The sequence below is a fragment of the Quercus robur genome, chromosome 5 (genome assembly GCF_932294415.1).
Source record: "Quercus robur chromosome 5, dhQueRobu3.1, whole genome shotgun sequence".
NCBI lineage: Eukaryota > Viridiplantae > Streptophyta > Magnoliopsida > Fagales > Fagaceae > Quercus > Quercus robur.
Window position 1 is genome coordinate 45,084,116 of NC_065538.1, and position 72,089 is coordinate 45,156,204.

Consider the following 72,089-nt stretch of genomic DNA (forward strand, 5'->3'; position numbering starts at 1 on the left):
AACTTCACAGTTATTGCATTAATTGCCCCTCTTTCAAATTTATCTCTAATGAGTTCTTAAATAGGGAAATTAAACGCTTGGATCAAAGTCAATTGATACATATTAGCTTAAAATATTCAGTCAGGTGATGTATGTATATAAATCAATCCTTCGTATTGACCTGTTCACTCATCCACAATGCTTGTCTACGTGCAACAATGCTTTTTACTAGATGCATGGATGCCTAACTACAAATAATCCAGACCATCCAATTCCATACATATATATGGATGGTCCATATTGCAAAGAATGTCATCTAGATATGCATTTACAATCACAACACTGTTTTACATAAATTCAACTAATTAAGTATATTGGTCTTTTACTTGCCTCAGTCATTTTTCTATGGGTAACTCATCCTGTGCATTATTTGTCAAAAAGAAGACAGCAAACTGTCCAGGAAATCACTCCCCAGGTCCTGAAACTCAACAACATCAAATTCATTCCCTGCCATTCTTTTCAAAGCAGGCTGTTCGATCATCATATCAACATCTTGTTCCCACTCTCTCAACACTCTCTTTCGAGGATTATAAACTTTCTCACTGCAACCAAGAAATGTTTCTTTTTCATCTAGATGAGAAGTTATAGAAGAGTTGTTCACATCAATTCCTAAAGCCTTGGCAACCGTCTCAAGTGGGAAGTTAAGAAATGCCTTGTGGCCTCTAATTCTCAAAGAAGCCTTGTCATAAGCCAGAGCAGCTTCCTCAGCTGTGTTGAAAGTCCCAAGCCAAACTCGAGCGCCTTTTCTTGTTGAGTCTCTAATCTCTGCAGCATACTTTCCCCATGGCCGCCTCCTCACACCCCGGTAGTGACGTGTAGCCACCTTCTCTACTCTTACATTAGTCTCCGGTAAGCACGAGTCTGTTGCAGAATTGCTTTCTAGCTTGTCATTACTCGACTGTTGCATATTGTTTGCAGGGCTAATACCATCAAGAAGCTCTTCCCAGGCCTCGGCTCCCATTGATATCCACCTTCCTAGACTTGGTAAACGTTGTAGAACTTTCATCGACCTGTCTTTCCCATCAAGACTAGGCAGTCCATCCCAGGAATTTGAAATTTCTGATGTATCTTTTGTTCCTTCACCTGCTCCATCCCCACCAATAAAGCTTGCCCACACGTTCTCTAACATTGCTCCAGATGCTGCATAATCTTCACCATTTTCAGCCATATTGCCAATTACAAACTCTTTTATCTCCAAAAGTCACATAAAAATATAGAAGAGGGGAGAGGGAAGATTTGGAGTTGAGAAATATAAAGCATTAGAACTAGACGCGTAATTTGAACAGCTCAGACTCAGCAATGCTTTATCCTACTTTCAACAATGGGAATCCAGTTGGAAACTTGTGGTTTCATCCACTGACTGCTAAAATCAAGGAGGATATTAGGATTAAAACACCATGAAAATAGCTCAGGCTGTATATTATATGGCTCCCATGTTGACTTGTGTGGTTGGTCTAATCATTTGTATAGATACTATGTACTTCGTATGTCATATTGGAAAACCTTCCTACAATTCATGATTAATTACATAAGAAACAGAGAAGCAGAAGAATTGAAAGCTGGCTAGAGTATAATTTACATTTTTATAATTGCCTTTGCGTGGTGCACATATATTTTGGCATGTTTGTACTATACCTCATTAGTCATACCTTCGTCACAAGACACCTTCAGATACATATTATAATATTGTTCTTCTTATCCCTAATAAAAAAAGCAACTGTGGCCAATGGCTTTATGGCCTAATGGCATATGCAATCCATGTGTGTTATTACTATCCTCTGCATTTAAAATGAATTTACATTTTATAATTCAAATTAAATATTACAAATTTAACAGTATATCTAGTGTCATATCATTTGGGTCATATTTGGGTCATTATGATTGAACTTAGAGATAAAATATTAAGCTTGAAATGGACTGTAAATTGACTTTATACATATTATAATTTTGTATTCTTAGAATAATGGAAGTAAGGCTGCGTTTGTTTCGACTGAAAATGGATTGGGGAAAACAATTTACATCCTGTCATGTGTTTGGTTGCGCATGGAAAATTTGGTCAAACGGAAAATCATTTCCATTGATTGTAAAATACCAACCCCACACCTGTAAATTATTTTACACTTTCATTTTACCTTCAAATCATTTCCACTATCCTCAGAAAATTTCTCTCCTCACTCACTCTCATCACTCATGCCAAGCCCAAGCCGAAGGACGGAGAGAGCTATCGTTGGTGAAGCCCAGATCCAATCCCCGACCTACAGCCCCACCGGTCTAATCGCATAGCCACAACTTCTCCATCGTGCTCAAACCCATCTTCGATGAACCATGAAACCCATCGTCATGCCTGCAAGCCCCTCTACCAATGAAGGCAATTTCTCATCTACTTCACCTTCATCCTCTCTCTCACTTATCGACCCATCCTTCTTCCACCCATGCCATCGCTGCCTTAATTAATTAATTAATTTATTTATTTATTTTGTAAAATAACATTTTTGCTTGGGTTTTGGAAGATTGGTGGTTGGGGTGATTCATGGGTTTCAGTGGTGGTGGGTTGGGGGTGAGTTTAAGCGTTGATGGTGGTCAATTGGGGGTGGTGGATCATTGGCTATGGTGGTTTGTGGGTTTCATTGGTGGTGGATTATGGGTTTTGGTAGATGGTTTTGATATTGATTTTGAGATTAATGGGTTCTGATTTTGATTATGATTTTTCAAATTAATTGGTTATGTGGTGGATGATGGTGGCTGGGTTTGGGAGTTGAGAAAATGGCTGAGAAAATGTGAAAAATTTGTAGGAAAATAACATTTTCAGAATATTACCAAACATTGGAAATTGTTTTCTGAACTGTTTTCCATTGCAGAACCAAACATCCGCATTTCATTTTACTTACGGGAAAACAATTTCCCTTGAAATCATTTTATACTCAGAATTGACTTTCCGTTGAACCAAACGTAGCCTAAAATAGTATTAACTGCAAATGGCAGATTGTAAGAATTTAGATATTTAAGGGATTAGCAGAAATATAACAAAAAATAAGTGTTTACGTGTAAATTGTAAACCGCGCTAATCAGTTGTTGAAGTTACTGATTTTACAAGAATAATACTTGTGTGAAAAAGTGTGGTAACGTTGTTCTAGTAACATTGTTTGTATTTTTTAGAAATACATGTGGGTAAAAAAGTGTGTGAAAATACGTGTAATATTATTTAAAACTAAAAACATATGTTTAAACACATGAACCAAATGTGCCCTAAGAACTTCGTTGTTTCTTTGAAAATACATTTAAGAAGAAGAAGGGCATTTTTTAAATACTTGTTCAAATATAGATCCTAATTCAAAGAAATCTTTACATTTCTCCAAGTTTCAACATTTTCTTTTAATTTTTCCTCATCTTTTTGAATAGCCTTCCTTTTTCTTTTTCTTTTTTATGCTGAAAGAATATTTTGAATAACCAAGTGGAGGCAAGGGGATTTTCTAGTACATGTTTGAAGCTCACCATAGTAAAAAGGTGCAAAGGGAAAACCAGTTCCATTTTAGACCACTCCATATTGCCACCTTTTATGCATGGAAAACAGAAATTAAAAAATAAAAATAAAATAAAATTATGCCCATATAATTAAACCGACCCAAATAATTAGGTACCGTAAACCAATGTGCTTGGTAACCATATTATTAGGCTGGCCATTTCTTGAGGCCCAAGAATGTTTTGGATGACGAAATCTGAACAGCTGGGAATACAATTTAATTAGAAGCCGCACGCGTCACCATAAAATATTAACAAGAGAAAAAATTTAAAACGACACAAAAGAAGAAGTTTATGTGCTTAACATTAAAGCAAGAGATAATACATAGATGCGGTGATATGACTTTAATATATCAAAGAGAAGAAACCTTTTTTTTTTTCCCTTGGGGTAAGTCAAATGAGAAGGAATTTAATTAAAGTGATTGAGCAAGAACTTGAAATCTCTGGGTGCATTTGACTTCTAATGGGCATGTTGGAAATGTGCTTGATGGAATAATGGCCGAAGGGTTTGATTTTGATAATTCTCTCTTTTACGTCCTTGATAGTATAAAAATTAGGCCAGGCAAATGGGTTAGGCCGGGTCAAGTTAGGTGACTCATTTTTTTATGTGATTTTAAAATATATATATATATATATATATGTATGTATATATGTATGTTTTTCAAACTTAATAAGTCATGCAACAAATTATTACCAAAAACAAAAAACTAAACTTCTAACCACCACACTTGGTACAGAAAAGGCACAGCTTTTTTAACAAATTCCAATACTTAGGTTCAAATCCACCAATAAAACTCAAAAAAACCAATTAAATATATATGTATATATTCAAAGTTTACACAATTCAAATTCAAAGTTCACTAATGATATCATAACTATAAAATAACAAACAAAAATTCAATATCAGAAATTTGATGTCATTGACCATTTCAAGTAATCATATTTCTTACGTGCACCTGTTCATGTTGCACGTAAAATAAAAACAAAGAAAATGTAACATATTAGATAAATAAGAATAATTAAGTAAATATTTAAAATGAAATGCACCTCAATCTACTCAATGTTAGTAGTAGATCCAACACTAGAAATCTTCATACTTGTAAATAACAGCTCAAGTTGGCAAGTAGCTTCATTAATTAGTTTACACAGAGAGAGATATGAAAAATTACCCTCACTATGGTCCGTGGCCAAATGGAGGTGCCCTGTGGTTGTGCCACTACCCGCATCTGTGATTGTGAGAAAGAACTGGACAATTTGAGACTCTTTAGAACTGGATAGTAATAGTGAGAGAGAAGAAGAACTGAAGCATGAAAGGAAATAACTTAAGTCCGCTACCATCTGCACGCTTAGTAAGGTAGTGGTTGGTTACTTGGATAGCTTTAGTGTTTCATTGTTTTAGTTTTTATTTTTTATTTATTTTTATTTATTTTTAAAATGGTGTGGCGAGCACATTATATATATATATATATATATTTTTTTTTTTTGAGAAACTGGTAAGGAATTTTAATTAAAGCAAATATAACTGAAAAACATCCTTCAAATCACGTGGTAAATCTTCTAACCACACATCAAAATCTGCGGATGCAACTACTCTACGGGCAATGGCATGAGCAAGCTAATTGCCCTCCCTCTTGACATGACTAAAACTACAATTAATATTAGACACTAAACAATGAATATCAACAATACCATTTCCAAACATAGTCCTGGAAGACTTGGTTGCAACAAGAGCTTGGATAACCCACAAGGAATCACCCTTCTCCTCCACGGATTGAAGACACAGCTCCTTGGCAAAGACAACAGCTTTTCTGGCAGCTAAAGCTTCCACCATGTCCACAGAACCTGGATGCCTAATTTTCTGGCTCATCGCACCAATGGTCAACCCCGTCGAGTCCCTAATAACCACCCCAAGACCTGCACAAGCCTGCTCCTTAAACAAAGCCCCGTCAAAGTTAACTTTAAACAAATCAGAGGCAGGCAGTTTCCACCAAGTATATCCCCAATTCGAGCAACCATCCGAGAGATCATTTTATGCACATCATGGAACTTCTTCAGCAAATTAGAGGCCTGATGACACACCTCATCAATACCCCACACCTTTTGTCTCTCCTGAACCCTATTCCGATGCTCCCAAATACTCCACGCAACCATGGCGAAAAGCTCCACCAGCTTGGATGAAACTTCCCCACACAGAAAGTGAAAAACATCTTCAGAGCATGGATGCTATCTTCATTTGAGTCATAACACTGCTTGCAAAGACCTTCAGCCACCACTTGCCACTTGAACAAATTAAGCTTGGTAGGCAGCGCCTCTCGGACAGCTCTCCATAAAAAAATGTCAAACTTTTTGAGGCACCCGAAGTTTCCAAATGCCATGCTACAGCCTTTACCCACCTCCACAGATGAAGGAACACCTCGGGGACTCCTTAGCATCAAAGACATTACCGGACTAAAAATATTTAGCCCGGAAAACCTTATACACCAAGGAATTTATGTCATGGAAAAAACATCCGAAGATCCCTAAACTCCATGCCTCCAACCGATTTAGAAGAACAAAGAGTCTCCCATTGAACCCAATGAATTTTCCTAGAATTTTCTGAACAACCCAACCAAAACTTTCTAATCATAACTTCAATATCCTTAAGCAAACCAATAGGTAGATGAAATACACTCATAGAACCACTGCCTTGATCATTATTTCCTTACTGGCCTCAGAAAATAACTTCTCCTTCCAACCTTGCATACGAGTCCAAATCCGCTCCTTTATAATTCATTATTTCTTTGCATACAATGTACATATAATTCATTGTCGTCTAAAAAATAAACTAAACAAAGAAATAATGAATTATAAAATGTATCTTTTTTTTAATTAAAAAAAAGGACAATTTAAAAAAACTGGGTCATCGGTCAACTCAGTTTACTCTGTGTCAGGTTACTTTCCTTTGGGTTATCAAATCGAGCCCAATTTTGCTTATTCTAATAAAAAATTACATCATGTATGTACAAATTGGAGAAGTGGGTTAGCCTTCACTGGGCTATTAACTTTTACAAGTTTTGGGCCTCTAGTCTAGAACAAAAATTATCAATAGTGAGGAGCATGGCAAAGGTAGCAAAACTACAGCAGCTCTGGCTAAAGAGAAAGAACCGACTGACTGGTCTATTTCTACATTCATTAGTAATCCTTTTGAATTAAGTTTGTTTTTTGTTAGCTGTGAGTAGTTGTGCTGGGTTAGAAGATCTATAAACTTAGTAGCTGTTCCTGCTGCCAAACTTTTTGTTGCTATTAAAGCTGATTTTTCTTGTAATAATCGTAATCTACCTCCTCAAGTTCTGGAAGCTTGCCTTTGATTCTTAATTAAATTATATTTTATATAATTAAATTATATTTTATATAATAAAATAAAATCTCTCCGAAATTTTTTTTTTTTTTTTTTAAGGAAGAAAAAATCTCCGACTTTGATATGTATTTATCAATCTTTCATGCACAGACTTTGTCCTATTTTGTATTTACGTTCAAAATTACACCAAGTCGGTTACTAATTAAACTCAGACTTCCCCCACAAACTATTACGGTTAGGAGCTGGCAAGGGAAGATGGCAAGCAGCCGCCTAGCCAAAAAAATAAAAAAGGTCCTAAGTTTTCTTTCTATCTTTTTAATCTTTTGTTGTTTTGGGTGTACAATGAATTTTGTTTGTTACTGTTAGGTTTCACAGAGCTTTGTTAATAAATAATAATATTCTACTAATTAATATTTGTCATTTTAAACTTTAAAATATATTGAGTCAGCCTGATTATGTATAAAATTAGAATTGATGCTGATTGTTAAACTATAAGAATGGAATATCTATATTAATTACTGAAAAACAGGTTATGTGGCCATAGTTGGTAGGGGTAGTTGATCAGAATCTAAGGCTAATTAAACAAGAAAGGTTTGGTTCCCAAACCCCAGCAACCTAGGAGAATAGAGAAGTGTAAAACTAGTCAACTCTCCTCACCGACTGGGTAATATTTGGTCATGACAATTCAATAGGTACGAGCCAAGTAGCCAATTAGATGACCTCGTACTATTACAATATGAAAGATATCGCAGCCTTATTCACCATATTTAGGAGCATCATCAGCAAGTTTTTGCTTAGCTCCTATCATCAGGTTCTGATAATATGGAATTCTTCTATAAACATTCTCTACCTCTTCTTCTTTTCATTCTTCAATTGTTATGCTTCAAATCTATAGGTCAAGCTTTGAACAGCAATGTCACAGCTTTGTTAGTTTTTGGTGACTCCACGGTCGATCCAGGAAACAATAACAATATAAGAACGATTTTTAAGGCAAATTTTCGACCTTACGGGAGAGAATTTGCAAACCATACACCCACAGGAAGGTTCAGTGATGGCCAGCTTACCACTGACTTTGTTGGTAAGTTTTCATAGTTTTCTTCTCCTTTGCTTCTGTTTTTGTTCCTTTTGCTTGCCTAATGCATTGCAGAAAAAAATGAGGCTGTAAACTAAGGGAGTTGGCCATGAACACTGATTATATTCGACTCCCTAAAATTAAAGCATGTTTACATCAGACGAGAGAGTATTCATAAAAGATTTTCTCCTGTTTTTTTATTTATAAATAGGTCAATGTGAAACCTAATTTTGAGGATTATCTAATAAACGTACCAAGCACAAGTAAAACTCTGTGGTCAGAAATAAGCTGACAAGCATATATATAGAATTCGTGAATAAACAAGTCCAAGGAATAAGCTCATGAGCAGAGAATTGTGTCATGCTTTGTTAATAAAATTTGTTATTTGGCTCGATATTTACGTGGAAATTATTATTGTTACATTTTTTATATTTTAGATCCAATTTATTCTGAGCTTTTTTGCGTCAACTTAAACTTTTTTTAAAATGAATATAGGCTTGTTTGTGAGATTGAGCTTGAACTTGTTTTGAGACAGTATTTAGGTTAATTTTGGCTTGATTTATAACACAACCCGAGATCAAATTACTTGAATTTTCAATACATTTGAGTTCAATTTATAATTGAGCTCGAAATAGGCCCAAGTCAAGCTTGAACACCTTATTAATCTTGCCTAACCGAATTCAAACCTTCAATACTCGACTAAGTCAATTAAAACTGTGCACTAATTTTTGAATACTTTGGTTATGTCTGGCACAGCTTCGTATTTAGGCATAAAAAAGTATATTCCACCGTATTTGGATCAAACTCTAAGCATTCAGGAGCTGGTGACAGGAGTTAGCTTTGCGTCAGGCGCCTCTGGATATGATCCACTTACGCCAACGCTAAGTGTAAGTGCTTCACTCTCTCTTCGCCACGGTAAAATAATCTAGGAAATAATACAATTAAAACTTTCTGTAAAACTTCATGTTTATATCATCCAATTATCTATTAATACATCAAATTTATTTAAATTAAATATTAGTTAGCTTCATGCAAAACAGAAGTTACCAAATTTTTAATTAGAAAAGGAATTATGGGTTTTAATTAGTTTTTTAAATGATAAAGTCTCTATATATAAAAATAAATAAATAATTTCCTGTCCTTAAATGAAAGACTTCAGACTTGGTTGGAATCTCATCTACAAAAAATAAATAAATAAAGTCATTGATATCCTGATATGTGATAAGAACAATCATTATAAGGAGGACACCATAAATTTTAAATTCTCTTGCAACTATATATACAAAAAGAGAATTTCTTCCTCTTTTTTTTTTTTTTTTCCCGACATTTTAGTGTCAGTTTGAGAATAGCTTATCTAACTTTTTGCTGAAATTTTTTTTATAAAAGTGTATTAGAATATATTTGTACTTTGAAATTTTTTTTAAGAAGTGAGAAAAAGCGGAAAAAATAAAGTTTTAAAAAACTATATGTAAAAGTTAAAATTTAAAACTAATGTCAAACTCACCTATGTGTGTACAATAGCTCAACCTCATATTACATGTTTTTGCTGCTGGATAGTGCCCTCCCAATTCTTTTCAGGATTTTATCCTATGATTAATATGACTAGATTGTACGGTTGTATTTAATATTTAGCATGAAATTACCGATTTTTAATGTTGAAAAATCAAATAGCATAAAAGATGATTAGATGATGTTAAATATTTATATATAATCAATGCTTTCAAGCGATTCAATTATTTAGTGAATAATCCACTAAGAGTCTTGTATTTTAATTGGTAATTCATGGTGTTTTCAACAAAAATATTTAGGGTTTAAATTCTTCCACTCCTAATTATCGAATTATCCAAAAAATAATATTGAATGTTAAATATATTAGCAATGTGATGTGTTATACCATATTGCATATGCTAGAGTGAAAGCAGAAGAGGAAGAATAGGAACACCGAGAACACGATGGTTATGTGGTTTTGCCTATGTCCATGGAGGAAATCCTTAAGGGTTACATCTTTATTATATGAGACTGTAATACAAATCCTATATTATAATGAACTTTAACATGAGTATATAAAGGCAACTAAACTCTAGACTACTAGTACAAGCAGGAGTGGACTTGAGCCTATTACATTGGGTTAATATGTCTAATATATCTCTAACACCCTCCCTTAAACTCAATGCGAAAGCTCGATGAAGGTTTGAGATTGGATAAGTATGAGCAGATCCCTTGGAGTTGCCATGGAGAATACCTTTGAAGAAACCATGATGAAGAATGTGCCAATTAAGCGATTTTGGAGCTTTAAATGGAGAAACGGACTCCAAAATCAAAATCTACATGAAAAATTAAGCAAAATAGGCCCTTTCAGAAATTTTGACTTTTAATCAATGGGCAATGTAAGAAGTCAAAGTCAACAATAATCATCAAAGTCAATGGATGAGGTCCAATCTGGGTCGGTCAGTCCGGTACCAAGCTGAGGCACATGGATCCACTGAGTTTGTAAACTGATGATGTGGCATGAGGTGGACTAAGGCTGATGTGGCTTTACTTGCGTGGCTACTAATGTGGCTTGGTGATGTCATCAGATGACGTTAGATAACATCAACAGATTCTTCGGTGCGTGCTTCAATTCTAGCACGTGGAGATGAGGCCAGATATCCAGGAGGTGCGTGAGAGTGTGTGGGAGGTCAAATGAGGGCCAAATTCTAAGGTTCTATAGATCGGCAGATGACAAGGCCTAAATGTTAGCATGTGTGACCAAAATCCGATCTTGGAGTCAAGAATTTGTGGCTGCGCATAGAGTAAGTGCTAGAATCTGTGGTAGCGCGTGAAGCTTCTAGTGGAGACAAAATTCCTAGGTTTTGGTTGTGGGAGGCCATGAAGCATGTCTATGTGGTTGGTTTCATCAGGAGAAGGCCTAATTTGCACATATCTGAAAGGGAGAGGCACATATTGCTTAGGCTTATGATCTGAGACACTCAAGGCAGCGACGATGATCCATGGGAGCTGTGTGATGACGTGGGGTATTAGATGATAGTAAGACCATGGTTTTAAAAACCAAACCTGTCAAACAACTGTAAAGGTAGTGGTTCCCGGTTTTATGGTCGGACCATGATTGGACTGATGGTCGAACCAATGACATCATAATTATTTAATTAATAATTTTAAATTATAAAATATATATAATAGAATATGTAATAAGTTTGAAACAAAGAATATTTAGTATATAGTATTAAAATAACAAATCCACAACTTATATATAGTATTAAAATTATTTAGTATGAAATTAACAATAAATAATAAATTAGTCATTATTTCAAAAAAAAATGTATTATTATTTATTATTAAATTTATATGGATTATTATTGTGCATTTATATATATATATATATATTATGCTTTAGTTACATATATTATATCTTATTATTATTTATTTATATGATTAAAATTGGCAATTGGCAATCGGCAAGTAACATTTTACTTAGTTCTTTTCCTCTGTATCAAAGTTCATGAAATACGCTAATAGCCCAAAGGTTGCCCAAAGCCCAAAAGCAAAAACACACCCTTAAAAGAATGACACTAATACCGATACATACACTACAAGACAACATTGAAAAAAAAAACCATTTAATACCCCACCTACCCCACTTTCCAACCAACCCGGCTTGTTTTCTCTCCTTGTTATTTTGCCAAATCCCTCTTAGAGTATTTCCAGCAGATTTATCAAATTTTTATACTGTTTGGAGAATGCACATTGACTTTTACATTTTAACTACTCACTTTTTCAAATACATTTTCTAATAGATTCTCTATCCCATTCTCTATCTCATTTAAATATTATTTTTTTATTCATTATTTATTCTTTTTTTAACAACTACACATTTTCCAACATTTTTTTTATTCAATACCTGATTATTATAATAGAAAAAAAAAACATTTGAAGAATGAACAGTTGCCCATCAGACTTGATGAGTTATTGTAGCCAAAAAAAATTCCGGGTATAGAGAGTCTATTGGAGACTATTTTTATGGTGTCATTCTCTATTATAGAGATTTTTATGCATTTAGCTACACCATTGGAGATACTCTTAGTCATCCTCACTTCTTTAATTAAAGTTTATTTCTCCCTTCTCTCTCAACTTAGATCTACTTCTTCTACTTTTCTTTAAGACTTGTCTAAGTTGTCTTGGTCAAAATGCTTGTGTGTGCTCATATAGTCAAATGGTGCCTCCATTGAAGAACCCCTCTCCTCAACTACTTTTTTTTCTTTTTCTTTTTTTTTTTTCTATACTTTTTCTTTTTCAGAGGTAAAGGATGGTCATAGTTGATTATTAATTTTTTTTTTTTTTTTCAGATCTTAGCTATCTAGTCAAAATTGCTGCATTTTGGTATTTTAAGCAAACCAGCCAATAACCCGTTCAACCATACTGGTTTTCAGTTTTTACTGTTGAACCAGCCAGTTTTCAGTTATTCTCGGTTTTTAGATAATTTTTAGGTTTTAATCATAACCAGATCGGATTAGTGGTCGGTTTTTGGTTGAACCTGCCAATCCGGTCTAGTTTTTAAAACCATGAGTATGACTAAAGAGTGTTAGCAATACACAAGTAAAATGTATATCACAATCATATAACATAAAGTATAAATAGTACAGTAGTACAAGTGTATAGTAAGGCCAAGGATGGGCTTGGGTAAACCTAGCAAATTGATTGGGTTGAATTAATCGGTTTACAATAAGTTAGATTGGGTTTGGGTTGGAAACAGGACTTTTTAAATAGGTTGCGAGTGAGTCAGGTTGACTAAGATATAGGTTAGGTTAATTAGGTTATAGGGTAACCTATATTTTTCTCATGCAGTATAATAATAATAATAATGTTGTACTTGGATTTCTTTCATTACAAATAAGAGAACAAATAAAAAAGACTCAAAAATAAAATTTAAATAATACATAAATCCTTAAGTTTACACAATCCACAATTTACGAAAAATATTATCACCATAAATAAACGAAGAAAAAAGACAACTAAATTTCATAGACCATATTTTCTTTTTTTTAGGTACAGTATATCATCACCATAAATTGTTTCATGGACTAATACTAAAAGTTGATTAAAAAGCAACTATGATTATAAAAATGTTTAAGAGATAGTGTGCTATAAAATCAAGGTGTGTCTATAACATCTAGTATTCAAATCTCCCCCTCTCCAATTGAAATTATCGAATTAAAAAAAAAAAAAAAAATCATGCACCATTAAAGAGAGTTCAAAAAACATATTGAATTTTTTTATTTTTTTTATCTTAGATCATGCAAAGTTGGTTACAGATTATAATTTGCATTATACCTTCAAATATAAAAGAAATTAATAAGCAAAAGGTTTGTTTTTGTTTTTATTTTTAAATAAGATCCCTTCTTTAAAAAATAGGTCAAGTAGGGTCGAGTATTGGTTGACCCGGCCTCACTCGGCATTTCAACAAGTTGGGTTCAGGTCTAGTTATTTCCCCTCAAATTCTATTAATTTAATGGATTTAAGTCCAATTCTTCTGGGTCTACGCTTGGGCCTTGAGTACACAATCAATATGACTTTACTAAGTACATAGCTATCAATTTTTTTTGAATCAGAACTCCTTCAACTCTAACAATGGAATATCTAGTATGGACAAAGTTTAGCTACAATTTCATTCAATATTTTTTTATTAGATGTGAGTTTGGAAAAATACAATATTAGATTACATTTTTTTCTTATATTCTTTATACTTGCAAAATTTCTAAAATATCAAAGATCAATAACTATGCCATCAATTAAATGTTTAAAATTCAAATTTTTGTAGTATAAAATTATACATTAAAAATAAGTTTATGGATCAAATAGTAAATAACATTTGATTGGCATGAAATTTAACATGTATATTAAGGACATAAAGAAAATGCAATTCAATGATTAGATTTTCAAAATATATAATCATATTAATTTTTTTAGTGCAAGTTGTAGTCATTGACCACAATTAACTAAAACTTTGTCAATCTAGTATTTACCTAATTTCTATAGAGCAAGACTTAAGTACAGTACTTAGGTGTTATTCCTTAAGTTCCCCTCTTAAAATTCTATCATGTGAATTTTTTCTCATAGAATAAAAGTGTATTTTTTAGTTAAGTAGCCACATAGCTAAATTTTAAGAGGGAAATCTAAGAAACAGCACCTAAGGTACTGTACCTAAGTTTTGTCAATTTTTATATGTAATGGCCGAATGTTGTCCAAATTTTTACCAACTTCTCAAGGAGTATTTTTTTTTTTTTTTTGCTACTTTAATTTCTATAAATGTTTGCCTGGACATTAAAATATTAAATCTAAATCATCCGTTCGGGTGGATTAATTTTGTCTCAGAATGTAATTCCAATGTCAAAGCAACTGGACTATTTTAGAGAGTATAAGAAAAATATTGAGCCAGCGATTGGAAACCAAGGAATCGAAAATCATATCAATAATGCAGTGTTCGTCATCAGTGCTGGTACAAACGACTTCGTTGTCAACTATTATACTGTACCAGTTAGACGACAGAGCTACAATGTCTCAAGTTACCAGCAATTCTTACTTCAACAGGTTAAAGAGTTCATTCAGGTTTGCATCTCCTGCCACTTTTATTAATTATTATCAAACAGATATAATGATAAATATCTTGGTCATTGCTTAGCATATAGATAATAACTAAGGATATATTACGAACTAAACATGATCACCTTTTATCTTGACAAGTATAATAAATTGAATATTAGGTGAAATTATATTATTTTGGTCATGATATTTTGTGGTTTTACTAAAAATAAATGTATAGTCTACTAGCATGTCCTGATAACCTTTTTTTTGATAAGCATGTCCTGATAACCTGGTTAGGGTACTAAGCTAGCCATATGAGGTTCATCTTGATTTCAACCTCACAAATTAGCCAATAATGAGAAATCCAATTCTTTAGATAGAAGAAAGAATTAGAATTTGTAGAGAACAATTTATTTAGCAAAAACTGAAAACTTTTTGTTGAAAATACTATAGATAAAGGTAAAAGTTAACTGAATAATACAATGAAACCTATGAATAGTACCAAAAAGTACAGTAGAATCCATAAATAGTAGTAAAAATAAGTTAGAATTGCAAATAAGCTGAAATTTTCAACTCGTCCTAAACGCACACTTAATTTTAGAAACTATTTAGTTACTATAACTTTTCAAATCCAACCATACAACTTTACCAATTCAATCATTTAATCTTACTTAACCATCATTCTTCCTTTTTTTTAACTCTTCTTCTCTCCATTATTTCTTCATTATTGGTACTCTTCTTCCAACTCTTTCCCTCCCTTTCTTAACTTTTTTTTTTATCCCAATTTTATTATTCATAAATTTGTTATTACTCCCCTTGCACATTTCTCTCTCATTTAGTCCATGTTTTTCCCTTGAAAAAAAAAAGGTGATTACTCTCTCTTATAGCTCTCTTCTTTTACAATTCTCTTCTTTAATGGATTTTTTTTTTTTATTTTTTATTTATTTTTTTTTTTTTTAATTCCTTCTCGCTGGTTTGCTTTGGGTTGATGAGTTTTTGTATTTTTGATAACCCCACTTTGGATTGATGTGTTTTAATGTTTTCTATTATGTTTTCTGTCACGGATCCCTTCTCTCCCTTTATAGCTTTTGACTAAATGAAAAGTATTAATTGTTAAAAGTTAATACACGTATTTGCTTTTTTTTTTTGAGGAAGAATACACGTATTTGCTAAGTGAGTATATTTCTTTTAAAAACAATTAATCATAATATATTATCTTCAATAAACAAAATAATTATATATTTGCACACATTACATTACGTGGGTTTGGGTTTGCAATTAGTTCATACAAAAGTCTATAACCTAATCTTAATTTGGACCCACTCTTTAATCTCTATAATCATGAGCTATTATAATCTCTTAGGCTAAGAGCTTATCCTGAACAGATTCAACAGAAGCAAATAAACTCAAAACACTCAGCTCCTAATGTCTCTCAAAGGATTGTCCCACTCATTCACACCTTCAAGTGCTGCCCATATGGGACCAACTACACCCACGCGCGTTCCCTTTCACCTCGTGCACTCAGTCATACACGTACCATTCCTTACCCATTAAAGTCAGACCCTTTCCCTCACCGGCATAATCTGAAATTGGGTAAAACTCGTTCACACATTTATGAGCAGAGCATGGGCGTGAGTGTATAATAGGGTGTGTAATAAATCCTACCCATCTGGAATTTGTGGTTGTATATGTACTTGGTCCTAGGTCTTTTCGCTTACAATGGACCACTTCCTTCTACTAAAAGGAATGTGTATCGTGTGACTTTACAATAATGTCTTCAATCATGAAGCTAAAATAATGTGACTTTATAAAGCTCCCATTGTCTTTATTACCCTCCTTAGTTGATTTCTTTAATTTGTTTATCACCCTCCTTATTTCCTACACCATTTTCATGATAGCGTATTTCTCCAAACATCTAAATAATTTTTTCTCTATGCCTAGCTCTAATACCAATTGATACAAGATATTTTGAGAGGAAAAAAAGAAAAAGAAATATTTAGAGAGATCAAATGGTAAATTGCTGAATTGAGATAATAGCATTCACTCCTTCAAGTACTACAAGCGGGGGCCAACACCAATCACACCCATAAACGTTCGGATGTTCCCTTACATCTCATGCTCTATACACGTTTCACCATTGGACCACAAGGTAAGAGGAGTAACTGGTTCTGTCTCTGCTGACAGAGTTAGGAGAGCAATGAAGGTAGTGATGATATGGGGTTGGAGTGATCGAATTGAGATATTAGCTTGCAATGTCCCCCCTCCTCCCCCAAACATGTACATAATAGCTAGTATAATACATTGCTGGCATTGTCTGAAATTTCAATCAAAAGATCCATATCTACTTATCCAGCTGAGTTGCCAAGTTAAACAAAATGATAAATGTTACTATGTTCATAAAACTTTCATAACAAATCTTAAATATTAGGTTGTTACTGACTGTTAGTTTGTTACTGATGGATAAAAAATTAATTTAAATGATATGTTCAAATTATAACCAGTAATAATTTAATACCTAAAATTCGTTGTGAAAATATTGTAGTTGTAACACTTTAAAAAAAAAAATTGTATAGAAAAAACACTTTTAGTCACATATCCCATCATTAAAAAAATAAAAAATAAAATCACCAAAATTAGTTTTGGATGAATAAAATCATCCAAATTAATTCTAAGACTTCTAAAAGCAACCCGAGGAATTCATTGAATTTTTTTAGGTAACAAATTTGTTAGAAAATTTCAAAAGAAAGCAAAACCCCATACATAGTATATCAAGGATCTGTCATGAAGTCAATTATTTACTTCCTTTGTTCTTTCTCCTCATAGTACTACTTACATAAGTTAAATTATATTGCGTTTGGGATTCATGAACACCTTTTAACTTTAAACTCTGGATCAGAGCAATTTATAATCATTTAAGGGCATACCCCAAAATGGAAAGAAAGAAGAAGCCACAACAAAGAATATCTAAGAAAAAGAAAGAAGAAGAAAAGGAATGTATGGACATGATTGCTTTGAAAAATATGATTTGTAAAGTTTAAAACAAATTCTCTCTTACTTGGTACCACAGAGACACCAAAATCATCTAGAACAAGAAAGTCCAATAAAGCCCTTTCTACAAATTAAGGGTGTCAATTAAATGACAGATTTTATTCGTTGAATTAAATGACAAATTTTAAGTCACAATCTGGAATATCCTATGTTATGCAAATCTGATGAGATATCTGTGTTTATGCTTTATAGGGTTTGTGGGATGAAGGGGCTCGAAAGATAGCGGTGTGTGGGCTACCTCCAATGGGCTGCTTGCCAATTGTTGACACCTTTTCTTCCAACAATACTTTCACCAATCGTAGTTGTATCGAACAGTATTCCTCTGTGGCAAGAGATTATAATCAAATGCTTCAAACTGAATTGGATGAGATGCAACAAAGTTCAGCAAATCATGGTGCCAAAATCTATTACGTTGACATATATGGACCGTTGTTTGACATGGTTCAATACCCTGAAAAATATGGTGAGTGGATAGTTTTTTGGGTAACCCTAAAATTGACTATAAAGTAGGTTCTAGTTAGTTCAATTGGTTAAATATCTTATTATAGAGTAAAAGGTATGAAATTCGAACTCTAATTACACCAAAAATATATCAACTGGTGTTTTGACATGATAATAAAGAGTAATTATCATAAAATGAACGTCATAAGTTGAAATTCTACCGTATCTAAAAAAATTGGCCATTGAGGATTATGCCTAAATCTAACTTGAATTCTTTTTTTAGAACTTTAGTACAATCACAACTCACTGATCAGCTGTGATTTTTGTTGTAGGGTATGAAGAGGTTAATGTCGGATGTTGTGGATCTGGATATGTAGAAACATCAATTTTGTGTAATCAAGCTTCAACTGTGTGCACCGATGCTTCTAAGTATGTATTTTGGGATGCAATACATCCTACTGAAATGGCATACAATGTTGTCTTTAAGGACATTCGTTCTACAATAGATCTCATCACCAGCGGGTAAGATTCAATGATCAATTAATCATTGCTTGCAAAGCAGAGATTGATTTAAACATATGATTATCACTTCCTAGTTCCTATATACTAAAGCTCAATATGAATATGTCCAGACAATAAAAAGGGTAAAATAAAAATATTCCAGTGGCCATCAATATCAGTGATCTTTGTTCAAAGAGCAAATTGTGAAAGATTTCTTCTACCTTGCTTTCCGTAATGGATTGGTTTGATTTAATCTTACTCGAGTTTTTAATTTAATTTTTGGGAAAGGAAGTGCCATTACCTTTAAGATTAGAGATTAAATTCTATAAGGATGGGGTGTAAAACCCATGTTTTACACCATCCAATAAGTGACTATCATATCAGCATTTTACTTAAAATTCAATATATCTTATTACACCTAATAACATCTCGATAGATTCCCAATTTGGTTCGATTTAGATATGAGTATTAGAATTGATTGAGTGTGATTATGTTTATTCTTAAATATGTGATAAGATGATATGACATGTTGGGATTGAAGAGGTAAAACATGAGTTTTACACCATATCCTTATAGAATTTAATCTCTTAAGATTAATGGGAAAAATGAAGAAATTTCACACAAACATAACCAATTATGTATATAATACAAGTAGTGTTAATAATTTATTCATACGAAAGTGATATTAGTCTAATCAATGTTAATTTGCCACCTTAACTATTTGCGAAACGGATATGAAAATTTTAAGTAGTGTTATACTAGACATTTACTATGGTACATAGGTCTTACAAATTTATATGTCATTTTTAAAATTATAAAACAATAAGGTAATGAAAATGTTAATTAAAACTACTATAAATTTTACTATAAAATATTTATAAATTAATATGTTAATGAATGTGATTAATGTACTTTAACAATTTAATAACTGAATGTTTGAAATAGTTTTTTTTTTTTTTTTGACATATCCATTTGTAAGTCTTATCACTTATTTAGTGAAATTTGTAGTATTTTGTTCATCAAAAAAAGAAATTCGTAGTATTTTTTATTTGAGATAAAACTTAGGTACATTATTTTAGATTTAGTATATTAGGTTCTCAATTGAATTCAAACACTTAGTTGCATTCACCTATAAAACACAATTAGTATTATCTTTTCTAAGAGCATCCTCATTAAAGGTGCTAAAAATGCTAAATACTATTTTTTAGCATTTTTAGCACCTCAAATGATAAAAATCCACTTCCATCAAATATGCGAAATCTTAAAAGATTTAGCATCAAGCTATAGTGAGCTTGTATCAATACAAGCTCATTGTAGCTGGATTGTTAAAAAAAAAAAAAAGGTTTTTTATTCCCCCAATAGAGCTATTTCTTTTCTATCTCTCTTTCCTATCTCATTTCTCTCTTCCCTCTTCTCTCCTATCTCTTCGGTGTTTCATGGTCTGTTGTGGTCTGGCGTTGACTCTTCTTCCAAAACCTGATCTCTGCTCGTCACTGATCACTCTCGTTGCTGATCACTGCTCATCACTGATTTCTGCCTATCGCCGATCCCTACACGTCGCTGATCAGTAAAAGCTCTTCGTCTGCAACGTCGCAAGCTTGTCGGTGGATGGACCAGTGGTGGATGGGTATGGTTTGGATATGTATGGTTTGTGGTTTTGGATGGGTATAGTTTTGTGGTGGACCGATGGTGGTGGATGGGTATGGTTTGTGATTTAGTGGGTATCGGTGGTGCTTGGCGATGGTTTTGATAGAGTTGAGATCAGGGTGGTGGGTTTTGGCTGGGGTTGAGAATAGTGGCTATTGGTATTGGGGTGAGGCTGGGCTGCGGTGGTAGGGTTTGGATTTGCAGGTTATTTGTGGCATTGATGGTGGTTTTGGTGGATGGGTGAAGACGTTGGATAGATTTTTTTTTTTTTTTTTTTTTTTTTTTGCTGTTGTTTGTGGTTGTGATGGATTTGGCTGGTAGCTAGTGGCGACGATGGTGGGTGGATGTGGTGATTGTGATATGGGTGGGTGGATATGGTGGCCAACAACATTGGGTTGAGAAAGAGAGACACAAAGGAGAGAGAGACACAGAAAAAGAGAGGAAGAATAAAAAATAATAAAAAATGATAAAGAAAGAATATTTAAATGAAGTGTTAAAAATATAAAGTTTTGGTGTAAAAGATGTTGTAATAAAGTGATGTGTTACATATTATAAAATTGATTTTTGAGATGGTAAATGTTAAATTTTTTAGAATATTTGATGGGAATGCTCTAAGAACACCTAATTATATTAGGTTAAATTGGTTAATGCAACTAAGTATTTGAATTTAATTGAAAATTTTAATGTATTTTGCCTAAAATATTTTGCTTAATTTTTTCATCTATTTATTTATTATGTTGTTAATGTTGCACTCATCATAATAATTATCAAATCATTTTATAAACATTTTGTAATAAAATTAATAATAGTTTTAGAATTTTCTAACTCTTTGAAGAAAAAATTGCTAAAATACTATCAATTTTATTATAAAAATCTTACAAAACTATCTTAACAAAAGGTGTGATTGATGTGGCTTTAATGATACAGTAAAGAAATACACTAATTCATCCAGAAAAAAGTAAATAAATACACCTTAATTACTTTTTATAAATTGTGACGCATAAAAAATCTCTAAAACTAATTTAATAAGATTTATAATAACCCTATTTTTTTAAAAACGAAAGTAACTTATTGATTATTAAAGCCAACAGTCAAGGAATAAAACAAGGTCCCGTCTCTCCCATATATGGACTTATCATTTCATTAATCTCTGCAGCATACTTTCCCCATGGCCGCCTCCTCACACCCCGGTAGTGACGTGTAGCCACCTTCTCTACTCTTACATTAGTCTCCGGTAAGCACGAGTCTGTTGCAGAATTGCTTTCTAGCTTGTCATTACACGACTGTTGCATATTGTTTGCAGGGCTAATACCATCAAGAAGCTCTTCCCAGGCCTCGGCTCCCATTGATATCCACCTTCCTAGACTTGGTAAACGTTGTAGAACTTTCATCGACCTGTCTTTCCCATCAAGACTAGGCAGTTCATCCCAGGAATTGGAAATTTCTGATGTATCTTTTGTTCCTTCACCTGCTCCATCCCCACCAATAAAGCTTGCCCACACGTTCCCTAACATTGCTCCAGATGCCGCATAATCTTCACCATTTTCAGCCATATTGCCAATTACAAACTCTTTTATCTCCAAAAGTCACATAAAAATATAGAAGAGGGGAGAGGGAAGATTTGGAGTTGAGAAATATGAAGCATTAGAACTAGACGCGTAATTTGAACAGCTCAGACTCAGCAATGCTTTATCCTACTTTTAACAATGGGAATCCAGTTGGAAACTTGTGGTTTCATCCACTGACTGCTAAAATCAAGGAGGATATTAGGATTAAAACACCATGAAAATAGCTCAGGCTGTATATTATATGGCTCCCATGTTGACTTGTGTGGTTGGTCTAATCATTTGTATAGATACTATGTACTTCGTATGTCATATTGGAAAACCTTCCTACAATTCATGATTAATTACATAAGAAAAAGAGAAGCAGAAGAATTGAAAGCTGGCTAGAGTATAATTTACATTTTTATAATTGCCTTTGCGTGGTGCACATATATTTTGGCATGTTTGTATTATACCTCATTAGTCATACCTTCGTCACATGTCTGCCTGTATACACCTTCAGATACATATTATAATATTGTTCTTCTTATCACTAATAAATAGAACAAGCAACTGTGGCCAATGGCTTTATGGCCTAATGGCATATACAATCCATGTGTGTTATTACTATCCTCTGCATTTAAAATGAATTTACATTTTATAATTCAAATTAAATATTACAAATTTAATTCAAATTAAATATTACAAATTTAACAGTATATCTAGTGCCATATCATTTGGGTCATTGTGATTGAACTCAGAGATAAAATATTAAGCTTGAAATGGATTGTAAATTGACTTTGTACATATTATAATTTTGTATTCTTAGAATAATGGAAGTAAGGTTGCGTTTGTTTCGACTGAAAATGAATTCGGAAAAACAATTTACACCCTGCGAAATAGTTGTGCATGGAAAATTTGGTCAAACAAAAAATCATTTCCATTGATTGTAAAATACCCACCCCACACCCGTAAATCATTTTACACTTTCATTTTACCTTCAAATCATTTCCATTGTCCTCAGAAAATTTCTCTCCTTACTCACTCTTATCACTCACGCCAAGCCCAAGCCAAAGGATGGAGAGAGCTATTGCCGGTGAAGCCCAGTTCCAGTCCCCGACCCACGGCCCCGCCGGTCTGATCGCACCGCTTAAACCCATCACCGATCTAATCGCATCGCCTCAGCTTCTCCGTCGTGCTCAAACCCATCTTCAATGAACCCAGCTAAACCCACCCTGATTTCACCACATCCCAGTCCTCGACCCATAGCCTCACCGTCGTGCTTGCAAGCCCCTCTACCGATGAAGGCAGATTCTCGTCTACTTCACCTTCATCCTATCTCTCACTCATCAGACCCATCCTTCTTCCACCCACGCCGCCACTGCATTCATTTTTTTTTTTTTTTTGTTGGTAAAATAACATTTTTGCTTGGGTTTTGGAGGATTGGTGGTTGGGGTGATTCATGGGTTTCAGTGGTGGTGGGGGTGAGTTTAAGCGTTGATGGTGGTCGATTGGGGGTGGTGGATCGTTGGCTATGGTGGTTTGTGGGTTTCAATGGTGGTGGATTATGGGTTTTGATATTGATTTTGAGATTAATGGGTTTTGATTTTGATTATGATTTTTCAGATTAATTGGTTATGTGGTGGATGGTGGTGGTTGAGTTTGGGAGTTGAGAAAATGACTAAGAACGTTACCAAACATTGGAAATTGTTTTCTGGATTGTTTTGCATTGCAGAACCAAACATCTGGATTTCATTTTCCTTACGGGAAAACAATTTTCCTTGAAATCATTTTACACTCAAAATTGACTTTCCATTGAACCAAACGTAGCCTAAAACAGTATTAACTTCAAGGGGTAGATTGTAAGAATTCAGATATTTAAGAGATTAGCAGAAATATAGCAGAAAATAAGTGTTTATGTGTAAATTGTAAACCGCGTTGACTAGTTGTTGAAGTTACTGATTTTACAAGGATAATGCTTGTGTGAAAAAGTGTGGTAATGTTACTCTAGTAACGTTGTTTGTATTTTTTAGAAATACGTGTGGGTGAAAAAGTATGTGAAAATACGTGTAATATTGTTTAAAACTGAAAACATGTGTTTAAACACATGTACCAAACGTGCCCTAAGAGCTTCATTGTTTCTTTGAAAATACATTTAAGAAGAAGAAGGGCATTTTTTTAAATACTTGTTCAAATATAGATCCTAATTTTAAAAACCACCCTTTTCAGACACTCCTTTCCTCTAAACTGAAACTACTTACTATTCAAGAAATGTTCACATTTCTCCAAGTTTCAACATTTTCTTTTACTTTTTCCTCCTTTTTGAGTAGCCTTCTTTTTTCTTTTCTTTTTTATGCTGAAAGAATATTTTGAATAACCAAGTGGAGGCAAGGGGGTTTTCTAGTAGATGTTTGAAGCTCGCCATAGTAAAAAGGTGCAAAGGGAAAGCTAGTTCCATTTTAGACCACTCCATATTGCCACCTTTTATGCATGGTAAACAGAAATTAAAAAATAAAAATAAAATAAAATTATGCCCATATAATTAAACCGACCCAAATAATTAGGTACCGTAAACCAATATGCTTGGTAACCATATTATTAGGTTGGCCATTTCTTGAGGCCCAAGAATGTTTTGGATGACGAAATCTGAATAGCTGGGAATACAATTTAATTAGAAGCCGCACGCGTCACCATAAAATATTAACAAGAGAAAAAATTTAAAACGACACAAAAGAAGAACTTTATATGCTTAACATCAAAGCAAGAGATAATACATAGATGCGGTGATATATCAAAGAGAAGAAACCCTTTTTTTTTTTCCTTAGGGTAAGTCAAATGAGAAGGAATTTAATTAAAGTGATTGAGTAAGAACTTGAAAACTCTGGGTGCATTTGACTTCTAATGGGCATTGATGATGCCGTAAAATCACCAGTGAGTTACATGATCCACGTTCGCTTAAACTAACAACCTGCAAGAAGAAAGAAGTGATCTCACAAAGGGCACCGGTGTGGTGTCGGCCAAATACCTTCCGAAGGTCAAGTTAGAATTATTCTTAACTCTAGAGTGCTAGAGAATGGGAAATTATGCGTACCTTAACTTTTGAGGGTATTAGGGCTTTTATAGCAGTAGAAGGTTGGGCTTTCTTCCTTGAAGTAGAAGCCTTTTCCTTATAGGAATCCTTTTGAGTAATCCCAAATGTGATGGTCAAGGCATTTCCTTGTAGAGAGGGTCTTTCATTAATGCGTATCTTCTAGAATTATTCTTATGCTAGGAATTTGATTTCCTTTGGGATTCTATCAGATTTCAAACGTGCATAACAGGTATTTCAAGTCATGCTAGGCCCTGGGCTTTCACCTACTGCCAGCCCATTGGCCAGGATCCGTCAGGCCCAATCTAGCTGAGGTTCATCATGTTGTTTTTTACCCCTTTAGTTGCCCCCTTCACCCTATGGTCCGTCATGATTTAGGTGGTCAGATCAAAGGGTGACGGTTCAATTTTAATTGGGGTTGACGGTCCAAGATTTACTTAGGTTGTCGATTGAAAACTCCTGAAGTTGACGATTTGAAGTTTCCAGAAGTTGACGACTTTCCAAGAGGACATGAATAGCGAACATTTGTTGACAGGTTGTCAAGTATTTATGAGGCGTTCCACGTGTCACATTTTGATTGGATTTTGTACTGGATCGAAGCGTCGCTTCGTCTTCCGTGCATTTCAGGTATATATAACACACATCTCCATCCTCATTTCTACTCTTTACAGCCAAAACACATTGTCAGAGCGCCACCGTCAACCTTGTCAGAGCACTCCATCGTACATCCATACCCATCGACCTTCAGTTACTTCAGAGAGCGGTGAGTATTGTTATTATTATTTAAGTCTTGCATTTGTGCTTATATTTAGCTAGACCTACACACACGTCAATACTCTTAGATCCGTCAATCTTAGGTCAATTGTAGGCAATATCTAATGCGTCAAGTAACCAGTCAGTGGTTTGTGACGGGACGGAATACAAGGAAGTATACCCGTCCGGTCATAGAGACCCAAACAGTCCTGGAGAAGAGAGGAGTCCGTCCACCTCTTCCTCGTCCTCAACAAATAAGGATACGGAGATGGCTGAGCTAGAAGGTACTTCTGATGACAATGAGGATCAAGCATTGGGATCCATCATCGGTGTTGATGGACTTAGGAAGTTCATCATACTACCAGAGTGGACGGTGCATAAATTCACATTCGTCATCAAGGAGAAACATTTCAGCACCTTTAGGGAACACTTTCAAATTTCGGACTACATTCCAATCCGTTTGCCCTACGTATCAGAGAAATGTTATTATGAGGGGGTAGAAGGTGTCGAAGTGTACGAGCAGATGCTGAAGGCGGGACTTAGGTTTCCGCTAAGTACCCTTCATAGAGAAATTTTAAAATATTTGGGTCTATCCGTCACCCAGATATCCCCAAACGCCTGGAGGGTCTTCATAGCAATAGAGATTCTCTATGGTGCTATGACAGATGGCACTATTAGGCTGACGGTGCATGAATTCCTTCATTGCTACCGTCCAGACGAAATAGACAGGTCAAGAGGAATGTATAGTTTTGCCAGTAGGAGCCCCTTGTTGAAGGTCATCTTTGAAACACCTAACTCTAATAGAGATTGGAAGAGTCATTACTTCTTCCTAAAGGGTAACGAGTGGATGAACCGTCCAGGGGAGACGGAGTAATGCCCGTCGACACAACTTGGGGAGTATTACATTCATCTCGTATGCATTCGTCCTGTTTTTGCAAATACTTTTTATATTCGTCAGTTATGGCTCTTTCTTCTAACCGTCCATTTTCTCTGCAGGTAGACGGCGCCCACAAGTTAGTATTGAGGAGTTTAGCTTCCTCGAGAAGATTTTTTCAGAAGACCAAGCCGAAAGAAAGGACTTGGGTAAAGTTGGTAAATCCGAACACCATCCACTGGTATTGTGACGGTCCTGAGCCCACTCTTGAAGCCGTCAGATATGATGAAAGAATTCACAAATGTAAGTCTGTCAACCTTTACTTTGCAAAACTAGTTTCAACTTTAAATAACTTCATCCGTCCATCTTTACAGAGATGGACGACGCAAAGAGGAGGGCGCTAATAAAATCACAGGCCGTCAAGAAAAAGGAGTCCGGGGAGGTGGTTCCTAAGGGGACGGCTCCGTCGACAAAAAGGAAACCTTCGTCAAAATCTGACCGTCCACAGAAGCAGCAAAAGGTATCTCTGGAGCCTGTCATAGGGTTGATGGCTGAGGGTGTGAAGACCGTCACCCCAGCAAAGCATGGGTCTGGCAAAGGCCTTATGAAGGCCCCGTCCACGAGCTAAAAGAAACCTCCTCCTCTCCTCCGTGACGACTCCCCAAATTTGCCTTGGAGAAGCTTTCCTCTATCATCTCGTCGGAGGACTATGAGGATCTGGGCAATCACTCGACGGAGGCAATGGGGGAGACGGGTTTCTTTGCTGTTGCGCAGGTAACCTTTATCCGTCTGTTTAAGCTCGTCTACTCTGCTTAGTTTTTGTCTAACACTTTTCAATTTATTTGTTCCAGTCCTTGGTCATGATGAAGGGTTTAATGGATCGGTGTCTTAATTGTGAAGCGGCTCTGGATTGTGTGCGAGCAAAGGCAGAGCATGCGGAGGATGAGCTTGGTTAACTTCACAAGTGGAAGTCCACTATGGAGAAGAAGTTTGACCTCTCAGAGCAGGCAAGGAAAGAGCTTGAGCAGAAGACGGACGAGGCGGTGAAGGCTTTGGAGATCAAAGAAAAAGAAATCCAAGACTTAAAGGAAATGATCCGTCAGGCTAAGGAGGTAGCGATCCGAGAGTATCGTGAATCCGACGCTTTACTGGGCGAGCTGGCGGACTCATTCCTTCAAGGCTTTGATGACTCGCTCCGTCAAATTAAGAGAGCCTATCCTGATCTCGATGTGTCAATGATAAAAGTTGACGACCAAGGCCAGACGTCTACTTTGCCCGTCGCTTCAGAGAACACTGACAACCTTTTTGGTGAGGATGCAGTTCAGGGTGACGGAGAATCAATTCAAGCTAAAAATGTTCAAGATGCCGACCCAAAAGTGTAGAAATTTTTCATCTTCTTTTTTTTTTTTTTTATTTATTTTGAGAACGATCCGTCCTTCATTTTTTGTATTAAACAATTACCCTTTAAGGGTCTTATCCGTCAGTAGTGCATTATCTTATAATTTTTATGCTTGCTATATTTTATTGTTTGAGATTTGCATAAATATCCGTCCTCTTTAAAAAGGAGAAATTTAAGTATATATCTGTCATTGTAATTTTTTTGTAACAGTGTTGACGGTCTGGTATTCGTCTATTTCGAACTAGTTACCCGTGCATTTATGGACTCTTTTTTTTATCTGTCTACTTTGTGGAATACGAATGTTTCTAGCCTATGCATGATCCGTCTAGTCTGTGGAGTTGGTGACTATCCTCATCATGAGAGTGATCCGTCCATTTTGTGGACTTCGTAATTATTCTAACTTTGGTGATTCGTCCACTTTGTGGACTATGTAAACTATTCGCCCTTTGGGTGATCCGTCCACTTTGTGGGCTTTGTAAATTGTTTTCACCCTTGGGTGATCCGTCCACTTTGTGGACATTGTAAATTATTTTCACCCTTTGGATGATCTGTCCACTTTGTGGACTGTAAATTGTTCACCCTTGGGTGATCTGTCCACTTTGAGGACATTGTAAATTATTTTCACCTTTTGAATGATCTGTCCACTTTGTGGACTTTGTAAATTATTCACCCTCTAGGTGATCCGTCCACTTTGTGGACTATGTAAATTGTTTTCACCCTTGGGTGATCTGTCCACTTTGAGGACATTGTCAATTATTTTTACCCTTTGGATGATCTGTCCACTTTGTGGACTTTGTAAATTATTCACCCTCTAGGTGATTTGTCCATTTTATGGACTATGTAAATTGTTTTCACCCTTGGGTGATCTGTCCACTTTGTAGACATTGTAAATTATTTTCACCCTTTAGATGATTCGTCCACTTTGTGGACTGTAAATTATTCACCCTCTAGGTGATCCGTCCACTTTCTGGACTATCTAAATTGTTTTCACCCTTGGGTGATTCGTCCACTTTGAGGACATTGTAAATTATTTTCACCCTTTGGATGATCCGTCTACTTTGTGGACTTTGTAAATTATTCACCCTCTAGGTGATCCGTCCACTTTGTGGACTATGTAAATTGTTTTCACCCTTGGGTGATCCGTCCACTTTGAGGACATTGTAAATTATTTTCACCCTTTGGATGATCCATCCACATTGTGGATTTTGTAAATTATTCACCCTCTAGGTGATCCGTCTACTTTATGGACTATGTAAATTGTTTTCACCCTTGGGTGATCCGTCCACTTTGTGGACTGTAAATTATTCACCCTCTAGGTGATCCATCCACTTTGCGGACTATGTAAATTGTTTTCACCCTTGGGTGATCCGTCCACTTTGTAAACTGTCTTATAGCCGTCCATGTTGGACTTCAAACCCCCATCCTTTTGGGACGATTCGTCCACTTTGTGGACTGTCTATTTTGTAGACATTGTGTAGCCTATCCATTCATAATAAAAATCCATGTGGAAAATTAAAGTTGTATCTAAATATTCTTCTTTAAAGAAAATGCGTTTATAGCAAAAAGTACCTGCCCCCTTGGGTTTAAAAAGGCACAAAAAGATTGTAGCAAGAATAGTTAAAGAAAAACTAGTAAATTGTAGCGAAAGATTTAAATAAACTGGGAAATTGGGGATTTGTTCATATTTTCTCTCTACTGGTAGTATTTCCGTAAATGCTCCGTGTTCCAGGGGTGCTACAGCTTTTGTCCGTCCAATGTCTTGAGGTGGTAGGTCCCCTTCCTTTACCATGATGCGATCATGTAGGGTCCTTCCCAGTCGGGGCCGAGTTTTCCTTGTGAAGGATCTCTTGCGGCACCCATTACTTTCTGTAGTACAAGATCATCGACCTGGAAGTCCTTATGCCTCACTTTGGTGTTGTAGTGTTTCGCCATGAGATTCTGATAATGCGCCAATCTCTGCTCTGCTGCCGCTCTGACTTCGTCCACTAGGTCAAGCTGGAGGCGTATGGACTCTTCATTTTTATCTTCGTCGTAGCTATCCACCCAGTAGCTCATGAGCCCCATTTCTGCGGGAATGACAGCTTCAGTTCCATATGCAAGTCGAAATGGTGTTTCTCCAATGGGTGTTCTTGCTGTGGTCTGGTATGCCCATAGGACGCTTGGTAGTTCATCGGGCCAGATACCTTTTGCCCCCTTAAGCTAGGTCTTGATTATCTTGAGTAAGGACTAGTTCGTGACTTTGACTTGTCCGTTTGCCTGCAGGTGTGCGAGTGAAGAGTAGTGATTCTTGATCTCCAGCTCCGAGCAGAAATCTCTGAACACGCTGTTGTCGAATTGCTTACCGTTGTCAGAGACCAGTACTCTGGGTATCCTGTACCTACATATGATATTCCTCCATAAAAAACTTCGGATGTTCTTCTTCGTGATGGTGGCTAAGGCTTCCGCCTCTACCCACTTAGTGAAATAGTCTATGCCAACTACTAGGAGTTTTAGCTGTCGGATCGTCGTCGAGAATGGGCCCATGATATCAAGTCCTCATTGTGCGAACGGCCAGGGTGCCGTCATAGGTGTCAGTTCTTCGAATGGCTGCCTGATGAAATTGCTGAACCTCTGCATTTGTCGCAGGACTGGACATAGGCTTGCGTATCCTTCATCATTGTAGGCCAGTAGTATCCTGCTTGGATCAACTTATGTACTAGTGATCTTGTGCCCGAGTGGTTTCCGCAGATACCCTCGTGTACTTCTTTCATCACGTAATCTGCTTCCTCTTGGCCTAAACACCTCAAGTATGGTCGAGAGAATCCTCTTTTATATAAGACGTCCTTTATCAGCATGAACCGTGATGCCTAGACCTTCAACTTTCTTGTGGCTCCCTTCTCGTCCGGTAACATCCCAGATTTTAGGTAGGATATCAATGACGTAGTCTAGTTGCATTCAGAGTTTACCACCTGCATATTTGTTCCGTCATCGATAAGTGAGGAGATTTGAACGAATGATAATACCTATTCGGGAACCAGCATAAATTCGGCTGACGCAGCTTTTGCTAGATGGTCGGTGCATTCGTTTTCTTCCTTTGGGATCTAAATGAATTCGACTTCGAGGTCGCTAATTAGGTATTTTACTTCTTCCAAATACCTCTTCATTCTATCGTTCTTGCACTCGTAGTCGCCATTGATCTGACTCGTTACCACCTGTGAATCGCAGTGTACGACTATGTTTTCTGCTCCCGTGGCCTTTGCAAGGTCTAACCCTGCCACCAAAGCTTCATACTCTACCTCGTTGTTGGTTGTGGGGAAATCCAGTCAGATCATACATTGAATCTTGTCCCCCTGTGGAGTTTGGATCACTACTCCAGCTCCTTCAGCTCGTCCATTTGAAGATCCGTCTGTATAGATATTCCATTGTTCTTTCTATTCCTCCACCTGGCCTTCCCCGAGAGTGAACTTGGCGATGAAGTCAGCTACTACCTGCCCTTTTATGGCTGTCCGCAGGCGGTATTGGATGTCAAACTCACTTAGCTCTACTACCCACAAAGCCATTCTTCCTGCTGCTTCTGGGCTACTCATGGCTTTTCTTAATGGCTTGTCCGTTAAAACAACGATTGTATGCGCTTGGAAGTATGGCTTAAGTCTTCGCGCAGCGATTACCAACACGAAAGCCAACTTCTCCATCTGGGGGTACCTCTCTTCTACTCCTCGGAGTGCTCGACTGGTAAAGTAGACTGGTTTCTGGGATCCATCCTCCTCTCTCACCAAAGTTGCGCTTACTGCAGCTTGTGAAACGGCTAAATATAAGTAGAGTTCTTCGCCCAGCATGGATGGACTGAGCAACGGTGGAGATGAGAGATACGCCTTCAAGTCGTTAAATGCCGTCTGGCATTCCTCCGTCCACTCAAATGATTTCCTTAGAGTGCGGAAGAATGGTAAACACCTGTCCATCGCCCTTGAGACGAACCTGTTTAGGGCTGCGATCTTCCCGTTTAAACTTTGGACCTCCTTAATCGTCCTTGGTGGTTCCAACTCCATTATGACCCGCACCTTCTCTGGATTGACCTCTATTCCTCTTTGGGACACCATGAAACCCAAGAACTTCCCAGCTGTCACTCCGAATGCGCACTTGTTAGGATTCAGTTTCATGTTGAATGATCGGAGCATATCGAATGTCTCCCTGAGGTCGTCTAGGTGATCAACTTCGTGCAGGCTTTTTACCAACATGTCGTCAACATAAACCTGTACATTCTTGCCGATCTGATGTGCAAACATCTTGTTCATTAGCCTTTGGTATGTTGCCCCAGCATTTTTCAGTTCGAATGGCATCACCTTGTAGCAAAATAATCTCTGGCTTGTGATGAAGGAGGTCTTCTCTTGATCAGATTCGTCCATCCTGATCTAGTTGTAGCTGGAGAAAACTTCTGTAAAGTTTAAGAGCTGGTGTCTTGCAGTTGAATCCACCAAGATATCTATCCGTGGGAGCGGGTAGCTATCTTTAGGGCAAGCCGTGTTGAGGTTCGTGAAATCTACGCACATCCTCCAATTTCCGTTGGCCTTTTTAATCATAACGACGTGTGCCAACCAATCGGGGTAGTATACTTCCCAGATGAAACCTGCCTCCAGTAATTTTCGAACCTCCTCGACTATGGCCTTGTCCCGCTCCTGGGCAAAGACTCGTTTCTTTTGCCGGATTGGAGGGAATGAGGGTGACACATTTAACTTGTGGACCATGACTAAGGGGTCGATCCCTGGCATGTCTTCATGACTCCAGGCGAACACGTTTTGGTTGTCTCTGAGGAAAGTCGTGATCATTTAGCGCACTGGCCAACTAGCTAGTGTTCCAATTTTAGTCGTTCGTTTAGGTCGCGTGTCATCAAGTCTCACCTCTTCTAACTCTTCAACTGGCTCTGCTAATGCTTGCTACTTTCTGATACACATTGTTTGCTATTGATCCTCCATTTCTAACATGGCAATATAGCATTCCCGCGCTGCTATTTGATTTCCCCGCAGTTCTCCTACCCCATACTCCGTTGGGAATTTAATCATCAAGTGGTACGTTGATGTTATCGCCTTCCAGGAATTGAGAGTGGGTCGCCTGAGGATAGCATTGTAGGCGGACGAGTAGTCGACCAGGAGAAAAGCTACCTCCTTAATGATCTGCTGAGGATAGTCTCCTGCCATCACAGCTAATGTTATTGCGCCTAAGGGGAACACCTTCGTTCCCTCAAATCCCACTAGTGGGGCATTCGTTGGGGTTAATCGCTCCCTGTCAATTCTCATTTGCTGGAATGCTGGATAGTACAAGATGTCTGTTGAATTGCCGTTGTCGACGAGGACCTGATGCATGTTATAATCCCCTATTTGCAAGCTGACTAGAAGTGCGTCGTCATGAGGATGGTGAAGTCTTCGAGCGTCATCCTCTTAAAATCTGATAACGGGTTATCTATTCGCGGCATCTTGGGTGTGGATCCTGTAAGTTAGATGCTATGGACCATCCTAAGATAGGTTTTGTGGGCGTTTTCGGAAGATCCGGCTGCGGTTGTGCCCCCTACGATCATTCTTATGTCCCTTATTGGTGGTCTAGGGCGCTCGTTCTCCCGACGGGGGGCCTGTTCCTCCGATGGATCGGTTCTTTCTCTGCTGACAAACCTCTATAGCTTCCCTTGTCTAATAAGGGTCTCAATCTGCTGTTTCAAGTCATAGCAGTTGGCTCTGTCATGCCCGTAGTCTCGGTGAAAGCGACAATATTTGTCCCTTGGCCTTTTGTTGGGATCTCCCTTTAATTTACCTGGGAACGTCAGTGCTCCTTCATCTTTGATTTACATCAAGACTTGACCGATCGGGGCGGTTAATGGGGTGAAATTGGTGAACCTTCCAGTGGGGGGTCTAGGGCGCTTTTCATCTCGTTGATCTCCAGTTCTAGCAACCTTTCGCCCGCTATCTTGTCACGTGTCCTCCTGTCTCTCCCTCTTCTTAGGCTTCTTTTCGCGGGCTAGCAAAGCATCTTCTGCATTCAAGTATTTGGTAGCTCTGTAGAGCACGTCCGTCATGGTCTTCGGGTCATTCTTGCATAAAGAAAAAAAACATTTACCCTTCCATAGCCCACTAGTAAATGCAGCTATGAGTATCTTATCGTCAGCTTCGTCAATTGAAAGGACTTCTTTGTTGAAATGAGTTATGTAGGCCCGTAGCGTCTCGTCTTCTCGCTGCTTGATGCTCATTAAGCACGCAGTGGACCTTTTGTACTGATGTCCGCCTATGACGTGCGAGGTGAACTGGGCGCTCAACTCCTTGAAAGTATTGATGGAGCTCGGTGTCAATCTACTGAACCAAACCCTCGCAGGGCCCTTCAGCGTCGCCGGGAATGCCCTACACATGATCTCGTCTGGTACCCCTTGAAGGTGCATTAGGGTCTTGAAAGTCTCTAGATGATTTAGGGGGTCCTTGACCCCGTCGTAGCTTTCGATCTGGGGCATGCGGAATTTTGGTGGCAGGGGGAAGGAGTTGTCGGGGGTAGTGAATGGTGAGTCAGTTCGGTTTACTAGGTCATCGAGATCAGTGGATACTCGTCCTTTGAGGGCATTCATCATGACTTCCATCTGCTTCTTCATCGCCTGCATCTCTGCGATAATAGGTGGAGGGGTAAAATCCATGAGAGATGGGAGGCTTATGTTTTGCCGCTCTGGTCTGCTTGGGGCACTGCTGCCTTATGGCTTCTCCTGGTCCCTTCGTTCGACATTGTTACCCTCTTGGTTTTCCTCTTGAATGTTAGGTCCTGCATCCCTTTGGCATAGCTGCTCCTCCAGATCATGGTTCTGTTTTGTGAGTCTTTCTACTGCTACCATGAGAGTCTAGGCCTATCTCTCTAATGCAGTAGATCTTGGTGGCTCGTCTTCTTGAATGTTCTTGGTAGCCATCGAGCGAGTGAGTACCATGCGACTCTTATGTCCGGGACGTAATAGTCTAGCTAAACTCTTCGCGTTCCCACAAACGGCGCCAACTGATGATGCCGTAAAATCACCAGTGAGCTACATGATCCATGCTTGCTTAAACTAACAACCTGTAAGAAGAAAGAAGTGATCTCACAGAGGGCACCAGTGTGGTGTCGGCCAAATACCCTCCGAATGTCAAGTTAGAATTATTCTCAACTCTAGAGTGCTAGAGAAGGGAAAATTATGCGTACCTTAACTTGTGAGGGTATTGGGGCTTTTACAGCAGTAGAAGGTTGGCCTCTCTTTCTTGAAGTAGAAGTCTTTTCCTTATAGGAATCCTTTTGAGTAATCCCAAACGTGATGGTTAAGACATTTCCTTGCAGAGAGGGTCTTTCATTAATGTGTATCTTCTAGAATTATTCTTGTGCTAGGAATCTGATTTCCTTTGGGATTCTATCAGATTTCAAACGTGCATAACAAGTATTTCGAGTCATGCTAGGCCCTAGGCTCTCACCTACTATCGGCCCATTGGCCAGGATCCGTCAAGCCCAATCTAGCTGAGGTTCGTCATGTTGTTTTTTACCCCTTCAGGCATGTTGGAAATGTGCTTGATGGAATAATGGCCGAAGGGTTTGATTTTGATAATTCTCTTTTTTACGTCCTTGATAATATAAAAATTAGGCCAGGGAAATGGGTTAGGCCGAGTCAAGTTAGGTGACTCATTTTTTTTTTTTTATGTGATTTTAATAAATATATATATATATATATATATTTCAAACTTAGTAAGCCATGCAATAAATTATTACTAAAAACAAAAAAACTAAGCTTCTAACCACCACACTTGGTACAGAAAAGGCACAATTTTTTTAACAAATTCCAACACTTAGGTTCAAATCCACCATTAAAACTCAAAAAAACCAATTAAATATATATATATATATATATATTTATATATATATATATATATATATTCAAAGTTTACACAATTCAAATTCAAAGTTCACTAATAATATCATAACTATAAAATAACAAACAAAAATTCAATATCAGAAATTTGATGTCATTGACCATTTCAAGTTATCATATTTCTTAGGTGCACCTGTTCATGTTACATGTAAAATAAAAACAAAGTAAATGTAACATATTAGATAAATAAGAATAACTAAGTAAATATTTAAAATGAAATGCACCTTAATCTACTCAATGTTAGTAGTAGATCCAACACTAGAAATCTTCATGCTTGTAAATAACAGCTCAAGTTGGCAAGTAGCTTCATTAATTAGTTTACAGAGAGAGAGATATGAAAAATTACCCTCACTATGGTCTGTGGCCAAATGGAGGTGCCCTGCGGTTGTGCCACTACCCGCATTTGTGATTGTGAGAGAGAACTGGGCAATTTGAGACTCTTTAGAACTGGATAGTAATAGTGAGAGAGAAGAAGAACTGAAGCATGAAAGGAAATAACTTAAGTCCGCTACCATCTGCACGCTTAGTAAGGTAGTGGTTGGTTACTTGGATAGCTTTAGTGTTTCATTGTTTTAGTTTTTATTTTTATTTTTTTAAAAAATGGTGTGGCGAGCACATTTATATTTTGGTTACTTGGATAGCTTTAGTGTTTCATTGTTTTAGTTTTTATTTTTATTTTTTATTTAAAAAAAAAATGTTGTGGCGAGCACATTATATAAATATATATATATTTTTTGAGAAACTGGTAAGGAATTTTAATTAAAGCAAATCTAACTGAAAAACATCCTCCAAATCACATGGTAGATCTTCTAACCATACATCAAAATCTGTAGATACAACTACTCTACGGGCAAAGGCATGAGCAAGCTTATTGCCCTCCCTCTTGACATGACAAAAACTATAATTAATATTAGACACTAAACAATGAATATCAGCAATAACATTTCCAAACATAGTCCTGGAAGACTTGGCTGCAACAAGAGCTTGGATAACCCACAAGGAATCACCCTTCACCACCATGGATTGAAGACACAGCTCCTTGGCAAAGACATTTCTGACAGCTAAAGCTTCCACCATGTCCACAAAACCTGGATGCCTAATTCTCTGGCTCAACGCACCAATGGTCAACCCCGTCGAGTCCCTAATAACCACCCCAAGACCTGCAAAAGCCTGCTCCTTAAAAAAAGACCCGTCAAAGTTAACTTTAAACAAACCAAAGGCAGGCGGTTTCCACCAAGTATTCCCACTTCAAGCAACCATCCAAGGGATCTTTTTATGCACATCATGGAACTCCTTCAGCAAATTAGAGGCCTGATGACACACCTCATCAATACCCCACACCTTTTGTCTCTCCTGAACCCTGTTTCGATGTTCCCAAATACTCCACGCAACGATGGCGAAGAGCTCCACTAGCTTGGATGAAACTTCCCCACACAGAAAGCGAAAAACATCTTTATTAGAGCATGGATACTATCTTCATTCAAGTCACAACACTGCTTGCAATGACCTTCAGCCACCACTTGCCACTTGAAAAAACTAAGCTTGGTAGGCAGCGCCTCTCGGACAGCTCTCCATAAAAAATGTCAAACTTTCTGAGGCACCCGAAGTTTCCAAATGCCATGCTACAGCCTTTATCCACCTCCACAGATGAAGGAACACCTCAGGGACTCCTTAGCATCAAAGACATTACTGAACTGAAAATATTTAGCCTGGAAAACCTTATACACCAAGGAATTTCTAACATGGAAAAAACATCCGAAGATCCCTAAACTCCATGCCTCCAACTGATTTAGAAGAACAAAGAGTCTCCCATCGAACCCAATGAATTTTCCTAGAATTTTTTGAACAACCCAACCAAAAATTTCTAATCATAACTTCAATACCCTTGAGCAAACCAATAGGTAGACGAAATACACTCATAGAACCACCGCCTTGATAATTATTTCCTTACCGGCCTGAGAAAATAATTTCTCTTCCCAACCTTGCATACGAGTCCAAATCCGCTCCTTTATAATTCATTATTTCTTTGCATACAATGTACATATAATTCATTGTCGTTTAAAAAATAAACTAAACAAAGAAATAATGAATTATAAAATGTATCTTTTTTTTAATTAAAGAAAAAGGACAATTTAAAAAAACCGGGTCATCAGTCAACTTATTTTACTCTGTGTCAGGTTACTTTCCTTTGGGTTATCAAATAGAGCCCAATTTTGCTTAGTCTAATAAAAAATTACATCATATATGTACAAATTGGAGAAGTGGGTTAGCCTTCATTGGGCTATTAACTTTAACAAGTTTTGGGCCTCCAGTCTAGAACAAAAATTATCAATAGTGAGGAGCATGGCAAAGGTAGCAAAACTACAGCAGCTCTGGCTAAAGAGGAAGAACCGACTGACTGGTCTATTTCTACATTCATTAGTAATCCTTTTGAATTAAGTTTGTTTTTTGTTAGCTGTGAGTAGTTGTGCTGAGTTAGAAAATCTATAAACTTAGTAGCTGTTCTTGCTGCCAAACTTTTTGTTGCTATTAAAGCTGATTTTTCTTGTAATTACCGTAATCTACCTCCTCAAGTTCTGGAAGCTTGCCTTTGATTCCTAATTAAATTATATTTTATATAATAAAATAAAATCTCTCCGAATATATTTTTTTTTTTAGGAAAAAAAAATCTCCGACTTTGATATGTATTTATCAATCTTTCATGCACAGACTTTGTCCTATTTTGTATTTACGTTCAAAATTACACCAAGTCGGTTACTAATTAAACTCAGACTTCCCCCACAAACTATTACAGTTAGGAGCTGGCAAGGGAAGATGGCAAGCAGCCGCCTAGCCAAAAAAATAAAAGGGGTCCTAAGTTTTCTTTCTATCTTTTTAATCTTTTGTTGTTTTGGGTGTACAATGAATTTTGTTTGTTACTGTTAGGTTTCACAGAGCTTTGTTAATAAATAATAATATTCCACTAATTAATATTTGTCATTTTAAACTTTAAAATATATTGAGTCAGCCTGATTATATATAAAATTAGAATTGAATATCTATAAGAATTAAACAGGTTAGGTGGCCATAGTTGGTAGGGGTAGTTGATCAGAATCTAAGACTAATTAACCAAGAAAGGTTTGGTTCCCAAACCCCAGCAACCTAGGAGAATAGAAGAGAGTAAAACTAGTCAACTCTCCTCACCGACTGGGTAATATTTGGTCATGACAATTCAATAGGTACGAGCCAAGTAGCCAATTAGATGACCTCGTACTATTACAATATGAAAGATATCGCAGCCTTATTCACCATATTTAGGAGCATCATCAGCAAGTTTTGCTTAGCTCCTATCATCAGACTCTGATAATATGGAATTCTTCCATAAACATTCTCTACCTCTTCTTCTTTTCATTCTTCAATTGTTATGCTTCAAATCTATAGGTCAAGCTTTGAACAGCAATGTCACAGCTTTGTTAGTTTTTGGTGACTCCACGGTCGATCCAGGAAACAATAACAATATAAGAACGATTTTTAAGGCAAATTTTCCACCTTACGGGAGAGAATTTGCAAACCATACACCCACAGGAAGGTTCAGTGATGGCCAGCTTACCACTGACTTTGTTGGTAAGTTTTCTTCTCCTTTGCTTATGTTTTTGTTCCTTTTGTTTGCCTAATGCATTGCAGAAAAAAATGAGGCTGTAAACTAAGGGAGTTGGCCATGAACACTGATTATATTCGATTCCCTAAAATTAAAGCATGTTTACATGAGAGTATCTCATGCGCTGAGTGCATAAAAGATTTTTTCGTGTTTGTTTATTTATAAATAAGTCAATGTGAAACCTAATTTTGAGGATTATCTAATAAACGTACCAAGCACAAGTAAAACTGTGTTCATAAAAAAGCTAACAAGCATATATATAGGATTCGTGAATAAACAAGTCCAAGGAATAAGCTCATGAGCAGAGGATTGTGTCATGCTTTGTTAATAAAATTTGTTAAAGCATCTGGCACGATTTGGTTCGATATTTACGTGGAAATTATTATTTTTACATTTTTTTTTTTATTTTAGATCCAATTTATTCTGACCTTTTTTGCATCAACTTAAACTTTTTAAAAATGAATATAGGCTTGTTTGTGAGATTGAGCTTGAACTTGTTTTGAGACAGTATTTAGGTTAATTTTGGCTTGATTTATAACACAACCCGAGATCAAATTACTTGAATTTTCAATACATTTGAGTTCAATTTATAATTGAGCTCGAAATAGGCACAAGTCAAGCTTGAACACCTTATTAATCTTGCCTAACCGAATTCAAACCTTCAATACTCAACTTGACTAAGTCAATTAAAACTGTGCACTAATTTTGGAATACTTTGGTTATGTCAACACAGCTTCGTATTTAGGCATAAAAAAGTATATTCCACCGTATTTGGATCGAACTCTAAGCATTCAGGAGCTCGTGACAGGAGTTAGCTTTGCGTCAGGCGCCTCTGGATATGATCCACTTACGCCAACGCTAAGTGTAAGTGCTTCACTCTCTCTTCGCCACGGTAAAATAATCTAGGAAATAATACAATTAAAACTTTCTGTAAAACTTCGTGTTTATATCATCCAATTATCTGTTAATACATCAAATTTATTTAAATTAAATATTAGATAGCTTCATGCAAAACAGAAGTTACCAAATTTTTAATTAAAAAAGGAATTATGGGTTTTAATTAGTTTTTTTAAATGATAAAGTCTCTATATATAAAAATAAATAAATAATTTCCTGTCCTTAAATGAAAGACTTCAGACTGGGTTGGAATCTCATCTACAAAAAATAAATAAATAAAGTCATTGATATCTTGATATGTGATAAGAACAAATATTATAAGGAGGACACCATAAATTTTAAATTCTCTTGCAGCTATATATACAAAAAGAGAATTTCTTCCCTTTTTTTTTTTTTTTTCCTTCCTTCTCTGTTTTGCCCAACATTTTAGTGTCAATTTGAAAATAGTTTATCTAACTTTTTACTGAAATTTTTTTTATAAAAGTGTATTAGAGTATATTTGTACTTTGAAATATTTTTTAAGAAGTAAGAAAAAACGGAAAAAATAAAGTTTTAAAAAACTATATGTAAAAGTTAAAAATTAAAATTAAAAGCTAAAACTTAAAACTTATGTCAAACTCACCTATGTGTGTACAATAGCTCAACCTCATATTACATGTTTTTGCTGCTAGATAGTGCCCTACCAATTCTTTTCAGGATTTTATCCTATGATTAATATGACTAGATTGTACGGTTGTATTTAATATTTAGCATGAAATTACCGATTTTTAATGTTGAAAAATCAAATAGCATAAAAGATGATTAGATGATGTTAAATATTTGTATATAATCAATGCTTTCAAGTGATTCAATTATTTAGTGAATAATCCACTAAGAGTCTTGTATTTTAATTGGTAATTCATGGTGTTTTCAACAAATAAATTTAGGGTTTAAATTCTTCCACTCCCTAATTATTGAATTATCCAAAAAATAATATTGAATGTTAAATATATTAGCAATGTGATGTGTTATTCCATATTGCATATACTAGAGTGGAAGCGGAAGAGGAAGCATAGAATAGAAACACCGAGAACACGAGGGTTATGTGGTTTGGCCTACGTCCATGGAGGAAACCCTTAAGGGCTACATCTTTATTATATATGAGTGTAATACAAATCTTATATTATAATGAACTCTAACATGAGTATATAAAGGCAACTAAACTCTAGACTACTAGTACAAGCAGGAGTGGGCTTGAGCCTATTATATTGGGTTAATATGTCTAATATATCTCTAACACCCTCCCTTAAACTCAATGTGAAAGCTCGATGAAGGTTTGAGATTGGATAAGTATGAGATCCCTTGGAGTTGCCATGGAGATCATACCTTTGAAGAAACCATGATGAAGAATGTGCCGATTAAGCGATTTTGGAGCTTCAAATGAAAAAATGGACTCCAAAATCAAAATCTGCATGAAAAATTAAGCAAAATAGGCCCTTTCAGAAATTTTGATTTTTAATCATTGGGCAATGTAAGAAGTCAAAGTCAACAATAATCATCAAAGTCAATGGATGAGGTCCAATCTGTGTCGGTCGGTCGGTCTGGTATTGAGCTGAGGCACATGGATCCACTAAATTTGTAAACTAATGATGTGGCGTGAGGTGGACTAAGGCTGATGCGGCTTTGCTTGTGTGGCTACTAACGTGGCTTGGTGATGTCAGATAACATCAGCAAATTCTTCGGTGCATGCTTCAATTCTAGCATGTGGAGGTGAGGCCAGATATCCAGGAGGTGCGTGAGAGTGTGTGGGAGGTCAAATGAGGGCCAAATTCTAAGGTTCTGTAGATTGGCAGACGACAAGGCCTAAATGTTAGCGCATGTGACCAAAATCCAATCTTGGAGTCAAGAATTTGTGGCTGCGCATCGAGTAAGTGCTAGAATCTGTGGTAGCACGTGAAGCTTCTAGTGGAGACCAAATTCCTAGGTTTTGGTTGTGGGAGGCCGTGAAGCACGTCTATGTGGTTGGTTTCATCAGGAGAATGCCTAATTTGTACAAATCTGAAAAGGAGAGGCACATATTGCTTAGGCTTATGATCTAAGACACTGTGGCAAGGCAGCGACGATGATCCATGGCAGCTGTGTGATGATGTGGGGTATTGGATGAGAGTAAGACCATGGTTTTAAAAATCGGACGGGTCAAACAACCGAAAAGGTAGTGGTTCCCGGTTTTATGGTCGGACCATGATTGGATTGATGGTTGAACCAATGACATCATAATTAATTAATTGATAATTTTAAATTATAAAAATATATAATAGAATATGTAATAAGTTTGAAACAAAGAATATTTAGTATGTAGTATTAAAATAACAAATCCACAACTTATATATAGTATTAAAATTATTTAGTATGAAATTAACAATAAATAATAAATTAGTCATTATTTCAAAAAAAATGTATTATTATTTATTATTAAATTTATATGGATTATTATTGTGCATTTGTTTTATATATACTATGCTTTAGCTACATATATTATATCTTATTATTATTTATTTATATGATCAAAATTGGCAATTGGCAATCGGCAAGTAACATGTACTTAGTTCTTTTCCTCTGTATCAAAGTTCAAGAAATACGCTAATAGCCCGAAGGTTGCCCAAAGCCCAAAAACAAAAAAACACACCCTTAAAAGAACGCTAATAGCCCAAAGGTTTCCCAAATCCCAAAAGCAAAAAACACACCCTTAAAAGAACGACACTAATACTGATACATACACTACAAGACAACATTAAAAAAAAAAAAAAAAAAAAAAAAAAAAAAAAAAAAAAAAACCCATTTAATACCCCACTTTCCAACCTACCCGGCTTGTTTTCTCTCCTTGTTATTTTGCCAAATACCTCTTAGAGTATCTCTAGCAGATTCATCAAATTTTTGTACTGTTTGGAAATGAATATTGACTTTTACCTTTGAACTACCCACTTTTTTAAGTATATTTTCCAATAGATTCTCTATCTCATTTAAATATTATTTTTTTCATTCATTATTTATTCTTTTTTTAACAGCTACACATTTTCCAATATTTTTTTATTCAATACCTGATTATTATAATAGAAAAAAAAAAAAAAAAAAACATTTGAAGAATGAATAGTAGCCCATCAGACTTGATGAGCCACTATTCATGAGCCAAAAAAAATTTCGGGTATAGAGAGTCCATTGGAGACTATTTTTATGGTGTCATTCTCTATTATAGAAATTTTTATGCATTTAACTACACCATTGGAGATGCTCTTAGTCATCCCCACTTCTTTAATTAAAGTTTATTTCTCCCTTCTCTCTCAACTTAGATCTACTTCTTCTACTTTTCTTTTAGACTTGTCTAAGTTGTCTTGATCAAAATGCTTGTGTGTGCTCAGATAGTCAAATGGTGCCTCCATTGAAGAGCCCCTCTCCTCAACTACTTTTTTTTTTCTTTTTTTCTATACTTTTTCTTTTTCAGCGGCAAAGGATGGTCATAGTAGTCAAAATTGTTGCATTTTGGTGTTTTAAGCAAACCGGCCAATAACCTGTTCAACCATACTGGTTTTCGATTTTTATAATTGAACTAGCCGGTTTTCAGTTATTCTCGGTTTTTAGATAATTTTCGGTTTTTAATCATAACCAGATCGGATTGATGGTCGGTTTTCGGTTGAACCTGCCAATCTGATCTAGTTTTTAAAACCATGAGTAAGACTAAAGAGTATTAGCAATACACAAGTAAAATGTATATCACAATCATATAACATAAATAGTACAGTAATACAAGTGTATAGTGAGGCCAAGGATGGGCTTGGGTAGACCTGGCAAATTGATTGGGTTGAATTAGTCGGTTTACAATAAGTTAGATTGGGTTTGGGTTGGAAACAGGATCTTTTAAATAGGTTGCGAGTGAGTCAGGTTGACCAAGATATAGGTTAGGTTAATTAGGTTATAGGGTAACCTATATTTTTCTCATGCAGTATAATAATAATATTAATGTTGTACTTGGATTTCTTTCATTACAAATAAGAGAACAAATAAAAAAAAAAAAGACTCAAAAATAAAATTTAAATAATACATAAATCCTTAAGTTTACACAATCCACAATTTACGAAAAATATTATCACCATAAATAAATGATGAAAAAAAACAACTAAATTTCATAGACCATATATATATATATATATATATATTTAGGTACAATATATCATCCCCATAAATTGTTTCATGGACTAATACTAAAAGTTGATTAAAAAGCAACTATGATTATAAAAATGTTTAAGAGATTGTGTGCTATAACATCAAGGTGTGTCTATAACATCTAGTATTCAATTCTCTCCCTCTTCAATTGTAATTATCAAATTAAAAAAAAAAAAAAAAAAATCATGCACCATTAAAGAGAGTTCAAAAAACGTATTGAATTTTTTTTTTTTTTTTAATCTTAGATCATGCAAAGTTGGTTACAGATTATAATTTGCATTGTACCTTCAAATATAAAAGAAATTAATAAGCAAAAGGTTTGTTTTTATTTTTATTTTTAAATAAGACCCCTTCTTTAAAAAATAGGTCAAGTAGGGTTGTGTATTGCTTGACCCGGCCTCACTCGGCATTTCAACAAGTTGGGTTCAGGTCTAGTTATTTCCCCTCAAATTCTATTAATTTAATGGATTTAAGTCCAATTCTTCTGGGTCTACACTTGGGCCTTGAGTACACAAGCAATATGACTTTACTAAGTACATAGCAATTAATTATTTTTGAATCAAAACTCCTACAACTCAAACAATGGAATATCTAGTATAGACAAAGTTTAGCTACAACTTCATTCAATAATTTTTTATTAGATGCGAGTTTGGAAAAATACACTATTGGATTGCATTTTTTTCTTATATTCTTTATACTTGCAAAATTTCTAGAATATCAAAGATCAATAACTATGTCATCAATTAAATGTTTAAATTTCAAATTTTTGTAGTATAAAATTATACATTAAAAATAAGTTTATGAATCAAATAGTAAATAACATCTGATTGACATGAAATTTAACATGCATATTAAGGGCATAAAGAAAATGCAATTCAATGATTAGATTTTCAAAATATATAATCATATTAATTTTTTTAGTGCAAGTTGTAGCCATTGACCACAAGTAACTAAAACTGTGTCAATCTAGTATTTACCTAATTTCTATAGAGTAAGATTTAAGTACAGTACTTAGGTGTTATTTCTTAAGTTCTCCTCTTAAAATTCTATCATGTGAATTTTTTTTCATGGAATAGAAGTATATTTTTTAGTTAAGTAGCCACATAGCTGAATTTTAAAAGGGGAATCTAAGAGACAGCACCTAAGGTACTGTCCCTAAGTTTTGTCAATTTCTATATGTAATGGTGGAATGTTGTCCAAATTTTCACCAACTTCTCAAGGAGTATTTTTTTTTTTTTTTTTTTGGCAATTTTAATTTCTATATATGTTTGCCTGGACATTAAAATATTAAATCTAAATCACCCGTTCGGGTGGATTAATTTTGTCTCAGAATGTAATTCCAATGTCAAAGCAACTGGACTATTTTAGAGAGTATAAGAAAAAAATTGAGCCAGCGATTGGAAACCAAGGAATCGAAAATCATATCAATAATGCAATGTTCGTCATCAGTGCTGGTACAAACGACTTTGTTGTCAACTATTATACTGTACCAGGCAGACGACAGAGCTACAATGTCTCAAGTTACCAGCAATTCTTACTTCAAAAGGTTAAAGAGTTCATTCAGGTTTGCATCTCCTGCCACTTTTATTAATTATTATCAAACAGATATAATGATAAATATCTTGGTAATTGCTTAGCATATAGATAATAACTAAGGATATATTACGAACTAAACTTGATCACCTTTTATCTTGACAAGTATAATAAATTGAATATTAGGTGAAATTATATTTTTTTGGTCATGATATTCTGTGGTTTTACTAGAGATAAATGTATAGTCTACTAGCATGTCCTGATAACCTGGTTAGGGTACTAAGCTAGCCATATGAGGTTCATCTTGATTTCAACCTCACAAATTAGCCAATAATGAGAAATCCAATTCTTTAGATAGAAGAAAGAATTAGAATTTGTAGAGAAGAGTATCCTTCTAGGAAGCCTGACCTCCTACACCAAGTGAAATAATATTAGACAATTTATTGCATCACCTCATTAGCTACATCATCATCTTTTTTCTATAAATTTTCTTTTATTTGTTGAACAATATTAAAAATAAAGAAATATTAACTTTACAAATCCAATCATTTAGTGTCCATTAGAGAACAACTTATTTAGTAAAAACTGAAAACTTTTTATTGAAAATACTATAGATAAAGGTAAAAGTTAACCGAATAGTACAATAGAACCCATGAATAGTACCAAAAAGTGCAATGAAACCTATAAATAGTAGTAAAAATAAGTTGGAATTGCAAATAAGCTAAAATTTTCAACTTGTCTTAAAGGCACACTTAATTTTAGAAACTATTTAGTTACTATAACTTTTCAAATCCAACCATACAACTTTCCCAATTCAATCATTTAATCTTACTTAACCATCATTCTTCCTTTTTTTAACTCTTCTTCTCTCCATTATTTCTTCATTATTGGTACTCTTCTTCCAACTCTTTCCCTCCCTTTCTAAACTTTTTTTTTTTTTATCCCAATTTTATTATTTATAAATTTGTTATTACTCCCCTTGCACATTTCTCTCTCATTTAGTCCATGTTTTTCCCTTGAAAAAAAAAAAGGCTCTCTCTTATAGCTCGCTTCTTTTACAATTCTCATCTTTAATGGATTTTTTTTTTTTTTTTTCTAAATTTAATTCCTTCTCGCTGGTTTGCTTTGGGTTGATGAGTTTTTGTATTTTTGATAACCCCACTTTGGATTGATGTGTTTTAATGTTTTCTATTATGTTTTCTGTCACGGATCCCTTCTCTCCCTTTATAGTTTTGACTAAATGAAAAGTATTAATTGTTAAAAGTTAATACACGTATTTGCTAAGTGAGTATATTTCTTTTAAAAACAATTAATCATAATATATTATCTTCAATAAATTTCAAAGAATTAATTAGATTACATTACAAAATAATTATATATTTGCACACATTACATTACGTGGGTTTGGGTTTGCAATTAGTTCATACAAAAGTCTATAACCTAATCTTAATTTGGACCCACTCTTTAATCTCTATAATCATGAGCTATTATAATCTTTTAGGCTAAGAGCTTATCCTGAACAGATTCAACAGAAGCAAATAAACTCAAACACTCAGCTCCTAATGTCTCTCAAAGGATTGTCCCACTCATTCACACCTTCAAGTGCTGCCCATATGGGACCAACACACCCACGCGCGTTCCCTTTCACCTCGTGCACTCAGTCATACACGTACCATTCCTTACCCATTAAAGTCAGACCCTTTCCCTCACCGGCATAATCTGAAATTGGGTAAAACTCGTTCGCACATTTATGAGCAGAGCATGGGTGTGAGTGTATAATAGGGTGTGTAATAAATACTACCCATCTGGAATTTGTGGTTGTATATGTACTTGGTCCTAGGTCTTTTCGCTTACAATGGACCACTTCCTTCTACTAAAAGGAATGTGTATCGTGTGACTTTACAATAATGTCTTCAATCATGAAGCTAAAATAATGTGACTTTATAAAGCTCCCATTGTCTTCATTACCATCCTTAGTTGATTTCTTTAATTTGTTTATCACCCTCCTTATTTCCTACACCATTTTCATGATAGCGTATTTCTCCAAACATCTAAATAATTTTTTCTCTATGCCTAGCTCTAATACCAATTGATACAAGATATTTTGAGAGGAAAAAAAAAAGAAAAAGAAATATTTAGAGAATTCGAAAGGTAAATTGTTGAATTGAGATATTAGCATTCACTCCTAACTCCTTCAAGTACTACAAGCGGGGGCCAACACCAATCACACCCATACACGTTCAGATTTTCCCTTACATCTCGTGCTTTATACACGTTTTCACCATTGGACCACAAGGTAAGAGGAGTAACTGGTTGTGTCTCTGCTGACAGAGTTAGGAGAACAATGAAGGTAGTTGTTAGAGATATATATTAGACATATTAGCCCAATGTAATAGGCCCAAGCCCATTCCTGCTTGTATTAGTAGTCTAGGGTTTAGTCGCCTATATATACTCATGTTAGGGTTCATTGTAACATAGGAGGTTATTGTACTACACTCTCATACAATAAAGATGTAGCCCTTAAGGGATTCCTCCGTGGATGTAGGCCGTAAGGCTGAACCACGTAACCCTTGTGTTCTCAGTGTTCGTCTTCTATGCTTCCTCTTCCGCATCTACTCTAGCATACACAACATAGTATAACACATCGCATGTGCACATCGCATGGTATCAGAGCCAAACTCCGTTCTTGGCATCAAACAAATATCTCTAGCAAACAAAGAAGATTCTCATGTGCACATCGCCAACAGAAGTCAGAGCATGCTTCTCTGCTGGATCTAGACTCCACGGCATCTCGCAGCCACTGTGGCGCAGTGCTGTGTCCAAGATCCACAGACTCAAGCAAACTGTGACTTAACTTATCAGATCTGCGCAAATCCAAGCCTCGCCTGACGAAACCAACACCACAGACGTGTTCCAAGATCTCTCGCGACCAAAACCCAGAAATTCGGTCAACCAAATCCTTGCCACGCGCCTCCACACGCCGCAGAAGCCTCTGGCAAATTCCCACGCGCCGCTGCAGATTCTCGACTCCCAGGCTAGATCTGAGTCACACGCGCCACCAAGACGGCCTTCTCGTCCACCGATCTACTTGGCCTGAGAATCTGGTGGTCATACGATGCTGCACGCGCCACCACGCGCTAGCGCAGTTTCTAGCAACTTCTCCACACGCCGCCGCCGATTTCACAGGGTCAGATTCTCCGATGGTTACACGCGCCGCCATGACGGCCTCGTAGCTCGCCGATCTGCCAAACCACCGAAGTCCGAGCATCAATCTACCTTTCACGCGCCTCCACGCGCCGTCGGAAGTTCCAGACACGCGCCGATAAACAGCCATGCGCCGAAACTGAAGCTGTTGTCACCTGATGACGTCATCAGACACGTCAGCCCTAATCCACGTCAGCAGCCACGCAAGCAAGTCCACGTCAGCCCTAGTCCACGTCAGCGACACGTCATCAGCCACGTCATCAGCCACGTCAGCAGTGTCGTCCCGTCAGCACCATGTCACCTAGCTGACCGTTGACCCGGACCGACCCGACCCGGACCGACCCGAATCTGACCCATGAGCACTTTGACTGTTGACTTTGACCTGGACCAGTTGACTTTGACTTTTTGCGTTGACCTTTGACCAAAAGTAAAAATTTCCAAAAGGGCCTATCTTGCTCAGTTTTTCGCGTAGATTCCAATTTTGGCCTCCGTTTCTTCATTTGAAGCTCCGAAATTGGACAATTGGCACATTCTTCATTGTGGTTTCTTCAAAGGCATTTTTCAAGGCATCTCCAAGTGATCTTCTCATGCTTATCCAACCTCAAGCCTTCATCGAGCTTCCGCCTTGAGTTTGAGGGAGGGTGTTAGAGATATATATTAGACATATTAGCCCAATGTAATAGGCCCAAGCCCATTCCTGCTTGTATTAGTAGTCTAGGGTTTAGTCGCCTATATATACTCATGTTAGGGTTCATTGTAACATAGGAGGTTATTGTACTACACTCTCATACAATAAAGATGTAGCCCTTAAGGGATTCCTCCGTGGATGTAGGCCGTAAGGCTGAACCACGTAACCCTTGTGTTCTCAGTGTTCGTCTTTTATGCTTCCTCTTCCGCATCTACTCTAGCATACACAACATAGTATAACACATCGCGTTGCTAATAATATTCTTAACAGTAGTGATGATATGGGGTTGGAGTGATCGAATTGAGATATTAGCTTGCAATGTCCCCCCTCCTCCCCCACACATATACATAATAGCTAGTATAATACATCGCTGGCATTGTCTGAAAATTCAATCAAAAGATCCATATCCACTTATCCAGCTGAGTTGCCAAGTTAAACAAAATGATAAATGCTATTACGTTCACAATATTTTCAAAACAAATCTTAAGTGTTAGGTTGTTACTTACTGTTACTGATGGACAAAAAATTAGTTTTAATGATAGGTTCAAATTATAACCAGTAATAATTTAACATCTAAAATTTGTTGTGAAAATATTGTAGTTGTAACACTTCTAAAAAAAGTTGTATAGAAGAAACACTTTTAGTCACATATCCCATCATCAAAAAAATAAAAAATAAAATCACCAAAATTAGTTTTGGATGAATAAAATCATCCAAATTAATTCTACTTCTAAAAGCAACCGGAGGAATTCATTGAATTTTTTTAGGTAACAAATTTGTTAGAAAATTTCAAAAGAAAGCAAATACCCATACATGGTATATCAAGGATCTGTCATGAAGTCAATTATTTACTTCCTTTGTTCTTTCTCCTCATAGTACTACTTACATAATTAAATTATATTGCGTTTGGGATTCATGAACACCTTTGAACTTTAAACTCTGGATCAGAGCAATTTATAATCATTTAAGGGCATACCCCAAAATGGAAAGAAAGAAGAAGCCACAACAAAGAATGTCTAAGAAAAAGAAAGAAGAAGAAAAGGAATGTATGGACTTGATTGCTTTGAAGAATATGATTTGTAAAGTTTAAAACAAATTCTCTCTTACTTGGTACCACAGAGACACCAAAATCATCTAGAACAAGAAAGTCCAATAAAGCCCTTTCTACAAATTAAGGGTGTCAATTAAATGACAAATTTTATTCGTTGAATTAAATGACAGATTTTAATTCACAATCTGGAATATCCTATGTTATGCAAATCTGATGAGATATATGTGTTTATGTTTTATAGGGTTTGTGGGATGAAGGGGCTCGAAAGATAGGGGTGTCTGGGCTACCTCCAATGGGCTGCTTGCCAATTGTTGACACCTTTTCTTCCAACAATACTTTCACCAATCGTAGTTGTATCGAACAGTATTCCTCTGTTGCAAGAGATTATAATCAAATGCTTCAAACTGAATTGGATGAGATGCAACAAAGTTCAGCAAATCATGGTTCCAAAATCTATTACGTTGACATATATGGACCGATGTTCGACATGGTTCAATACCCTGAAAAATATGGTGAGTGGATTGTTTTTTGGATAATCCTAAAATTGACTATAATGTAAGTTCTAGTTAGTTTAACTGGTTAAATATCTTATTATAGAATAAAAGGTATGAAATTTGAATTCTAATTACACCAAAAATATATCAATTGGTATTTTGACATGATAATAAAGAGTAATTATCATAAAATGAACGTCATAAGTTGAAATTATACTGTATCTAAAAAAATTGGCCATTGAGGATTATGCCTAAATCTAACTTAAATTCCTTTTTTAGAGCTTTAGTACAATCACAACTCACTGATCAGCTGTGATTTTTGTTGTAGGGTATGAAGAGGTTAATGTTGGATGTTGTGGATCTGGATATGTAGAAACATCAATTTTGTGTAATCAAGCTTCAACTGTGTGCACTGATGCTTCTAAGTATGTATTTTGGGACGCAATACATCCTACTGAAATGGCATACAACGTTGTCTTTCAGGACATTCGTTCTACAATAGATCTCATCACCAGCGGGTAAGATTCAATGATCAATTAATCATTGCTTGCAAAGCAGAGATTGATTTAAACATATGATTATCACTTCCTAGTTCCTATATACTAAAGCTCAATATAAATATGTCCAGACAATAAAAAAAGGGTAAAATAAAAATATTCCAGCGGCCATCAATATCAGTGATCTTTGTTCAAAGAGCAAATTGTGAAAGATTTCTTCTACCTTGCTTTCCGTAATGGATTGGTTTGATTTAATCTCACTCAAGTTTTTAATTTAATTTTTGGGAAAGGAAGTGCCACTACCTTTAAGATTAGAGATTAAATTCTATAAGAATGTGGTGTAAAACCTATATTTTACACCATTCAATAAGTGACTGTCACATCAGCATTACTTAAAATTCAATATATCTTATTACACCTAATAACATCTTGATAGATTCCCAATTTGGTTGGATTTATATATGAGTATTAGAATTGATTAAGTGTGATTATGTTTATTCTTAAATATGTGATAAGATGATGTGACATGTTAGGATTGGAGGGGTAAAACATGGGTTTTACACCATATCCTTATAGAATTTAATCTCTTAAGATTAATGGGAAAAATGAAGAAATTTCACACATTTTGTTTGTAACATAACCAATTATGTATATAATACAAGTAGTGTTAATAATTTATTCATATGAAAGTGATGTTAGTCTAATCAATATTAATTTGCCACCTTAACTATTTGTGAAACGGATATGAAAATTTTAAGTAGTGTTATAGTAGACATTTACTATGGTACATAGGTCTTACAAATTTATATGTCATTTTTTAAATTATAAAACAATAAGGTAATGAAAATGTTAATTAAAACTATTATAAATTTTACTATAAAATATTTACAAATTAATATGTTAATGACTGTGATTGATGTACTTTAACAATTTAATAACTGAATGTTTGAAATAGTTTTTACTTTTTATTTTTTTGACATATCCATTTGTAAGTCTTATCACTTATGTAGTGAAATTTGTAGTATTTTGTTCATCAAAAAAAGAAATTCGTAGTATTTTTTTATTTTTTTTATTTTGGATAAAACTTAGGTACAGTATTTTAGATTTAGTATATTAGGTTCTTCTACCTTTCCAGTAAAAAAAAAAAGTATATTAGGTTCTCAATTGAATTCAAACACTTCGTTGCATTCACCTATAAAACACAATTAGTATTATCTTTTCTAAGAGCATCATTATTAAAGGTGCTAAAAATGCTAAATGCTATTTTTTAGCATTTTTAGCACCTCAAATGATAAAAATCCACTTCCATCAAACTTGCTAAATCTTTTAATATTTAGCACCAAGCTATAGTGAGCTTGTATCAATACAAGCTCATTGTAGCTGGATTGTTAAAAAAAAAAAAGAAAAAAAAAAGGGTTTATTATTCCCCCAGTAGATCTATTTCTTTTCTATCTCTCTTTCCTATCTCACTTCTCTCTTCCCTCTTTTCTCTTATCTCTCTGGTGTTTCATGGTCTGTTGTGGTCTGGCGTTGTCTCTTCTTCCAAAACCTGATCTCTGCTCGTCACTGATCACTCTCGTTGCCGATCACTGCTTGTCACCAATCTCTACTTGTCGCCGATCCCTACAGGTCACTGATCAATAAAAGCTCTTCGTCTGCAAAGTCGCAAGCTTGTCGGTGGATGGACCAATGGTGGATGGGTATGGTTTGGATAGGTATGGGTTGGATAGGTATGGTTTGTGGTTTTGGATGGGTATAGTTTTGTGGTGGACCGGTGGTGGTGGATGGGTATGGTTTGTGATTTAGTGGGTATCGGTGGTGCTTGGCAATGGTTTTGATAGAGTTGAGATCAGGGTGGTGGGTTTTGGTTGGGGTTGAGAACAAGGTGGGTGTGTGGGTGGGTGGTGGTGGGTTTTGTAGTGGCTGTTGGTATTGGGGTGAGGCTGGGCTGCAGTGGTGGGGTTTGGATTTGCAGGTTATGTGTGGCAATGATGGTGGTTTTGGTGGATGGGTGAAGACGTTGGATAGATTTTTTTTTTTTTTTTTTTTTCTACTGTTGTTTGTGGTTGTGATGGATCTGGCTGGTAGCTAGTGGCGGCGATGGTGGGTGGATGCGGTGATTGTGATATGGGTGGGTGGATATGGTGGCCAACGACATTGGGTTGAGAAAGAGAGACACAGAGGAGAGAGAGACATAGACAGAGACAGGGAGAGGAAGAATAAAAAATAATAAAGAAAGAATATTTAAATGGAACGTTAAAAAAATAGTAGAAATTTTAATGTAAAGGATGTTGTAATAAAGTGATGTGTTATATGTTGTAAAATTGATTTTGAAGATGGTAAATGTTAATTTTTTAGAATGTTTGATGGGAATGCTCTAAGAACACCTAATTATATAAGATTAAATTGGTTAATGCAACTAAGTATTTGAATTTAATTGAAAATTTTAATGTATTTTGTCTAAAATATTTTACTTAATTTTTTTCATCTATTTATTTATTATATTGTTAATGTGGCACTAATCATAATAATTATCAAATCATTTTATAAACATTTTGTAATAAAATTAATAATAGTTTTATAATTTTCTAACTCTTTGAAGAAAAAAAAGCTAAAATACTATCAATTTTATTATAAAAATCTTACAAAACTATCTTAACAAAAGGTGTGATTGATGTGGCTTTAATGATATAGTAAAGAAATACACTAATTCAACCAGAAAAAAGTAAATAAATACATCTTAATTACTTTTTATAAATTGTGACGCATAAAAAGTCTCTAAAACTTATATAATAAAATTTATAATAACCCTATTTTTTAAAAAACAAAACTAACTTATTGATTATTAAAGCCAACAGTCAAGGAATAAAAGAAGGTCTCGTCTCTCCCATATATGGACTTATCATTTCATTAATTAGAGCCATTTAAATAAAATCCCTCAAAAAAAAAAAAAAAAACACACGTAAAAAAAAACCTTTCAATAGTTTTTTTTTTTTTTTAATTTTTTTAGAAGATCAATATATAGTCTATTTAAACTGTCAGAATCAAGCTTCACCTTCTGTCAACGACTTGAACTTATTTCTCAAAAAAAAAAAAAAAAAAAAAAAAAAAAAAAAAAAAAAAAGACTGAAACTTCTTTTATACCACACATATATGACACATCATTTGTTTGCAACTTGTTATACATAGGAGTAAGAATGATAACAGGGTGGATTCGAGGCAGGTTTTTCCATACCCGGACTTGACCCGCGGGCCAAGACCCTAGGCCCGCCCCGCGGGGCCCTGTTAAGGGATTGGGCCCAATTGGTGGCCCAACCAAAAAAGAAAAGAAAAGAATTGAAACCCAAATTTATTTTTGCCTACAGTCAAGCCTGCATATTCTAATTCAAGTCTAGATAACGTGGCCCAAATGCCAAGCCCAACCAAAAAAAAAAAAAAAAAGAAAAGAATTGAAACCCAAATTTATTTTTGCCTACATTCAAGCCTGCATGTTCTAATTCAAGCCTAGATAACATGGCCCAAATGCCAAATCAATCCAAATCATAAGCTACTAATCATAAATCAATAAATCACCTGTTACTTATAAATCTATAAATCAATAAACCATAACTAATATCATAATCATAATTCAATAAATCATAACTAAGATTTTAAATCAATAAATCACCTAGCTAAGATAACCATTTAATCATTAATCAACAAAATCATAACTAAAATCACCAGCTAAACATAAAAATAAAATAAATCCAACAAGTCCAAGAAATTAAAAAACTACAAAATAAATATCACAAGTTTAGGATAATTACAAACCAACAAATTAATCCAACAAGGCTAAGAAATTAAAAAAACTACTAAATTAATACAAAATATTTAATCTTCCACAATTGTGACACAACTCCCATCAATTGTGACACAACTCCCATCATCTTCATTTGGCTCCCCATCATCAGGAATTGACTGAAATTTACAATCTCCAGATATAGTTGAAGAACCTACAACAACAATGAATTAAAAAATGGAATAAACTTCATCAAACTGTAACTAGCAAATATAAAAACACAATTTTGATTTTATAAATAGAAATTAGACAATTGCTAACCGTTGATTTCACTCTATAACCAATTCTGAGTACACATTATTGCCTCTATAGTCTTGGATGTAGCCTACTACGGTGTGGACTTAAAAGTCTTCCACTATTGCTAAAGGCAGATTCTGAAGTAATAGTTGTAACGGGAATGGCTAAAATATCTCTTGCAATCCTTTGTAAAGTAGGATACTTGAGATTATTACTTTTCCACCATGCCAAAATACCAAAGTCTTCACTCCTTTTCAACACTCCCTCATCAATGAAATGGTCAAATTCCATTCTAGCACTCTCGTGTTTCTTTGAACTACTGTTCACAAACAAATCAAAACATGACATTACCCCACTCAACCTAAATTTCATTTGTGCCACTTGATTTGAAGTACTTGCAAGCATATGAGAACTTCCTTCATTATCTACAGGAGACTCTGTCAGTTTTTAAACCCCTTAAACAATTGATTTAACCTAGGTAATTAGCCAAGTTGTTACTTAGTCCAAATTAACAAGTCTAGGTTATCACAATAACAAAGATCAAATCAAGCAAAGCAGTGGAAAAATAAATAACACAATGATATGATAATCCAGGAAAACCAAACTGGTAAAAAACTTGAGGAGGATTTAACCTAGCTATCTTCAAGATAAAAAACAAATCCACTAGAAAGAATCGAAGTTCATACAATAAGACTTACAAGCCCCCACGCTCAACTTCTTATTGTTACTCACTAGTAGAACTTACTGACACAACCACGTGCAAGCTCCGAATCCACAGACTTCTTTCTTTGGCCTTTGCAAAACACAAACACCCCCGTTTGTTACTTTGAGATCCCACTCAAAGGTTTAGCAACACAAACTCTCCTGTTTGTGACTCCAAGACCACCCTTGAAGGTTTAGATCATCAACACCTTTGATGACAAGAGAAGGCAGCAACTTCTACAATATCGGATCTTGAGATTCTTCAAGGAATAGTACCGGTAGAAGACATAAGAAAGTTTTTTAGGAACAAAACCCTAAATACAAAAAAGACACACTCTTTTCTCTCTGAAAAGCCTTATAAAAACGTGCTTAGGGTTTCCTTTATATACTGGGAGAAGTAGATTAGAAACCCTAATCCTAAATGGGCTTGAACTATTGTTTGGGCTTAATTAAAAATTCTGCAGATACAACTTTCGATCGATTGAGCCTGTTTTTCGATCGATCGAACCTGACAGATTATGAAATCTTCTTCTTGTAGCTTGTATATTCTTGAATCTTGACTTGAATCACCTTAAGCATTGTCTAATAATACCTATAGACTCTAAGATCTATATCTAGAAAAGTTTGTGTTCACGATTTGCTAATTGTTTTAAACATTTAGAAGCTAACAGACTCATCTAATTCTCCATACTTATTAAGCAAATCATAACAAAGATTATTAATTTTTTTAATCTCCAAATCAAAATTATCACCATAAATATTAGGATAATAAAACTCCAATAACTTCATCTTATATCTTGGATCTAAGATAGCAGCAACAGCCATAACAACAATAACATTAGTCCAATAAGAATTAAATTTAGCAAGCATGCTTTCTGCCATCATACTTATCATCTCATTTGAAGACAAACTCCATTCATTCAATGCAATTTTCAACTCACACATCAAAGCAAAATACATATTAATTGTGGGGTACTTATAACTAGAGAAAAACTCAGTCACACTATGAAACAACTCCAACCTCCCACAAAAAGCTTTGGCTACCTCCTAATCATAATCATGTGATAGACAAGTATAAGATGTTTCACATTTAGCCAAACGCGAGAAAACATCTTTATAAATCAATTCAGTAAAAAGCATTAAGTAAGTTGAATTCCAACGAGTTTTACAATTTAAGACTAACTCTTTGGTACATTGAACATGCAATTGATGTGCATTTTCTTCAAAATTTTGCCTCCTTTTTGGTGATCCAGTTCAATAAATCACACTATCACGAATCCTTTCAATACAATCACCAATAAGAAACAACTCATCTTGAACAATCAGATTCAAAATATGTGCAGCACACCTCATATGTAACATAGACCCACCCAACATAAGAGAACTAGTATCAAGCTTATTTAAGAGAAGTCTTATCATGGCATTATTAATACTACAATTATCAACAGTTATTGTGGACAACTTCCTATCAATGTTCCACTCTAAAAAACAATCAATAAGGACTTCAGGAATGACATCTTTTGTGTGTGGAGAAGGAACATAAACAAACCTAGAAAAATAATATGAATAATTATAACATAACTCAATAAACATTCAATTTAACATAACTCAGTAAACAATCTAAATGTGAAGTCTTTAACATTCAATTTATAGATAAAAAAATTACCTTAAAACCTAGTTTTACAACGTCCAAGTATGATCAATAAAATGAGCGGTAATGACCATAAACCCTCTCTTTTTGTTACTTGAAGTCCACATATCAGTTGTAATTACCATCCTACTTCCATTCTTGTCTGTCATCTTCAAAGTTTTCCCCCTCTCATTATCATAGATTTTAAGAATGTCACTTTTCAAAGTATTTCTTGTAACAAGTTTAAACATAGGTTGAAGATCATCCGCAAATTCTCTAAACCCAATGTGGTCAATTATTTAAAGGGGATATTCATGTAGGATGACCATACGAGCAAGCTTATTCCTAACTTTAACTTGATCAAATTGGTAAGTATTCAAACTCATAGTTCCATCCACCTTATTTTGTTGTTTAATTAAGACTTATTGTCACATATCCCTTATATCTTTAAACTTCATCCGTGGACATCTTGCTAAATGATTATGCAAATGAGTTGTACCTTGGCTAGACTCACCTAAGTAAAGTTTGTTACAATGATGGCATTGAGCTTTAAATTTTCCATCAACTTTCTTCCTTGTAAAATGAGCCCAAACATCTGAGATAGTCTTTCTTTTTTTACTTGTATCTAAGACCTCATTTGTAGGCTCTTGTTCTCCCTCTTCCTCTGTCCCTTCTTGTTCCTCTACCTCTAAGTCTTCTCCCACTAAGTCCACCGTCGGGGATTTCGGATTCCTAATTGGTTCAGAAGTTTGGGAGTTAGAATCAAAACAAATTATCACAAATTTATTATTACACATACTCATTGATTAATAGGCACAAATTCATAATTACACAGATTCACAAATTCTATCAACGCAATCATAATTAAACATGATTAACTACAAATTCAAACACTTGTTGTTTAATTGTGATCTTGAGGGTGAGTTGCCAGGCGACAATGGCGAGGGTGATCGTGAAAATGGAGAAGGAGACCGCATAGTTGGCAAGGGACAACGTTTGATTCTGAAGGGAGAGCCACTTGGCGAGGAAGAACCAGTTTTCTTTGTGTCTTCCATCTCGGTTTTAGGCTCTACATTCCCAACAAACACAAAAAACAATAAACAATTTCTTCTATTAAACAAACAATGCAGATATGAAAGGAAAGAACAGGGGAACAGAATGCTTTAAGACTTGAATCAGTTAAAAGATACGTGTACAAAAATTCACTACCATATTTCACACTTAGTTTCACTAATTTCAACATCCCCAATGTATTACTTATTATCAAATCCAATCCTAATTACCAAAACAAGCCCAATAACACCACAAACACCTTAACCCATAAACCAAACCCTCACCCACCCAAAACCCAAATAAACGTTATTATCATCACAACAAATTCAATGAACCACCACACAATCAAAACCTTCAAAAAAAATTTAATGAAACATTGAAAAAAAAAATCCAAGATTTTAAAACGAAAACCGGACATTTTGCCTCTTTATCAAATCCAAAAATTGCAATGATAGATCATACATTTTTCCTCTTTATCATCAAAGAGTGAGATCATAACAAAAAGCTTTACAAATCGGACAACAGAGGAAGAGCGAGGTGTACTTGAGGTCTTGAGGAAGAGTGAGGCCATGAGAGTGAGAAGGCGAGGCGTGGCGTGATTGCGTGCGTAAGGGCATGTGCGTAAGGCAATGAGTGAGGGTTGTGAGAGTGTAAGGCCTTACCCACCAAATTGGACTACTTTCCAAAAACTTAGCATTGACATGAAACAGAGGAAAGGAGCCATAAGCAACAACAAATTTTATTCCTTATACAACTTTTTCTTTCTTCTTCTGATAAGAATCAAATCACCTATAATCTTTTTCTATTCACATACCAAACCAACACAAAAAACGGAAAACTGAAAAGCCCAATTCACTTTTCGAAAAACCGAAACAAATAAGACAAGAAAAGTCTGCAAATTTTTGCTTACTCATAACAAGATAGGCAAGCGAGACAAAGAAAATGAAGATTGAAGGAAGGAACACAACCATCCAGTAATAATCCACAGTTTCCTGATCCGTAAGAAAAAAAGCACCCAGAAAATGCTTGATATAGCCTCTGAGTGAGGGTGAGGAGGTGAGGGAGGCGTGACTGACTCAGTGACTGAGGGAGTGTGGGAGTGAGGGTGGGAGTAAGGGAGAGGGAGTGTCGAACTGAGGGTGTGTCAGAGTGACTGAGCTGAAATGAGGGACTGAGCTGAGTGAAAGGGAGTGTCAGATTGAAGGAGGGAGGCGTGAGGGAGTGTGGGAGTGAGGGTGAGGGAGTGTCGAAGTAATTGAGTTGAAATGAGGGACTGAGCTGAGGGAGAAGGACTGTCGGGCTGAGGGAGGGAGGCGTGAGTTTTGAGTTGCTGCTGAAGAAATGAGGGATTAAGGTTAGATTATAGGTATAAATATATATATATATATATGTAGGGTATTTTTGTAATTTCAGGGTACTGAGTTTTTATCCAGGCCGAGTTTTGGGTTGGGTCTCGGATTTTTATGATAAAACCCAGACCCGACCTAAACCCGCTTTGGGTTTTCTTTTAAAAAACCCATACCCAACCCTATTCCTAATCAGATTGGGTAAAACTCGGCCCATTAGGGTCAAGCCGGGCCGGGTACTCGCAGGTCGGGCAAAAATTTCCGTCCCTACGTAGGAGATCAAAAAAAAAAAAAAAAAAAAATTGTCATTTGTAACTACGAACTAGCCATCTCAATTTTAAAAGCTCATTTAACTAGTATTATTCCATCAACCTTAGCAACCTAGCTACTTGATGTGACTTCGATTAAATATTATGCAAGATTTCATTATTAAATTTTAGATGTGAGTTTGAGAAAGGAAAAAAAAAAAAAATTGAGAAGCAAGGAAAAGATGTAGACATTATACACACATAAGCATTTCTTTTCAACAAAGATCAAACCCAAGCTCCTTGGAAGATCGTATCCTCAAGGAGAAATATTTTACCTTTTGTGATATTCACCATGCAAATTTAGGCAGCAACCCCTCCTACACCTGATAGAGTATTTTTAATAGCCTGGAGGTTTTATGAAGTGGAACAAGATGGAGAGTGGAAAATGGACATCTAATCCACATATGGGACGACAAATGGCTCCCAAACCCCTCAACTCATAAAGTTATCTCCCCTCCCCGCCCTTTTGAGGACTATCAAATGGTTTCCTCCCTCATTGATTCGGTGACTAGATGGTGGAAAATGGAGGCCGACCATGCTCTCTTTTTCCCATTTGAGGCTGATATGATTTTAAAAATTCCCCTAAGTTACAATCTGCCAGAGGACAAACTTATTTGGATGGGGAATAAGAGGGGTGATTTCACAGTTAGGGGTGGTAATTTTTATCCATATCCATGTACCCGTCCATTACCCGCCCATTACCCGTCTTATTTGGATAAGTCTTAACCTAACCCATTTAAATATTTGGGTTAAATGGATAAAAACCCATTTGGTTATTTAATTAGGTGGGTCTAAATGATAAATCCACTAATACCCACTAAACCCATCTAAAATTTAAAATTAAATAAGCCCAATAATACCCATACTCTTCTAAAATCTAAAACTTAAATAAACAGTATGAGCTTAGTCTCACTCTCCCTCAGATTTTCTCAGTAACCAAACACTTTCCTAAACACTTTAACCTCTAGATTTCTAAGCCCAAACACTTTCCTTTAGATTTTCTCAGTCACCAAACAAAAGGAAATTCCAGAGAGAGAACGGGGATGGAATTGGAGTTCACCAGAGGTAGTGTATCAACTTTGTCTCTAGCAAAGTTGGTTATGTTCGCCAGCGTTCTCATTTTCTTGTATGAATCCATATGAGTTATCGATATCAGCGGACGATGTTTTTGTTAACAGTCAGATCCGACCGATATTTCCGATATTTAACCGAGATCTTTTGTTCGGTGGCGGTTACGACGGAGATTTGAAGTCCAGGGTCGATTCTTTGAGTCTCCGGTCACCATTGAGGAAGCTATTTGTGGAACTGGCGTCAGAATCCAACGAGCTTGAAGGAGTCCCAGCCGAAACGTACTGTGAGTGGTACTTTTGTTTACAGCTGTGAGGTTTGAGGATGTGGTGGAGCGTGGTGGTGCTCCGCTTTCGGAGCTCCGCCAAGACGAAGTCCCAACTCTTCGTGCCATAACGGTGGACGACGCAAGCTAGCAGAAGCTCTTCCCATGTACCCCATGTTTGTTTCTTAGGAAAGCTTTGTTTTTCCATGAAAACTTTTTCCCTCCTTTTAACTTCTTCGCATTTCATGAATTTTATTGGGCTTTCCTTAGCTATATGATGTTGCTAGGTTTTTGTTTTTCTTTTTCTTTAGGTAATATTTTCTTAGACTCTATTTCGTTGATGAGGAAAAAAAAAGTATTTTTTTTTCTCTCTCTGTGGCTTTGTTTGGTTGCTAAAAAATGAATTTTGTGAAGGGAAAATGAAAGGAAAGAACAAGAAAAGTGATTTTTGAACATTTTTAATTTTTGTTTTTAACAAGTTATTTATTTGGATCATATTGGATTAAATGGGCGGGTTACTAATTAAATGGGTTGGGCGGGTAATGGATAATTAATTTATATATAAATGGGTCATAAATGGATAAATGGGTAATTACATACCTAACCCATTTATGACTCAACCCGCCTATTTGCCACCCCTATTCATAGTTAAGAGTGCTTATTTTGTCGCTATTAAACTCCTTGACACAAGGGATGAAAGGAAATGCTCTTCTGGAGATCCAAATGATTGGATTTGGAGGAAAATCTAGTCTCTAAAGCTCCTAGAAAAAAATTAAGATTTTCTCTTGGTGAGCTTGTGTGAATGGCCTTCCCGTGCTCACAAATGTGGCTGTAAAAGGTATACAAACCTCTTGTGTTTGCCCAATCTGTGATGAGGAGCCTGAAAACCTTATTCATGCTTTAATCTCTTGTGTTTTTGCACTCTCAGTGTGGTCCCTTTGGCAAGATTGCCCCATTGATTTGCCACTAAATGCGAAAGACTTCAATGATTTAGTGCTCCAAATTTGCTCTTCCCCGACTGCCTTACATCTTGAATTCTTCTTTGCCATCTCCTGGGCGGTTTGGTACAACAAAAACAAGCTTATCCATGATGAGAATGGTCTGCCGCCTATGCAAATCTGGGAAATGGCCAAGAACTTGGTTGAGGATTTTAAGGAGGCCTTCTCGTGGGACTTTACCCCTCTACTTTCTCCTCAAAATGACTGGGTTGCTCCCTCGTCGGGCTATTTCAAGGTAAATGTAGATGGTGTTTCTTCCATTGATGGCAGTGGAATTTCTAGTGCCAGGGTAATCATTCAGGACGAGATGGGTGAGGTAGTCGCTACCCTTTGTAAGGCTCTTCCCTTGCATTACCCTGCTGAATGGACGGAGTTTTTTGCTTTAGAGCACGGTGTACTCTTGGCTCAGGAGATGAATATTTCAAAGGTGACTTTCGAATCTGATGCTTCCTCGGTCATATCAGTAGTTTCTCAAGCCTGTAATGGTAGCATAATGGGCCATCTAGTGCAAAGCATTCAGTCCGCGAGGTCATCTTTCCCCTGCTATTCGTTCCATCGCGTAAAAAGGGATTACAATAGGGCTGCTCATGAGCTAGCCCAACTTGCTAAATGTAATCAAGCTTCCATTCTCTGGAAGGGTGTTATTCCCCCCTTTTTAGTTCACTTAATTCAATCAGGCCTACGATGATTATGTTAGCTTTTGGCCTTTGTTTTGCTCCTTTTCTTGTGTAATGAAATACACGTTTCTCAACAAAAAAAAAAAAAAAAAAAAAAAAAAAAAGGGCCCGCGAAAAAAGTTGAGGCATTTTCCTGTACAAAACTATCGAGTACGTGTGACAGATTGATGATCATACTTCATTTTAATCTTTATTCATGTGGTAGATTGTCCTAGAAAACATGGATTTAAATGGTTTTTTAGTGTTACATAAAAAATAAAAAATAAAAAGGACTGGGCCAGTCAATGAAATAACATTTGAAAAATAAAAATTTAATTATTTAGTTTTCATTCTAGAATACTTCGGATTGTACAATCAAATCCAATATGCCTTTCTCAATCAAAAAAAAAAAGAAGAAGAAGTAAAAAGTCCAATATGCCATACATAATTATTTCTAAGAAACTCAGAACCAAAGACAAAAAATTAATGTCCTTAGCTTAAGAGTTCTGCACTGAGAGATTTCAAAGCCTCATTTGCAATGATCTTATACATTTTCTGGGTTGGATGAACAGCATCCCAGAATACGTATTTTGTTGGATCAGTGCATGTACTTAAGCCCTTGCATGAATCGCCATATTCTACAGTTCCTGTGCCGCAACACCCCTTTGAAGTTTCGTCTATATCTGCAAATGTTTTTTAGAAATATTATTTTGATTCTCCAATTGTGTTTCAAGGAAACTTCAAAATTATAATAGTAATTGCTTAGCCAAAAAAAAAAAAAAAAAGATTACTTTTTTATGCTATACTATGTACAAACTGTTAAGTGTACTATTTTGGCATCATATATAAATCAAATTTTCCTACTAAAGAAATTCCCAAAATAATACTTAACATGAATAGTTTATTTATGTGACTATTTGTTTCCTACTTTTAAAATTTGTCTGAATGTTTTATTTTCTTTCTTCTTTTTTCCAATGTTGTATAATTGAAATTTTGCATAATAAATAAAATAAATTGATGAAACTAAACTCAATGGAATATATTGAAGTTGAAAACAGATTGCCTTAGGCATAGTTGGAATCATTTCTTTACTTATTATTGTTTGTCAAAAACTTTTATCTTTTGATTCTAAAAAAAAAATATATATATATATATATATATATGAGCAAGACTTAGATACAATACTTATATGTTATTCCTTAGGTCTTTTAAAATTCTATTATGTGGATTTTTTCTTATAAAATGGAAGTGTATTTTTTAATTAAGTAATCATATGGCTGAATCTTAAGAGAGAAACTTAAGAAACAGTATCTAATGTATTGTACCTAAATTTTGTTTAAAAAATATTATCTTTTTATTTTATTTTATTTTGTTTTGTCTTAGTTTATTTTATAAATTTAACAAAACTAGTTTCTTAAAAAAAATATAAAAAAAGAAGTAAACTTTTAGTGTTTTGTCACACATTTAATATAAAAACTAACAAAAAAAAAATTATATTTTTTGTTAAATACTGTACCATTCAAAATAAACTACAAAGAACTACAATAATTACGAATATTTTTAAGAAAGAAGAGTTAGTGAGAAAAAATTCCTTATTTATGAATGTACTAACCGTTTTCACCAAAAAAAGAATGTACTAACCGTATAACGTGGGGTTGTTAACTGCATTGTCAATTATAGAATATGCATCAACAAAGGCAATTTTCATTCGTAATTTGGCCTTCAGGGTTGAAAGTTTTGTCTGTATCTTGGAATTGAATGAGAAGGCTACTTTATTGTAACTTTCCACGCATCCTGTCTTCTCCATTAATGTCTTCACAAGTGGCATACACCCCAATGGTGGGACTCCAACGACCACCAACTTTGTGGCCCCTAGTCTATGCATTAACTGCATTTCAAAACCACCAGAAAAAATTTAGACCATGTAATTTGAAAAAAAGAAAAATAAAAAAAAAAAGAAGAGGAGTCAATATAAGAGACGTCATTGAGAAAAAAAGAACGCAATATGGTGAATTTAAATTAAGGTTTCACCTATAATTTAACTAATCATGTAAACTAATAAAACACTTGTTGCTAAGGTTCTTAGGGAAGATAGAACTAAGTAACATTCAGTCTAGAGTTAAATCTTCTTTAAAAAAACCATAGAGTTACAATTTCATCCACAAAAAATTTTATAAATTTTTGAAGTGACAATATGTTTTAGCGATAGATAGTAAGGAAAATTTTTAGTTTACATGTAAATTTTACACATTTGTTTAATCTATAATATAGAATTTACATTTATAGTACAATGTAAGCTTATAATTACCCAAATAATAATGTTGTGTTAGTAATGGATTTATGTAAGAATACAAAATAATTTGTCAATTTAACCATTAAGGTCCTGTTTGGTGTACTATTTTAAACACATATTTTCAGTTTTTAAATAATATTACATATATTTTTACACACTTTTTCACCCATACATATATAAATACAAATAAATTTTTATTTTATAAAAATTTTAAGAAACCTTAAAAGGATATCTTATTCAATATTTACGCACGTGAAAGTACTGGTAGTCTGGTACAGTGATACTCAAGCTAATTATTGACTGTAATTCTCAAAAAAAATGAGAGAGAGTGATAACCTCAATGTCACGTGACATGCAAGAAACCAAGTAATCCTGGTACTTTTCCACTTTGAATTGCTTGGAGCGAATAGGTTGCAAGTAATAGTTCTGCAGAAAGTCGTTTGTGCCCATACTCAAAACAAACACAGCATATCTAATAATATCAGTTGTCTTCTTCTCCCCCACAAAATCTCTCATATGGATTAGATAATGCATGAAATACTCCAGCTGATTGGAAACAGAGAATACATTCTGTTTCATAAAAATTCATCCAATAAAAAAAAAAGTAGAAACATGTTAGTACTCATAAATGGACCTTTTTCTAATGGCGACAAGTTTGATGCAAGTGAGAAGGACTTTAATTACCGAAAGGTTAGCAGTAAGATCATCATAACCAGAAGCAGCTGATGCAAAACTAACACCGTGTAGCATATCTTTCGGCTTTAAATTCGGATCAAGAAAGGCTGGAACGATTTTTGTGTAACCAATGGCCTCAGCTGAAAAGATTATATGGAAATACATACTAACAATCAAATTTAAGTAATGGCTGTGGCAAAATAAATGTCACACAACAAATATAGTAATATACACAATAAGATTCATGGCCATGAAAAGTAAAGGTTTCAGGTATGTATGATAAATATACAAACCCAATTCTGACAAGAATGTTAACTTATTCTTCACGTAATGATCTACGGTCTTACATAGTATGAATCTCAGTGGCATTACTATCAACTTATAAACATGAGAAAATGACAGCACAATGAATTTTAGACTATGGGAGAACAGTGTTATTATTTCACTCTCAAATCTCCAATTAAAATATTTACATAACCCAAAAAAAAATAATTAATATAACGAAGCAACAACTCCGATCCATCTTTTATAAGCCACTTCTTTCTTCCTAGGCCATCAGTCACACACAAATGACACAATATCTTTTGACCATTATTATTATAACAGTGTACTGCACTAGCCTGAAAACTAAAATGGCTTCCTCTTTTGAGCGTATTGGAAGCACCAAATTAAGAGTCTACATCAGCATGAAACTCACTCTTCTTTCCAAAAGTAATAGGCTCCAAAAACAACACAGACACAGTAAAAATTCGAAGTTGTAATAGAAAAACATATGATTACAAGGAATAGTTAGTTGCTCAAAGAGATTTGAACACGCTATTGTTAACCAAACAAAATAAAAACTTAGTGCAGTAGCAGTTAATTACCAATGAAATCTGTGGCAAGTCTTCCATTACTAAACCTTCCAGTGGGGCGGCCATCAAAGAAGTCCTTCCCATAAGGAGGATAGTTGCTCTTCATGGTCGTTGGAAGAATGTTGTTATTTCCAGGATCAACACTCGAATCTCCAAAAACTAGGATACTTGTCATGTTATGTTGAGCTGCCAATAGCCTTACTTGACCAACTTGCAGAGCTCGTGAGAGCAATGGCATCAAAGCCAATGCCAATAGCATCCCCATAGTCATCCTCATTGAAACTGACCAGCCTTTGGTGAATGAGATAGCCAGTGTCAACTGAACTTCTGCGCATCTTAAGTAGCCCTGTGGAAATAAATGATGCTGGTAAGAGCATTTAACACATGTCTGAAAATTTTGAATGATTGGTCCGTAGCTTGAAAGTCGAAATTGAATTTTCTTCAAAGTGAACGGTACTGGAATATTCTGGTTGAGAAGTCCATCTGCTTAGAGTTTCCATGACGTTGCATCTAGCCGACTCAACTTTACATTAGTTTAAGTGCGTGCTAATAATCATGGGCTCATGCAGGGGCGGCTTGATGCATTTGGGGGCCATGATCATCTTATTTAGATGCAAAATTACTACTAATTAACATGAACTACATAGAATTTTTTTTTTTTTTTTGAATTTTTAAGACAAAAAAAATTTGACAAAATTTTTCATACTTGTTGATGTGGTAGATTGATAGTGGTAAGTAAAACAGTGGTGTTAGTAGTAGATTTAGATGAAAACTAGTAAAAGTTTGCTAATTAAACTCTTATTATTATTCTTTTTTTTTAGAAGTGCAACATTCACAATATTTTTTACAACAAATCCTAGATTTTAAACTGTTTTTTGTTTTTTATTTAAAAATATCACTATAATTATTTTTTTGCCATCAACAATAGGCTGTAATAACTTGCTATTTAACATTAGTTGTACAAGTGTTGTGAAAAATATTGTGGACGACGTTGCATTTTTCTCTATTTTTTTTTTTTCATCTAATAAAAAAATTTATTTTATTTATTGATTATAAATAATCCTATTGGTTAAAATTTAGGGGCCTTTTTTTTACTTGGGGCCTTAGGCGGTTGCATTTTTTACTCCACCATAGAGCCGGCCCTGGGCTCATGGAAAAATTGGATTTGAACTTAATAATTGATGTTTAAAAGTGTTAAATATTAGTTATGATATATTTTATGTTGTATATGCTTGAATAAATTCAAAAGTGGGAAGTATAAAATAGGAACACAAAGACACTAAGGTTACGTAATTCAGCCTTACGGTCTATATCCATCGAGAAAACTCTTAAGGATTACATCTTTACTATATAAGAGTGTAATATAAAACATTTGTTACAATGAATTATAACATAAGTATATATAATAGACCAAACCCTAGACTAATAGACTTTTAATACAAGTAGGAAACTTGGGTTGCACACAAAATAAAATTAGACCTGGGCCTATACTAATGGGCTAATATATCTCTAACATCCCCTCTTAAACTCAAGATGGAAGATTAATGAAACCTTGAGATTTGATAAAGTTGAGAAGATCCCTTGAATGAAGTTTGGTTCTACGACGGTGGTTTGAGGAAGGCAATGGTCTTGCAATGTTGATGAGACTTCTAACGATGGCTTGATTATATTGGAGAGTTTTGACGGCAGCAGTGGGAAGCCAAAGAAGATGAGCATAGCGAAGAAACACCAAGGAAGACAAAGATAGCTTTTAAACACACCGCAAGGACAGAAAACCATAGCCACAGGAAGGTGGCTCTAAAACCATGTTAAATATTGGTTATGATATATTCCATATTGAATATACTTGAATAGATGTGAAAGTGGGAAGTATAAAATAGGAACAAAAGAACACTAGGGTTACGTGATTCAATCTTATAGCCTACGTCCATGGAGGAAACCATTAAGGGTTACATCTTTATTATATAAGGGTGCAGTACAAAACCTATGTTACTGTGAACCATAATATGGGTATATATAGTAGACTAAACCCTAGACCAATAGACTTCTAGTACAAGTAGGAGATTTAGTTTGTACACAAAGTAGAATTAAATTTGAGCCTATACTAATGGACTAATATATCTCTAACAGGAAAACATATGTACATTACTAAAATATGTGGTCTCCCCCATTTTGATTTTTATCCCTTTATTTTTTTTTCTTAAAAAATTATTTAATATTTAAATACAGAAAAAATATCATTTACTCATTTTTATTCCAAATCCCCTAAGTCACGACAAAATGTTTTCCTATTTTGAATGTTTGTTTGCATGTAAAATGTTGTCAAACTTGTAAAATATTTTTCATTTTATAAAAAATTGTAAAACATTTTACCTATAAAAATTTGGTAAAACATTTTAGAAAAATATATAGTAACTTCATCTCACCCCATTTGGTAGCTAGTTCATTAGTTTGGTGGGCTAGGCCGTCAATGTTGGCAGTCCAGTGGCTAGAGCCGCAACTCCGACAATTAGTGTTAGGGGTCCAATCACCAAAACCATTGTTCAAATGATTGTTGGCGATCTGGTCACTTGAGAGACCATTCTGGTGGCGGTTGTCAGAGCCACCGTTAGGGAAAGGGTAACTTAATTGAAATAAGTTACTCAATGGTAAAATAGAAATTTTATTGTATTTGTTATACTTGGGGTCTGTTTAAGATTCGTTTATTTTGCTGAAACTGAAAATTTTTTGCTGAAAGTACTGTAAATAAAAGTAAAAGTTAGCTAAAATAGTACAGTGAGACCCATAAATAGTAGCAAAAATAAGCTGAATAGTAAAATAAATTGACTTTTTAATGCCCATGAGAATACTATCATTTCATAAAATTTGTGAGGGTCACTAATATAGTTTCCTGAAACAGTGAAACCATAAATAGAAATATTGATGTATTTTTTCCATACACACAAGTTCTATGCATTATTTTAGTTTTCAAGGATAAGGTCATTTTTGCTTCCATGACAAAGATATCTCTCATTTGGAAAAAGTGTTTTATGAGAGAATCTAATAAGACATCTTTCTCGCAACATATGCAATTTACAATTGTAAGGATCACAAGTGTTAGATCTCCACATGCAGCGTCTGTTTCAGCTCGCCCATCTCAGATCCCTCGAAGCGTGCCTTGCAGGGAATTACGATAGCAACAATAAGGGTCAAGGGCCCTTGAAGACTATAGTTGCTTAATTAGCTAGCTGTTGTCTCAACAAAGTCATATTCATTGACGTTGCTATCTGGACAGTTAAAAATCAAGGTCTCAGCTCCCAACAAGGAGAAATGAATTTGTTTCTTTGTCTCTTCTTTCAAATCTTTTCGGTCAGATTATGCAATAAATTTGGTGTTGACTTTGTTCCTCCAAAACAATAGCATGCATACCCACAAAAGATCCACATCAACCACCGCCCTACTCCTCGATAAAGGATTAAAACACCTACATTACATATGTGACCCCATGCATGTTACTCATTTTTGAGTTTGGCACACTGGTTGGTAACGAACTTGACCCAGATCCAACCCCCCCCCCCCCCCCCTGTTTTTTCTTTTTTGCTAAAGTGAGTAGATATATTAATTTTAGCAACAAAAAAAAGTAGATGTAGATATTAAAACAAAGAGGCACAAATCTTCAGTAAACTGCAAATTCAATTGGGTCCAAACTCCAAAGAAATGGGACTCGGGCTGCCCATAATTTGGCAAGTTGTGCACTTGTAATATAGTGAACTTGAGCTATTTACACAAACAATATGAAATCTGTATGATGTCATACAAAAGTTTAGCATATGTGTATGCAAAATTTTAGTAACACAAAATTTTTCACAACTTGTTCCCACAACTGTGATGTGATAGAGTGTGATTGATGGAGAAAATATAGTAAGTCAATTTTAAAGTGATGGTTAATTACTCGCAATCTGCCATATCAGAGTTGTGGCAAAAATATTATAGAATAATTTGTGATCCTAGAAATACTCTAGGTATATAATCATGGTTTTTTCAAATTATCTTTGTTGACTTTCAAAGAATGGTTTAATATAATCACATATATTAAACAACTATGATTTTCATGAATCATTGTTATGATTAATGAATAACGATTATGGATTATAAAGGTTTGATAATATAATACACCAAACTCCACTCCTTGTCCTTAATTTTATATATATATATATATATATATATATATATATATATATTCCTCAACGTACTCCTTGT

At 35.3% G+C, this 72,089-nt stretch overlaps 3 protein-coding genes across 8 annotated transcripts; 1 reads left to right on the forward strand and 2 right to left on the reverse strand.

Annotated features, from left to right (window-relative positions):
- Nucleotides 1-324: 324 nt before the first annotated feature.
- On the reverse strand, nt 325-1,692 carry LOC126726076 (ethylene-responsive transcription factor ERF091). The gene has a single exon (XM_050431201.1). The coding sequence runs from the start codon at nt 1,205-1,207 to the stop codon at nt 413-415; it is 795 nt and encodes a 264-aa protein (XP_050287158.1). The 5' UTR covers nt 1,208-1,692; the 3' UTR covers nt 325-412.
- Nucleotides 1,693-7,577: 5,885 nt separating this feature from the next.
- Nucleotides 7,578-54,377, forward strand: LOC126726074 (GDSL esterase/lipase At5g45960-like). 6 transcript variants are annotated; one of them, XM_050431198.1, is made up of 7 exons: nt 7,578-7,973; nt 8,724-8,854; nt 14,337-14,570; nt 17,787-18,057; nt 18,368-18,557; nt 21,340-21,417; nt 21,487-22,081. In XM_050431198.1, exons 1-7 carry the CDS (start codon nt 7,718-7,720, stop codon nt 21,530-21,532), a joined length of 1,206 nt encoding a protein of 401 aa, XP_050287155.1. In that variant the 5' UTR covers nt 7,578-7,717; the 3' UTR covers nt 21,533-22,081. The 6 variants fall into 6 exon arrangements, with proteins under 6 accessions (XP_050287155.1, XP_050287156.1, XP_050287153.1 ...); XM_050431199.1 differs by lacking the exons at nt 21,340-21,417; nt 21,487-22,081 and adding exons at nt 20,105-20,178; nt 53,643-54,377 and having other exon boundaries at nt 7,579-7,973; XM_050431196.1 differs by lacking the exons at nt 21,340-21,417; nt 21,487-22,081 and adding an exon at nt 53,557-54,377 and having other exon boundaries at nt 7,582-7,973.
- A 9,976-nt stretch (nt 54,378-64,353) lies between these two features.
- LOC126726077 (GDSL esterase/lipase At5g45950) lies at nt 64,354-68,337 on the reverse strand (the record flags this gene model as incomplete). The annotated part of the gene is made up of 5 exons (XM_050431203.1): nt 64,354-64,711; nt 65,670-65,916; nt 66,658-66,891; nt 67,006-67,136; nt 67,863-68,337. Coding segments are annotated over 5 exons (1,278 nt in total), but the record flags the coding sequence as incomplete, so codon positions are not given.
- Between the last annotated feature and the right edge of the window lie 3,752 nt (nt 68,338-72,089).

Coding starts and splice junctions, on each gene's coding strand:
- LOC126726074 (XM_050431196.1), top strand. CDS start 7,718: ATGGAATTCTTCTATAAACATTCTCTACCTCTTCTTCTTTTCATTCTT. Junction 7,974..8,723: donor GCTTACCACTGACTTTGTTG/GTAAGTTTTCAT, acceptor TGTCTGGCACAG/CTTCGTATTTAGGCATAAAA. Junction 18,058..18,367: donor TCAATACCCTGAAAAATATG/GTGAGTGGATAG, acceptor TTTTTGTTGTAG/GGTATGAAGAGGTTAATGTC.
- LOC126726076 (XM_050431201.1), bottom strand. CDS start 1,207: ATGGCTGAAAATGGTGAAGATTATGCAGCATCTGGAGCAATGTTAGAG.